The following is a 67,379-nucleotide window of genomic DNA, read 5'->3' on the forward strand; positions in this document are numbered from 1 at the left end:
ACATCCTTTAAATTGTGTGCTTATGGTTTTGATGGTCAGGTGTACACAAACCTTTGGCCATATAGTGTAGTTTTGGATAAAAGACTTATGCAAGATCAATAAATGTAAATAAAATCAAGTGTGTGGAGACTTCACCTTCACCTCTCTTCACTTCTACCTTTCTAATTTTTCTTCTTTGATACTGTAGTAAATAATGACGCTTAATAATGTGCTTGTTATTTTATAGCAAATGTTATGCTCCATTTGTAAGTTAATTAATGAGCAGTGTTTGCTTTTAAACAGGAAAGCAACAGTGCGATCAAATGGCGGCTAATATTCATGAAGAAAATGAACTAATAGAAATTATATGAGCTCTATTTTTCACTTCTCTCATATTGCATCACAAGAAGTAATTTTTGCAATTACCAGTTATAGTGCCAGATGAATAATAATTTGTGTCCTCTTAGACATTGTGTAATGAGAAGTATTTATTATAAAATAGGATTTTTTTTTCTACTTCTTTCATTACCATTCTTATTTTTGCTGTACTGGTAATAATGGAAGTTTAAACAGATACATCAGATATACGGTATTTTTTCACCATCTTTGCCACATAATAGATGATGAAAGATAATGATAAATAAGTGGACATGGCTGCTACAAACTGCTCTAGAATTATTGGCACCCTTTATAAATATAGGTTGAAGAAAACTGAAAAATGTGTCTGGTTAATTAGCTTAAACGCACATGGAAATATGAGAGTAATCTTGAACTCTAACTGAAGTAAATTTGAAGTAAATTTATTATAAGCACGTGTCACAATTATTGGCACCCTTAGAAATTCTTATGACCAAAATGTAACTGGGAACCTTTTTTAGGACACATGGATCATGGATGCCATTAAGTACCAGGAGATTTTTAATAAATAAAAAAAAAAAGTCTAACTGCCTCTAGCAAAAAGCTACAACTAGGTAATGGTTGGATCTTCAAGCAGGATAAGCTTTTGACATGGCCACCCCTGTTCCCTGACATAAACCCCATTGTAAACCTGTGTGGTGAGCTGAAGATGGACCTAGGATGGACTTAGGACCTAGGATCCTGGAGGATGTGGAGAAATTCTATATTGAGGAGTGTCTCAGATTCCTTGCTCTGTATTCTCACTAAGCATTATAGGAGAGGACTGTGCTGTTACATTAGTTTGGGTGGTTGCACAAAGTATTAAATGCAGGGGTGCCAATAATTGTGTCATATCTTCTTGATAAGGGTTTTCACAGAATAAATTCAGTTCAGTGGTTAGATTTATCTTAGAATTTCAGAGTGAGATTAAGATAATTAACCACATTAGTTAGCTAATTAACAAGACATTTTTTCATAACATTTTCCTTTTTTTATCCATCATTAGCCACGCTGTTAGTGATTCTGGAGCTGACTGTATGTCATAGGAACCTACCACTAAAAAGATCATGGTATAACAGTTGAGTATTCCTAAATAAAAATCAAGCACAAAGGTGTTTTGAAAACTGCTGCCTGATTCTGGCTGGGTTCATGGGCCTACATTTGGGAATAGACTCTTATTAATGTTGAATGATTCATCCCCAAGGCCTGTTGCTCTGGAAATGGCTCCCCGTGCTTCCCGAAAGGCTCTTTCCCTTCTGTTACTCTTTTAATTACATTTTTCCAACAGGCTCTCTCTGGGACAGCCTCATCCTCTGGGATTCAGTGTTCCACACAAGGCCTGTGCTCACGTGGCTTCATGCGCTGATTTCAGAGGGGCTGAAAAATGGTTCCTGTCTCTGTAAGGATGCTAGGGCACGAGGGTTGTTTTGCTAGACTGTATCATATTGGGCTATTTCCATAACGTCAGTGTGTGTGGCATGTAGAGGTTAGTGATATCATCAGTTTGATATCACAGGATTTTTCAGTAGATGGGTAAGCAAATAAAAATAGGACTACAATAACAGAGGTTCTATATATGGACCAAGACTTTACAACAACAATGACGCTACTGCAGGTGAATGCTGAATATTTACCAGTGCTTAAATGTACAGAAGGGGAAATCTGTTTCTCCTCATACCAAACTTCATGCTGTATTCCAAACTCGCACCTTATTAAGCTAGCTTTGCAAAAGTTTTTTTTGTCAGTCTCTCATTTTTTAAGCCTGTTTCAGATGTTTGTTTCAGAGGGATGCATTATACAGGCATATACTGTACAGTACATTCTGTGTGTGTGTGTGTGTGTGTGTAAGGAATAAAGCGATTTGGGACATCCTGTTAATGGTAAATAATCAATGATGAGGTGGTGTGATGTAGCCGTTATCACCCTGTAGCAGATTATTTTCCAATACCAGCATGTGCATGTGAATATTAATGCTCTTATACCACAGCAATTTTCCAGTGATTGCGATTTTTATTAATTAAGGAATAAAACGTCATGCCTGTTATTAGTTACATTTAATGTTTTACATGTAATGCCCGTGAGAAAAGTTAGTTCCTGTTATTGCTTAGTTACACTTAAAGCAGCTATTAATAGTTGTTCCCTCATCAATATCTATGCTTTTCTCTCTTTTTAAGTTAGTAAGAAAATAAATGCAGCTTGTGATGTTACCTAGAAAACACAAAGACTTTCCCCATGTCTGAAAACTAAATTACAGCTTTGCATCTGACTGTTACAAAGCACTGACACTGCAGACTCATTCCAAAAATACTAAAAAACGTGTCCTTAATGACGATTATGTAAGCATTCACTATACAAGTCTCTGTGCAAGTCGTTACTGTAGAAATGATGAGGTAATAAAACAAGAACATTATCATAAACCTTACAACAAGCTGTTCTAGAAATTTAATCAGCACCTTCTGACCAATCGATAATTCAACAGTGCTGCAGTATACATTTTTGTATTTAATAATAGCAATTAAAGATAGCATTTAAATGATCACATAGCTTTAACATTACTCAAATTCACCACATGGGCAAACCTCAGGGTGCACCATCAGTCTGTATGGCAGAGTTTAATGGAGTGACAGCTTCTGGAATAAAAGCTGTGCCTCGATTGACACTTTCCTGTGATCAATACTAAGCCGCTACAATTTCCTGCTCCCTAGTCTTAGGTGAAGTAAACATGAGCTTCCCCGCGTGGCACCATACTGAGAGTTTAGCAATGCATTATGTCTCTCCTGCTCTCTTTGCTACATACAGTACACCTTTTCAGCAGCACATTTACTTGTCACTCTTTTTTTTCTGTTTGTTCTTTAATAATCATCTCTGGGTAGCTGCTTTTATACACTTATATGGTTATGATTCTTTTGCATGAAGGACTAGAGAAGTACAAGAGGTGTCATGTGGAGTCAGATTTATCTAGCATATTTCAAAGTGCTGATCTAGGATCAGGTTATTGTCCCTTTCATACAGTATAACTGCCTTCATCGTGGTGCCAAAGAACAAAAACTGCTTTTTGAGGTCAGCACTCTTTTTCTGCATCACATACAGTATTTAAGATCCAGATTATGTAGCCGTCACAAAATTGCATTCCTTATTATCAATCATTGGTTTGATCATTTTATGCTCTATAATGTATGTTATGCCTTGAAACCTCACTTTTCAGGCATATAAAAAGGAGAAAACAGGTTACAGTATTGTTCCTTAGTCTCAGCTCTCTGTAACACAAATCTTACACTTACAGCTTCATTCCTCCAGTAGCTCCAGAAAAAAAAAAAAAAATCACTTCACAAATCTGATTATGTGAGTAATGAAGCTTAAAAATTTGCTGGGTCATTTCTTCAACATTGCTCCCTGCACTTTAAATGTGTCGTGGAGGCGCAGCTTGCTGTTTATTGTAAAATGGCTCCGAAGTCTCTTGACGCACATTGCATTATATCAACTGCACCTGGGTCCTATGCTCATATCATAAACTCAAGCATGCACATAAACACACCGAGCTCAGGCCTACTCCAGTGCTCGAGGGGATGTCTCAAGCTGTCGTTTGTGGTGTTAGTTGAGATCAGCAGGTGTGAGAACACAAGGTTGTGTGTATGCATGTATGTGTGTGTCTCTCTGTGATTGAGCCATCACCACTCGTCCCAGTCCTCTCTATGTCTCATTCGGATCAGTAATGGAGCTCTGGTGCCTCTCTAAACCCTAGCCATTATGTAACTCCATAAACCACATTCGTATTTCCCTTTCAGAAGATGCTTTTACTTTATGAGCTGTGGTTTATACAGTTGCTAATGCTTCTAACACTTATAGATGCAATTCTTCTCTGAACTCCATTTACAATACAGGCCTAGCTGAGACAATCGCAGATCATTAGGCTTGATGGGAGTGGAGGGGTAATGAGAGCGAAAGACGCTGTCAGACTGCATTTCTTCATTAGTGACGACAATGTCCTCTGGGACTTCTGTACATCCATCTGCCTTTTCTGTCGAAAATGAAGACATCAGGGCCAATACACTGGAAACAACCTGGGTTTAATCTCATTAAGAGGTTTGATCGCATTGTATCATTGTATTGTAACAGCAGTATCAGTCCTTCGCCATCGTTTTAATAGCTTAAAACACAACACATTCAAGCTAAAGAGATCAAGCCACAAGGAAATTAGACAATGGATTTGATACAGCTGATGCCCCTCAGTGCTTACCATTGATTTGCTCCTATGCTACCACTTAATCACTTTTTTCTTTGCTAAAAGGCAGGCTGAATCAAAGAAGCCTACTGGGACACCTTGTTTACAAGAACAGCTGTCAGTGTAGCTACTATATACAATGCAGGCTTGCATTAAGCAGTGTGTGTGTGTGTGTGTGTGTGTGTGTGTGTGTGTGTGTGTGTGTGTGTGAAATTGTGATTATTTTGATCACATCCTAGATGGCTAGAAATGACTCAGAAGATGAACGAGCTCTCAGTGTTGTCTCCTGATAGAGGCCCATAAACACTATGGTCCATTACCGCACTCTCTCTCTCTCTCTCTCTCTCTCTCTCTCACACACACACACACACACACACACACTAATGTACTGTATAAATCATATCTGTTTTGTGTTGATTAAACAATTATTGCACCTGTCATTATTTACAGAGAATGCTTTAAAACAAATATCCTGTATTTTTCTTGTTGAGTAGACCTGCATCCCTTTCATTTTATTGTGATTTAAGGGAAATCATTTAGGTTCAAAGTTTGTTACCTTAAGTGTAGGCGTCCAGAAACTGTGATTTTATAACATTGTAAGTTACATAACAGAAGTGTTTTTGCCTTTGCTTGTCTGCTTACTACCCTGCTTCCCTCCATCAAGTGTTTCAATAATCCAGAGCTTCTGATACGCTACTAGCATACTAAATAGTATATCAAAATCTATGGTAACTATAGTAACCTATGGTGGAGTACTATTCCGATGTACTATTTAATACGGTAGTATGAAGTTCAAGATGAAGTTAAACACTTTTGGTTACACATAACCCCAACTAGCGGACAAAATGTAAACACTTTAGCCAATATAATAAACTCTAGGTTAAATTCACAGCCAGTGGTTCTTCAGTTTTTTAAGTAGGTTCTATGAACCCTATAACAGAATGTTGTCCTAAATGAAGAGCTTCAAGTAGAACCTTTTTAAAACCCTTAACTATTCAAAGAACCCTGGACTGTAAGCATCAGAATAAGATCATTATTATGGACCATCAATAGCTAGTTGTTTTTACACAATATTTCTACAAAAATACAAGAAAAAATAGTCATTTTTACAAAATATTTCTACAAAAATATGGAAGCCATGCATGTTTTTATAAGGGCCTTTATTTGCCTTTGGGATGGTGTATATATATATATATGTGTGTGTCTAGTATACATGATTTTTGTAAAAAGTAGCCGAAAGTTTGATCAAGGCCTGAGCGTGTGCACTATATACATTTACCAAATAGCCTACATGTGACCTATGTACATTTATATATATGTATGTACCAAATACACAATACATTTACATTAATATTTGCACATACCTGAGCGGAACTCGACACAGGTTCCTCTGATTTAGGAATCCTGGTTAATTGGGAGGCTATATGGACACTGTTCCAGTGTAATGCAATGTAAAATATTTTCCTCTTACAATATTTTAATAGCTGGTCCAAAAAAAAGTATCAGTATTCTAAAGAAATGGGGATGCTGTTAATTATTTTCGTGCTGCAGTTCAAATAAATGCGTCTGGCAGGCTAAACCATTTGGAAACTATGCAAGCACAGAAAGGTGAGTTGGGAAGCTGGATGTTATGCCAATCAGTCTTGAATTTAGTGTCCATCAAACAGGTGCCATGTGCCCTAAAATGAAAGATTACACTTTGGACGGTTTATGTTACACGGAAAGGTTTTAAAAATATAACCAAGTCTTTGCTGTGTGTTAGCATAATCAAGTTGGCGTCCATGCACCAAGCGCAGAATACTTCCCATCTTTCCATGAATCCTTCAGCTGTCAGCTGCAGCCGCGCGCGCGCGCCGCTATGCACCAAACTGAGTTAGGCTACGTCCTAAACCGCACATTACCGCACTAAATAGTATGCTGAAACTGCACTGCTTTTTGCACACCACTTATACGGAAGCGTGCGGTTTGTAAGTGTAAGCTTTAACCAGTTTAGGTCATTCTTGCCCTCTGTTTTCCGGTTCATTGGGCTCGGTTCGAGAGCGCGCAGAATTCTCCGGTAGCGTCTCGCGCTTTTCGCGTTTTGCGTCACTTGGACTCGTACCGCTGCCCGAGTTTTGACCATATCCGTACAGTCCAAACGCGTTTGATTTCATCTGATCGCTGGCAGGCGTGTATGCAATGGCGGCTGAGTAGGAGCGCGCTGTTCCCGCAATCTCTGCGGCCGCGCTCTCGTTTCCGGCGCCGGTCGCATTAAAGCCCAGGTCTATTTGCGTACCATTTGCGCTCGTGCCGTTGTCCGCTTGCGTGAAATTGGCGCTCGTGCTGTTAACGCTGGTCGAGACGTTCATGAATGCGTTGTTGTTTCCCGTGGACCCGTCTAACATTCCGGATCCATGGCTTGTTGGTTTCCATATTAGGCTGTAATAAATGGCCAGGATGATCGCCGCCAGGGACACGGAGAGCACGTAGGCGAACACGGTGGCCAGCCGGACCCACTTTTTGTTAGTCTTCGCGGCCATCTTGGCTTTCTTGTCCCCCGTGTACGTGGCCGGCTTGCCCCGCTCCATGTTGGGCATGAAGTCCCTCTCCCGCATGTTGGCCCGGTTTTTGCCTCGGTGCTCCACCACTCCGTCCGTCTTGAAGGCTGTGTGGAGGGTCTGGGACGCGAAGAAAGAGGGGGACGTTTTAAATCCAAACGTAAGAAAGACGCACCGGAGAGGCGCACCGGACGCTTTGGGGCCTGCTCGATGCTTTGTAGCTTAGAGCAATTTATTTTCGTCCATGTCCGCTCCTCGAAGCCTTCTCAGAAATCCATGACAGCACACCTCATCTTCTCCTCACAGGCTCCAGCGGGTTTTGTTTTTTTTCCTGGAGCATCCAGCCGCCCGTTTCCCGCAGGCGCGAATATCCAGGGAGAGATCAAGCGCGCGAACGCATCATTGAACAGAAGTGCAGATTTAAGCGTAATCATGTATGGCACACGCACCACTGCTCGTCCTGTTCAGCATCTGTAGAGCATTGCTCAGCTAAAAATACAGCAGAGGGGGCGGGCGAGGGCTCTTAAAGAGACGGCTATGACACAGCCAATGGATATTAACTGAGGAGAGCATGGGGGCGATGATTCTCAGGTGCTGAAGAGCATGTGAGCTAGATCTTTAGATATGAGATTGGCCGCGAAGTGTAATTAGATTCCCACAGAACCAGAACGAGCATCAGATTTTAAAAAAAAGGAGAGTAAATGCAGACATTCATTGATCGGTGCATAATTTATCCAGCCTTCAGCTCGTGAATAATTTACTGTAAAGTAGGTGTAGAAACCGCAGTCCTGCATATGGCTGTAGTAAGTGATTTCCCTGCTCCAGGCCAACTGATTCAGCTTGTCAGTTAATTTCTCAAAGCTGTGCTGTAGCCTTCTCATGCCCCCCTGGAGCAGTCTGTTTACTGTAGATAAACAGTGGGTCTTATGTCCACAAGGTGTCAGAATATAGGCGAGGTGAGCCACTAGTGAGCAAGAGCTAAGAGGTGAAAGTGGGGGTGGGGATTGGGCTTGGTCACATTAGTTCAGCACCTTGGATAGCAATGTAAATCCGCAGCTATTTATGCAGTTATATGTTCTGAAGAATATTAGTCAGTAACTACAGTAAAACTAGTAGATAGGATAGATGTATACAGTGCCTTGTTTTTCCACATTGTCAAGACCTGGAAATGACCTGGTTTACCATTTTGCACAGTATGTCAAATGTTTGAAGGTGAAAAATATTTTTATTGTGATACAAATGTTAATTAAGTATTGTATAAGTATTATGAGTCAACATGTGGTAGAACCAGCTTTGGCTGCAATTTCAGCTGGGATGATATTTTTGCCCATTCTGAGTTGCTCAAGCTCTGTCAGATTGGATGGAGTCTGTGAACAGCTATTTTCAAGCTTGGGGTTTTAACTGTGCTATTCTAACACATTCAGGTTCTTGGTTTTAAACCACTCCAGTGTAGCCTTGACAGTATGCTTAGGGTCATTCTCCTGTTGGAAGGCAAACCTCTGCCCCAGTCACAAGTCTCTTGCAGACTGGAACAGGGTTTCTTCTAGAATTACCCTGTATGCTCCGTTCCTCAACTCTGACCAGTTTCCCTGTCCCTGTTGATGCATGATTAGATTGAGATCTGGGGAATGTGGAGGCCAAGTCAAAACCTTGAACTCTTTGTCATGTTCCTCAAACCATTCCTGAACAATTTTTGCAGTGTGGTAGGGCACATTATTTTGCTGAAATAGGCCACTGCTATTAGGTCGCCAAGAAGGGATGTTCTTGGTCTGCAACAATGTTTAGATAGGTGGTACATGTCAATGTATCATCCACATGAATGCCAAAACCCAAGGTTTCCCAGCAGAACATTACCCAGAGCATCACACTGCCTCTGCTGGCTTGCATCCTGGTGCCATCTCTTCCCCAGTTAAGCAACGCACATGCACCCGGCTGTCCACATGATGTAAAAGAAAACGTGACTCATCAGACCAGGCTTCCTTGTTCCATTGCTCCATGGTCCAGTTCTGATGCTCACATGCCCATTGTAGGCGCTTTCAGTGGTGGACAGGGGTCAGCATGGGCACTCTGACCGGTCTGCTGCTACGCAGCCCCATACGCAACAAGCTGCAATGCACAGTGTGTTCTGACGCCTTTCTATCATAGCCAGCATTAACTTATTCTGCAACCTGTGCTACAGTAGCTCTTCTGTGGGATCAGAAAAGGCAGGCTAGCCTTTGCTCTCCACTCCAGTGAGCCTTGGGCACCCATGACCATGTTGCCGGTTCACTGATTGTCCTTTCTTGCACCACTTTTGGTAGGTACTAACCACTGCATACCGGGAACACCCCACCAGACCTGTTGTTTTGGAGATGCTCTGACCCAGTCATCTAGCCAACACAATTTGGCCCTCGTCAAAGTCACCCATATCCTTATCCTTGCCCATTATTCCTGCTTCCAACACAACTTCGAGAACTGACAGTTCATTTGTTGCCTAAAATATCCAAAGAATGGCCCAAAGGTGAAAAAAAATAAATAATGTATTACCCTTAAGTATACAGTGAATATATCTGTTGTGGTCAGGGTCCCTGGAGGACTAGTGGTTAGGCCACGGCTTGGGTTCGATTTCCGGCCAGGGAACCAACCCCAGCCACTGGGGTTGCACCAGACAGTGCTGGCCCCAAGCCCGGATAAAATTGATGAGGGTTGTTTCAGGAAGGGCATCTGGCATAAAAATGGTGCCAAATCAAATATGCAGACCAATGATCCACTGTGGCGACCCCTCATGGGAGCAGCCGAAAGAAGAAGAACAACAACATATCTGTTGTAGTCAGCTATAACCATAATGGTATACTGTACATTCAACAAAATTTCCACGGTTAAACACAAGTAGCCCCAAGTGATCTCTTCCACTGTTCAGTTGAGTTCAGTTAGACTGGAATAAATGCTGTAGATGTTAGAGATTTTGCTGTGCATTTAATTTGTTTTTATGTATATAGAATAGGATACAAGCATTAATATTGTTGAAGTCCTGTGTTTCTCCAATAAAAATCCCTCAGCATTACTATGGAAATATATTTGAAATATTACTAACTATACTATCATACATTCAAAGACCTGGCCAGATGCAGATTAAACAATATGGCATTTAGCAAGGTCCAAATATTCTCCGGCACCTGTAAACAAAAGTGTAACAACAGTGTGAATTACTGTAGAGAATTAAGGAGGCCCTTCATTGTAAAGGTTCTTTACTGTACCTATTGTAATTATTTAAGTTTCCTTAAGTGTGTATTTTATGATATTACACCTTCTGGTGATACTGTTTTTACTCCCTTGTTTTTATCACAGTAGCATCTTTGAGCCAATTTTATTTCCCATTTTGGTTATTTTTGCCAATTCCCACCCACTAGCTAGCCCCTCTCAAACAACAGAACAGAACAGAACACAACAAAATGCTCTCTTGAACTCCCTGCCACGACTGGCTGTGACGTGTGTGGTTTGTCAGGAATCTTTTTTTTGGCCTTTGACCATTTCCTGTTTCTCTGAGATATAAATATGGGGAAAAAAATGCACACATGTAATGGATTTAAGCACACAAAAACAAGTTTCATTATTAGACATAATGGAATGCAATTCATTTTCTCTGTACAGGTACAATAAAATATTTAAATAAAATACTTTTGTGGCTTAGTCAGAAATGAACAAAATTAATCTTAACTAAGCTTAAACCACACTAATAATCCTAGAAGGCATTGACAACAGAATGCTTTAGCCCAAAACCTGGTTCTGTTTTGTGTGTACAGGACAACAACAACAACAACAACAAAAAAGTGATATATAGTGATACATGTGATAATGAAAAAAAAACTGATAGAGATTTTTCATGTGGGCAAACTCATATTTATCAAAAGAGTCTCTGGAGACTGAGAATAATGTCTAATCGATTGTTTACAAGAATTAAAATTTTTTAAGCGTGTTAAAATTTTTGAGAATATGTATTATTTAAAAAAAGTTTTGATGTCACAAGCAGCTTCGTACTCAGGACTCCATCAGTGGACAGTGGATAGATTTTAACCAGCCGGACTTCTTGCAAAAACTGTGATGAATTTATTGGTTGCACAATTGCACTATTTGTCCATATAGTACACAATAATAGAAGGGATTTATTTATAATCGCACTATCCGTTGCACCCGGATGAGGATGAGTTCCCTTTTGAGCCTGGTTCCTCTCAAGGTTTTTTCCTCATATCATCTCGGGGAGTTTTTCCTTGCCACTGTCGCCACTGGCTTGCTCATTAGGAATAAATTCACAGTGATAAATTCAAATATTTTCAATATATTTTTGTGAATCCATTTATTTCTGTAAAGCTGCTTTGTGACAATGGCCATTGTTAAAAGCGCTATACAAATAAAATAAAATTGAATTGAATTGAATGTGAATGTCAGAGGAAAGGTAAGTCCAGGTGCGTTTAGTTGGAGTGGAAAACTGTAATAATTCTGCATAACATTGCCTTTATGCCCATTCTCTGTATGGCGATAATTGTGAAGTTGACTATGCTAAGAATTCATGTAAGCTAAAGAAGTCTCTTTCTAGTGACCAACCTCCTTGTAAACACACATATTATATATGGCAAATAAACAAAAAGAAAAAGTGAACAAATGCATGTTTAATGTTCAGTACAGAGTTTGTAATATCAACCTTGCGCTTTCTAGAAGCATTTTATTCTTTTATAGTTAGATTTTTATAAGTAACTATGAAAAAGTATGAAATTAAGCAGCACTGAGCACTGTAAAGGCTTGAAAAGAATAATATACTTTTTAAATAGAAAATTTGCTAACTTTAAGCATTTAAACTAATAGTTCTGAGTTAGGAATGGCAGTAGCTTAGTGTGCCTGATGATGTTAGAGAGGTCGTCTCATGCTAACACCTGCCTCCATGATTTACATATGTTATTGTTGGGCTTTTGGACATTTGACTATTATCCAAACTACTCTGTAGAAAGACGATTTAGCCATTTTTTCCTCCCTTTTAGTTCTAATGTATCATTATTCAACTGCAATCTTACTTACTTATATTTTTATTTTACGCCTACAAAAGACTTGGATTTATTTGGCACTACAGAAGTCGGTTTTCAGGAAACAAAAAGCCTAGAAACATTATTAAGTCCTACAAGATTCTCCCAATGCCATGGAGAATCTCCACTACCAGTATTATGTAGACAGATTTTAAGGTTTTAATCTTTTAACTGCTTCCTTTAACATGTTTATAAAATAGGGCTGTGGGTTAAGTATGTGTTTTTAAAATCTCTACATTCAGAAGTGTGTTTAAGACTGAAATTAAACACAACTAGTAAAAAAGGTTCAGGTAAAAGATGGGAAATGCATGCTTTTAAACAACATCATCCATCACAATACAATACAATACATCCTATATACAGTGCATATTATTATGATATACTGTACGGGTCTGTATGTTATCCATATTAGACTCTAAAAGCCATTTTTTTCAACCATATTGAAGCTCACATGAATCATCTGGAATGTTTTGGTAGTTGCGTTCTCCACCCTCGAAATACTCATTTGCAAGTCATATTAAAGGAAAGGTGGTTTTAGGAGTGTTGGTTCAGAGTCTACAGCTGTCATTGTGCATGTCAGCCCCAATGCCCCATCACCAAAGAGCGAGCTGACTAGGACACCATGATCAGGAAGCGTTATATTCTCAAAGAGCCTGAGGTCAAAGACTATATGGTCAAAGGAGAGAGATTCACAAAATGGAAAGAAGTAAGTATTCAAACTATCTTTTTTTAAAAAAAAAACAACAAAAAAAAACATGCCATTTCAATACTTGGAAGATTAGTATACAGTTCACGCTTTTAGCAAATAATGCTGCAATTCTTCATGAGACACTGTTAGAAATGTATCTTTGAGTTTCTCAGGTCAGGTTTTAGCTTGGTGCCACTGGTTTTAAGATGCAGTATGTGAGACAGTGTCTGGTTTTGTCTTTGCAAATACAGGAAATACCAGATGTTCAAACCTAGGACTATTACAAGAGTAAAATAACCTGCAAGTGTTCTATTGTGCTTGTTTACTTACAGAAAACTATATCACTAACTTCAAAAATAAATAGATGAATAAATAAGTAATTCTCAGCTTTATTTTTTCTTAATTAATTAACTGACTGATCTGCTGATTGATCTATTTATTGATTAAGTGATTTTGGATAAGTGCACTTTGATCACTAAGCCCTTTTTTTGGTTGAATATTCGATCATTTCTTTGACGCAATAAATGTATTTTTGATGTCGGAAGGATTCTGATATGGAAATGTCAACTGCGCACTGATTTGTACAAAGCACATTAATGATGTCTACAGTATGGATTTATCATCAGTGTTTATATATAAGTCATGTATGACTATAAATCTACTTTGAAATCTCAGTTGTATTCTTCCTTAACTCTATGAAGTGCAGTATATTGTTTTGACACATTGGTTCCTAATTTCAGGACTCATCACGCACTGTACCCGTCACTATGAAGATGGATTCAAAAGGATTCTTCCTTTACTGGATAAACTCGAGCAAGGTAAGCTGTGAATCCATAACAAGCTCCAGTCCTGAAGGCCCTTTGGCCCGCAGAGCTGGTACATTTCTTTCCTTAAACATACACGATTCAACTCACCAGCTATTTACCATAGTGTGTTAGAGCAGGTAAATTACTATCTATAATGTTATGTTCTTTACACTCAGACAATGTTTAAACACTTGCAGTAGACATTTGCTCTTTTTCAGCTACTTGATTCTGTATTTAAATTCATGTTTTTGATATTTAGATTATAAAAAGTAAAATTTTATATTCATGCTACAGCCATTTTGACATGATTAAGAGGTGGATGCAACTACTGTCACAAACTCTTTCTTTCTTTCTTTCTTTCTTTCTGTGCTATTGATTTGAATGATGTTGGAAATCAGTCTGCAGTGCTGTGCTCAGTTTAGCTGCCTCTGCATTTTGTAAAAGTGCTGACTGTATCATTTCCATGAGTCACCATTACATTAAGATCTGTTTAGAACTGACGTGCATGTTATCTCGAATGTACCCAGAATACAGACGTTCAAATAAGTACTGTAGTCTGAGGTCAATGAATGGTGACAATACTGCGACACAGCAGAGGTGCTGTTTCTAATGTGCTGCATGTCATGTTTAACTAATTCAGACATGTCATTATATTACTACATCTATTACATTAATGCATAGTGAATGTTCATATTAGCATCTTTTCAAAACCACAGTCAGATGCATGGTAGCATGAATATTACTCGTGTTATGATCTTTAACATATCATGTGTTATATTCGTGTTATGTTCTTTGTTAAATTATTGTCTTTACCATTATTAACATTTTTATTTTTTAATTAAGACTTATCTATGCTCATAATGCTCCCTCTGTGTGGTTTCTTTTATTATAGGAAGTAGAAATTGTGGATGTGGCGACCATACGGGACACACGGACAGGGAAATATGCAAAACTCCCCAAAGTAAATGCCATTTTATTTCATTGCATAAAAATGTTCTTTCATATGCTTGCTGTGTTCTGTGATTACAAAACCCAAGAGCTTGTGATTGAACTATTTGTATAAATTTGCACAGGCGCACACAGAGGGAAAGACGAGAGGGATAGAGAGTGAGAGAGAGAGAGAGAGAGAGAAAGAGAGAGAGAGAGACTATTTGACTTTGACATTTCAATATTTTGACTACATTTTTGGCTGATTATCTGAGTCATGAGATTTGCTGTATGAAAGAAAGTGTTCATGTGAAGCAGAAAAGACAGAGATAGCACAGAGGATCTCCTATATTAAAGCAATTTATATTTTTTAAATCTGAATTGAATGGCCTTTACTGTGATATGATTTAGCGAAAATGATGTTAAAAGAGCTACATGTGTGTTGCATCAGAGTACACAGGTGCATTTTCTTGTATCCCTTTCTTATGCATCAGACACACACACACACACACACACAATCAGACTCATACGCAAACAGCTGGGGTTGTCGTGTTTAAGATTTGCATTAAGCCCGATTTGCTTGGCTCGGCTTGGCTTGTATTCACAAATGTCCTTTGCATGAAAAGCAGATGCAAGGGTGTTTAGAGTTTAAATGCTCTCAGCCATTGCACTAGTGATTTCAGGTCCTAGAGTGAAAGATAAACAGGAGTATTTGGTAGAGAATTACACGCATTCTGGTTATGTTGGTTAATCAGATAAGTATCCAGGTGAAAGCACACTCTGAAAACTTCTAATAATCAGTTGGCCAGCTCTGAAATAACTTAAAAAAAATTAAGATTAAGATTAAGCAAAAACATTAATCTCTTAACTTTAAAACCTTAATGCTTACAGTGTTTAAATTGAAGAAAAATAGCTCACCCCAAGCCTTGATCTGGACCATTTTAAGAATTATTCAAACACTGTGTAAATATGCAAATGAAGAAGGCTTTCATTTTAATGTTCTTACTTTATTTATGAAGCTTTGACATAACTTTCCTCTATCACCAGCATCAAAAAGTCCGAAATACATTCAACATGGACTTCCCTGACAGTAATTACTTAGCCAAGACCTTCACCGTTGTTACTGGACCTGACACGGTCAATCTCACCTACTACAACTTCTTTGCAGCCAAAGAGAAAATAGTGCAGGTAAGAATTTCCCTTATTACTGACTTTTACCACTAAACATCTAGGCCATCCTAATGTAAATTAGCTAAATACACAAATAAATCATTTCAAAACTGAAATAATACCATGTTCACTGTGAGTTTGTTCAGTCAATTTTTACACACTTGGACTTATAAATTAAAAATATCTAGTGTTTTCAAAACAATAATAATAAAATCCAGATAGTGTAGCTTGCATGGTTATTAAATAACTAAAATCAGCAATAATGATAATATAAATGATGAAAATATATATATATATATATATATATATATATATATATATATATATATATATATATATATATATATATATAGCCATATATAGAAACATATATATAGCCAATATATAGAAATCCTAATGAGACTGAATTGTAATAACTTTATTATTTTTCTCGTGCTAAACATTCTACTGTAGTATGCATCTTTTTCTGAAATATAAAATCTTACTCCAATATCACCATACTGTTGAAACAATTGCCATTTTATTAACATGAACCAGAGCTTTACTGACTTCCTAAATTCATATTCATCTCCACTTGACAGTCATAAGCTGTGCCTAAAGGCTGCCACAAATTTATGAGCTCTAATGCACTACACAAACCAGCTGTGGTTTCTGTGGCTAGGCAAATGCACTTTATGAGTTTATGACCCTAATATCCTGCTCATTGGTGCGGATCCAGTCAGTTCTGTCAATATGTGACCAAGTGTCTTTGAAGGTACAGTTCAGGCTAAGGTACTTAAATGGCCAACCCTGAATGAAAGCTGGCTGTGCAGGTTGGTGAGGGGATATTCTCCTGTTCCTCCTGTAAAGCCCAGGTAACTTGTGCCCTCTGCTGGAAGAGACACTGAATGGACAGAAAGGATAGTGCCATTAAAGAGCTAATGACCAGATCCACATTAAACAACGTATTTGTGTGGCGGCCTGGGAAAACCTTTTCACATGGTGACATCTGGACATTTTCTATTATACAAAGTAGAAAAATGTTGTTCCTCTTTTGATTTTTTTCTTTTAGAAAATATGTTTTTCTTGTGCACTTTTCATCACAAGCAGAAGTAAAGTATTTTAAAGTCTCGTTACCTCTAAAAGTGAAAAGAGAAATTCTTTTTGACTTCTACTACAAGAAACCAGCACAGTGATTGTCTAAAAGCAGCTGGCATAACTCTTTGTGTATGTTTCATTTGCACTCAATATAATATGCAATAAATATATAAAATAAATAAAATATATTTATAAATAAAATATAATAAATAAAAAAAAGAAATATGACCATGAAAAGAATGTCTGTCATTAGGCCCACCTTTAGTAATAGCTTCCACTAATAATAATAATAACAATATTATTATTATTATTAATAATAATAATAATAATAATAATAGTAATAATTTATTATTATTATTATTATTATTATTATTATTATTAATAAATAGAAATATTTCTACATTGTTTTGGGGACATGCTGATTATTTATTTTTTTCTTAAATCTGAGGCGTTATAGGTAAATATGTTACAGACAGAAAACCTTTTTCATGATCTTTGGCCAGAATTCAGCCACACTGACCTTTTTTTTCCAGAACACCACATGTTTTTTCCCCTCTCTTTTGAAAAACTACTCCTGGATGTCTGGGTCCTGATTTAAAAATTGAAAGTCAGCATTATAATTATTAATTTCTCTTATCAGATTCAGAGTGGCCTTGAAAAAGAAATGCAATTTATCTGTGGCCATACCATGAATATGTAAGAGTAACTGCTTTTTCCCCCCACCAGAACTGGGCCGATGACATCCTGGCCATTGCCTACAACCCCCAAAGGGCCAACATCTGCAGACAAATCTACCTGGATAAACTGTAAGAAACCAGAAGAAACATGTGATCAAGTCACATCAGCTCACATGTTATATTTTTTGCTGCTGCATTTTAAAATAAGTGATGTACAGGTTCCAGGTGTGCAGTTCCATGATCACTGGCTATAGTTTCAGCAGTTCATCCATGATAAACACAGATTTTTCAAATAAATATCTGGAGTTGTGGCATAGGCATTGTCTCATCTACACATATGAAATCAACAAAGAAGAATGATTTTGGAGTTCAGTGAAGGGGGGGGGCTTACTGTTAATGTTTCTCATTTCTTCTACATCTTTATTCTATTCTGTTATAGGTATGTTCGCCTCACACTGCAAACCAACAAGGATGGCAAGATTCCTGTTAAATAGTAAGCTTTTTTATGATAATGATTGGTTGTGTTATGACTATTATGTGTATCTAAACCTTACTATTTTGCCACAGTATCTATAAGATGTTTCCAGCTGACAAGAAAAGAGTTGAGAGTGCACTATCAGCTGCAAAGCTTCCTAAGGGAAAGGTGAGCGAGCTTATCAATTTAATCGTGTGCATGGTTGTTTTTTTTTTTCATTTCATAGACTAGGTTATGCCATTACATGTAATAAAGTCATTATCAGTTTTGTGACCTTTATTATGTCATGCACGGTTTAGAATTTGTACATAACTTTTTGTGGTCTAATGAGATTGTTGTTTAATATTTTATTTTGTGACTGACATTAGCTCATAAAAAAGGGATTTACGAATACAGTACATCTGCACTTATATAAGTAATCCATATCCATGACTGGGATTATTCGTGATTATCCCCGAAGTAGATTATTTTTCTATTACAGCAAGTGCTGAGCTATTTTATTCATCTTATACTACAGTGATTTGCCAACAACTGCAATTTTTAATTTATTAATGAACAACACCATCATTTTTGACAGTTAGTTAAAATATAGTTACATTAAATGTGAATTAGTTGTTACTATAGAAGTGAATATGTATCGAAATGAGTGCATCAGTGTAAACCTATCATCTGAATTAGACCCGGCACTACTGTCAGAGATGCTTTTATAGAAATTAATTTTAGGTCAGAATAAATATATATAACTCTCATGGTATTGTAATGTAATGTAATGTAGTCAACACCTTCAGATTCGAGAATTCAACAGCGCTATGGTGGAATATTTAATTTCACATGTATGTTTGTGTATTATAGAGCTCACACATATTTTTTTTGTGTTTTCTTAGTTTGACTCCATAAAGCCTGATGTGTTCACTGAAGCTGCATTCAAGACCTTCCTGATGAACCTTTGTCCTAGACCAGAGATCTATGAAATCTTCAGCACCTAGTAAGTCTCTTTCAAATGTAATTTACTTTACTACTCATTATGTTTTTCTTGTCTAAGAAAAAAACATCTCCAAAGCGTACCCTGTGAAATCCATAATAATGATATAGTGATAAATAGTAAATACAGTGAGTCCAGTTCAACTTTAAATTACCACAAATTCACACTATATACATGGGATACAAGTTTGTGATTCCTGGATGAAAATGAATTAATTCACTTTCACACAGTCCTTTAATAGACCATTAATCATTATCATTATGCTCAGTTCTAACAAGCCCTACATGACCAAGGAGGTCTTTAGCAAGTTCCTGTATGAGAAACAGCGAGACTCGAGGCTTAATGAAGAGCTTTACCCGCCACTGAGACCTGATCAGGTGAAAGCCCTCATCGACAAGTACGAGCCCTCCTCCACTAATTCAAACCGCGGTGAGTCAACTAACACAATCAGCATCCATAGTAAGACTGAATGAAGAGATTTGGAGCTTTTATATACACCATGTACTGTATTTGAATCTGTGTCAGATATGCCTGTTTATTTCTTCTAAAATGCTTAAAGAATGTTTTGATGCTGGCCTTTTTCAGGTCAGATAACCCCAGAGGGTCTACTCTTCTTCTTAATGGGGCCTGAGACAACACCTGTGATGTTAGACAAAATGGCCCAGTGCCATGACATGACCCAGCCCATCCCTCACTACTACATCAAATCCTCCCACAACACCTATCTTACTGGTAACACAACTCAAATGACTCATATAACCAATGACTCATATTCATCTAGCAGACTAAACCACATGAATTATCTTGGAATTGGAATGCATATATACATTATATATAATTATATATTAAATATTATATATTATATATATTATACATTATATATTAAAACCTAAATTAGATTAAGCTTCTGATGTGTTCAGCAGGGGTGACAAGAATCCTCTTATGTCTATAACGATTAATTGTAATATCTGTCATTAAATTGGTCCACACTAAAATCTATTTTGAAGAGTTGCATCTATCAAATAGACTGTATTCACCATTACACAACTATAGAAATTTGTGTTTTCGCTTGCTTATTTATTTATTTGTTTGTTTGTTTATTTATTATTTTTTTAAAGACATCCAATCAAATTGACAGTTAGCTTTAATAATCATGGTAAGCATGCCAGAGCTAGTTTTATTTTTTTTGCTAATGCCTTAACATTCATTTCATCAGGGTTCATCAGACATTAGTCTTGAATATAGTACTTGAATATGCTTAAGTTTACATACTTTTCTCACTTCCACTCAAGTAGATTTGGTTCTGTACTTCTACTTTTAATTGAGTAAGATTTTGACACAAAACCCATACTTTTATTTAAGGACCATTTCTCTGTACTTTTTCTCCACCCCTGGTTAGCATTCATTAAATTGGCCACGTTTATTATTTTCGACAGGTTTTATCCTTTCTCTTTGTAGGCTTCAGTACCACGTATTAAATGTTGAACTCCTGAAATTTGTAAACTGTGCAAATCTTTGTTTGGCTTTTGTGATATTCCGTTATATTATTGCATTTTATATTACAGTCTGTGTGTGTGTGTGTGTGTGTGTGTCCACAGCCGGTCAGTTCTCAGGCACCTCCTCTCCAGAGATGTACCGTCAGTGTCTGCTTGCTGGATGCCGTTGTTTGGAGCTGGACTGCTGGAAGGGCAAACCTCCAGATGAAGATCCAATCATTACTCACGGCTTCACCATGACAACTGAGATCCTTTTTAAGGTCAGGTTTCCTTCAATCAGAGCTGATGCAATCATCAACATATATAAATTATGAAATATTTCCATCTATATACTTAACTGATTAAGACAGTAGGTTTGTAAAAGTAAAGCAACAGAGAATAGCTATAGGTTTAACTCAGTTGCAAGCTTGGCCTAACAACTAAACATAGTTTTTAACATATGCTTTAATTTACACAACAAATAATCATTTAATCCTTTCTCTGTGGTAGGACGTGATCGAGGCTATTGCAGAGAGTGCATTCAAAACATCTAAATATCCAGTTATTCTCTCCTTTGAGAACCACGTGGATACGTAAGACTCTATTTCTACACTTAGGCTTCATACTCTAGATTTGATTTTCATTTTGGTAGTGCTGCTGCTGGAACATTTCTCTGAACTCAGATTTGTGTATTTAGAGTCAAACAGCAGGAGAAGATGGCTAACTACTGTAGGACCATATTTGGAGACGCTCTACTCACTGAACCCCTGGAGAAGTATCCGGTATGTAACTTCCACCATGTTTAGGTCAAAGTTTAAACCCAGTTATAAAACTATGTATTGTTTTATGCTGGCTTTATGATAGATAACATAAGCACTACTAGATACCACTATATATGCCATAGGTATGAGTTACAATCTATTTGGGAGCTTGTTACACACACTTGAGCAGATTCCCAAATGTCAGAGCTGGTGTAATGGTTTGTATTGGGTGTTGCTTACAGTTGAAGCCAGGCCACCAGATCCCCAGTCCTTCTGAGCTGATGGGAAAAATTCTGATCAAAAACAAGAAGGGCCCCACAGGCCCAGCCAAACCTCCACCAAAGAAAACACAAGAGGAGGGTCATGGGGAGAATGCAGGTGAGAATAATCACAGACTATTTCATATACGCGGTCATGGTGACTTAACCCTTGACCTTCACATGATACTGTGTTGTGTCTTCCAAAAGGAGAGCATCCTGAGAACCCTGAGAACCAGAACCATGAACATGAGGAGCACCATGATGATCACCACGATGACCACCATGATGACCACCATGACGATGAGGAACATGATGAGGAAAAGATGAAGAACTCAGATGAAGTAATGAAATCATATGATTATGATAACCACTTAGTTTCAGATTATAAGATTATGTTTGAATTTTAGTGTAAAAATAACCAATAATTTTAAAAGTTTCAGTAACACTTTATTTAAGGGTAACATTCATAATGCTACATGAGAATATCAGATGAAATTCTTTTTTCTTTTTTGACAATTTTGGTGTCAGGTTAACATAATACCTGAGTCAGTTAACAGACTTTTTTGACATAAGGTTGGTGTGACGACACTTTCCAGGGTAACCTTAAACATCATCACAGCACTTTGTAGCTTGGTGTACTTGGTGTACTTGGTGTACTGGTATGTCAGAGTCACATAATAGAGTATCAAAACCAAATTCAATCTAATTTTAGGTCAGAAAAATATACATAACTCTCAGGGTATTGTAATGTAATGAGCCGGACGCAAGCGCAGGCTTTTATTTTTTCTACAAAATGAAAAGAAACAAATCTAACCAAGTCAAAACAAGATTAAAAAACGAACCAAACAAGAAGACGACATGAAGCACACAACAGACAACAGAAGCTTGACAAAGAAACAAAGAAATCTCTGAACTTAAATAGGGACACTAATCAAGGAGAAACACAAACCAGGTGAGAATGAGGGCATGTGACAGGGTCATGTGATGTACTGTACTCTGTGAGGGCTGATGGGAGTCCAAGGCTGACGTGACAGTTATTGCCATAGGTGTTCATAAAAAATAGTATAAATATTAAAATCACACAAGGCCAGAGTGTACATAGTTTTTATTTCAATCTGAAAATAAAAATGTAGTTTACATAAGAGTCAGAGAAAGTATACATGACTCTGTCCCTATAATGTGATAACATTATCATAAGTACATGACAACCTACATTATATCATGTAAAAGCATAAACCCTTACTGAGATTGGTACTGCAATTTATTTGTAGCATTCTGCCTGTGTTCGGTTATTAATTAAAATGAAAGCGATTTGACTATGTTTACTGTTTGGATCCTTTTTGCATTCGTTAGGGTACAGCTGGGCAGGAAGTAACAGCTTTTGAGGCGATGTCTTCAATAGTCAACTACATTCAGCCAAACAAGTTCATCTCCTTTGAACATTCTAGGAGTGAGTCATGTCTAGCCTGTTTATTTTTTTGATATTCATATATATATATATATATATATATATATATATATATATATATATATATATATATATATATATATATATATATTTTACTGACTTGTTTAAATTATTTGGGCTTGTTCCATTTCTGTGTTTGGTTAAGTTTCCTTTCATAGTTGTATTGACAAATATCCAAACTTGTCATTTATGATGTATCATTTTCCAAGCGCAGAAAAGAACAGGAGCTATGCCATCTCTTCTTTTGTGGAAACCAAAGGAGAGCACCTGATATCCAAGAGTGCTGTGGAGTTTGTCGAGTATCCTTTACATTTCATTTACCAATACTTTAAGAATTTAATAGCAAGTATTAAAAAAACTGCACACATTTCATGATACCATACATTTCTTTTGGCAAGACAATTAGGGCATCTACTTGATCGATTGATCTAAAATGATCGATTAGAGACAGATTTATTTCAGCTTTAATTCACTACATCAGAATTCCAGTGGGTAAAAATTTGACTGTCTCTTTAAACAGACTGGAAGAGTCCATAAATTGATGTAATGACTTTTAGAAACTTCTGTTTCCTGTTTCCTGTTGCTCTAAAAGGGCCTATCTTTAGAGACAGTCCTTTTTGCCTTTGATGCCATGGGAAAATCCAAGCAACTCAGCCAAGATTTAAAAAAAAAAAATTGTGGACCTCCTCAAGTCCAGTTCCCCCTGAGGAACAATTTCTAAACAAGTGAAGGTACCACAAGTACAAACAATTGTATGCAAATATAAAAATCTTGAAACCACACAGACACCGCATCATTCAGAAAAGAGGCACAAATGAGCTCGAAGGGATGAATGAACTTTGGTCCAAAAGGTTCAACTGAACCCCAAGACAACAAAGGAACTTGTGACGGAGTTGGAGGCATCAGGGACCTAATATATACATTCACCAGAGTCCTACATCACCATGGGCTGAAAGACTGTTGTGCAAGGAAGAAGTTAGCATGTTAGACCATAGTTTTAGACTGTTAGACCATAATGATCAGCACGATATATAGAGGAAAATGGGTGAGGCTTTTAATCCAAAGAACACCATCCCAACTGTGAAGCATGGAGATGGCAGCATCATGTTGCAGGGTTTTGCTGGAAAAGGGACTGGTGCACTCTAAAAAGTAGACATTAGGCATCATAAGGAAGGAAGATTATCTTGATATGCTGAAAGAACTCCTGAAAACATCAGCCAGAAAGTTAAAGCTTGGCCTCAACTGTGACCTACAGCAGGACAATGATCCTCCAAAGCTGACATCAAAAAGAACATAAAGACATAAAAATGTAATTATTCTGTGGCCATCACAAAGTCCTGACCTGAATCTATTATATTTAAATTACCTCTAATGGAAATAAAGTAGATCCCCTCATTGATCTATCACACAAAATGTATGGTAACATGAAATGTATGAAGTTGTGAAAAATTCAGTTTGAATGTCTGTAGCATAGGTATATGTAACTTTCGGCCTCAACTGCACACAATAGAATCTGAATTGCTTTGACAACTGAAAAAATATGCTAGTCGATATATATATATATAAGCCTGAAAACAACCCTGTTGTTATAAGAGCACAATTGCATACTCCACAGTTATAACCCAGAAAATGTATGTGAATTTTCCATGTTCCTCACACAAACATGTGAGTGAATTCCTTTACTGCATTCTTCAGATATAACAAGAGACAGATGAGTCGAATCTACCCCAAAGGAACACGTATGGACTCGTCTAACTATAGCCCTCAGCCTTTCTGGAATGTAGGCTGTCAGATGGTGGCACTGAACTACCAGACCATGGGTAATAGCCTCTTGATTCAATCAATGTCCTGATAGTACATTAATGTAAAGCATATTCAGTAGGTCGTAATTCACAAGGACAGTTTACAATGAAACTGTGACTAGTCGAGATCTAAATGTGCATTCTGTACTTTCTGAAAGGAGACGTTTATTTAACATTTATGGAATGAGCCTTGGGTGGCAGCACTTTGTAACAGTTAGTAAGTTTTTGGTTACGAGAGTCTTCAAGACAGAGGAGTTTGTGGTTTCCAGTAACATAACAAGCATGAAGGAATTAGGGAGGATAATCAACAAGAACCTTCAAAGGTGGTTAGGAATCCCACTAAGTTTCTCATCAGTGAGACTCTACATAAGGTCGGCCAGCTACAGTTCCCACTTTTATCAGTGGGGGAAGAGGTCAGTGTGTCATAATGACACTGACAGAGACTTCATGGATGATCACATTAGAGAAGCAGGTATCACATGATCAGGACAGCGGCTGTATCAGTTGCCCAAGCTGAAAGCATACTGACAATCTGTGTCATCATCAGAAATTGGACCTACCCATTTCCAACAGTAGGGAAAAGTAGACTCAAAAGAGAGGGGAGTGCTCTGATGCAGTCTGAAGTTCGAAACGTGGAGATCAAGATCAAGAGAAACAGAGCTTCACATCACAAAGAGTCTAGACAAAATGGGATCTCCCAAAACAGAAAATCAAATGGGCAGAATTATGGAAGCTGGAACCATTACGTATTTCTGTTGTGTTCAGTTTATGACACACTTCTAACGCCAACAAATTTGTACAAGCATAGCACAAAAAAAGCCCAACTGAGTAAGCTTTGCAGGGAGATTGGCACCATGATGCACATCCTGGCAGGGAATAAAGTTGCATCACCCAAGGGAGATACTGATGTAGGCATGATAAAGTGTTCATGTCACTCACTAACACCTTGGAGCAGGAACGATACAAGAAACATCCATGTGAGACAAACGGCAACTGTCAAATTTGTGAGAGAGGGAGAAAAACCACCAACCACAAAGAGTGCAAAGAACAACCTACTGCAAATGGCTGAGTCATGGGGCATGACAGTGGACCTGGGAAAAAGGCTGTCCAAACAACTCTGAGGCCAGACATGATCATGTGTTCAAAAGAGGCTAAGAAAAATTTTCTCTTTAGACTGACAGTCCCATGGGAGGAGGGACATGAGCAAGTTTTTGAATGATAAAGCAACAAGTTCCTAGACCTTTTGCAAGAATGCAGGCTCAAAGGAAGGCAGTATGCGTGAGAAAGAATATCATTGTTTCGAACAACATGATACAAAATATTGGCAAATCGAATTTGTTGCTCATATCGTGAATCATGATATTTCCATTTAATATTCATTATGAGCTCTACCTCTACTTAGGCACCAGGCAGCAGCGCTAGAGGTAGTCGAATACAGAGCACAAAGTTTACCTCAAAGCAACAATTTCTCAGTATCCAGAATTCACATCCATACCGTAGCTATCCAAAGGTATTACCATAAAATGCCGTAAATACTGTACGTGCACTTGGGTTTCTATTACGGATGGCTTGAGTTTAAAATCAACTCACTTGATGTAAGCCACACTTATTTCTAAAAACTATTCAGAAGCATGTCGTGTGTTGTCCTGGCAGTGGCACAACCAGAAATTAATTTCAAAGAAATGAGGAAATATACTAAATAAAATCACAATTGTTTTTCCTCATCGGTATATTTAAATTGGTAAGTGTGATGCACTCGTGCAATTCAGGTGGTTGTCAGCCAGCAGGAGAACCAGTGATGACACTAAATTCTTATTTGGCCTTCACTAAAGGCACAATCTACCATCAAACAATCTTTCCATATTAATAATGTCGGCATGAAATACATTTATAACATTGAAAAAAAGATTAAAATAACATGTTAATAATAGGGGAAAATGACACCTTATAAATCCTATAAATCCTGATCTATGTTTCTTACAATACAATCTTGCAGTGGTCTAATTTGTTGTCATTACAAAATAAATGTATTAAAATTTACTATTTTATTTGTGTCAATATCGTCTCATGTCAATATCGTCTCATGAAGCCTATATCGGGATACTTTTCATATTGTGGTTTACTATATCGTCTCATGCCTAGATGGCAGGCATGGTTATTCCCAGTCAGGGTTGGCTGTAGAGAATTTCCTGCACAGTTGCTGTGGAGAATACTAACAGCCATTGGGATAACAACGAGGGAGAGGAAGGCAGTGGTTTTCAAGGATGAGCAGGCAGCAGAAAAAGCCTCTTGGAATAGGAATGGAATAGGAGGGAGGAGCTAATCTGGATGCCAGGAAGTGATGGGCAGTGACTTGGCCACCACTGCTGACCCACCAACATTGTTGGTTCATTGTTGAAACACCTGAGGAACATTAGATATCACCTGAAGACAACACATTCCAGCAAAGGCATCAGTCAGTGAAATATGTGACTGAAATAGAAGCATCCCCAGATGTACTTATTTATACAAGCTACGTTTTTTTTTTTTTTGTCTTATTAAAAAACGAGAGGCTGATGATGGTATAACTGATATAATGTAAGTCATAACAGGAATTAACTGCTTTTTATTTTATTAGAATAATAATTGGAGTAAATTAATAAAATATGTGGCAATCCACAGTTAGACTTGGGGAATATAAAGTATGGGTTGCTAAAATGGATAAATATTTGGATTTGTTATTCAGTTTTGTATGCTATAATGTCATACTGTCAGAAAATGTCCACAAGATGACAGTATCTTACAGTAACTACCACACATCAATTTATTCTCATAATGGACCTCATTTATGGACCTCAATCTTTATAAAGTGGTGTGTAAATGCCTTCATAGACCAAGCACATATAAAAATTACTGCCAGATGTGCAAAAGTTTCAGTAGCACTGAATTTCTTCATGCTCACGTTCGTATGCCAATCACCCTTAGTGCAATCATGTAAGAGCAAAGCACACAAAAGACAAAATGATGAATAAATGGTGGACCAGTGCCTCCTAAGCTCAGCGTATGCTAAATCTTCTAGTAACTTAGCTATTACAATGCCTCGATTATGACAGGCACAGCCTAATCCTTCCTCCTTTTATAGGGTGTCATTTCTTTCTTATTTTTTTGAAATCTAGTCTTTCTTAATTTATGAATTTATTTTGGATTGCTTTCTTTCACAATTATTTTTATATTAAATTCGTTTGTGCAGTTGAAATAAATACATTATTTAAATATCACAGTGTAATCTATATATAAAATTGTAGTAATTCACACTAATTATACAATTTGAAGCCTATCAGTGGAGGTTCACATTAGTGAGTCTCCTTACAGTCAAATTTACACAAAGTCAGGAGCTCTCATAGGATATGAACGTTTTTGCTTTCTGGATTATTAACTGTATTTTCATGGATAACACATGGAATTTTCTTGTGTAAATTCTCCTGCAAACAATAACCAGTTTGATAAATGAGGCCCATTGTCACAGTGAAATGGACTATCAGCTTAATCTGATGTGCTTTGACGTGTAGATTTTCCCATGCAACTGAACATGGCACTGTTCGAGTATAACGGGAGGACTGGGTACCTCTTAAAAAGTGATGTGATGCGGAGGAATGACAAGACGTTTGACCCCTTCACCGACAAGATTGACACCAATGTGCCCAGCACACTCTCTATCAAGGCAAGTCAGCTCAATTTAAAGGTTGGATCCTAAGCTTACAGCTGGCAGTGAGCATCTAGCCAAAAATGTACAGCGATGGTTCCTGGCTCTATGGCCTGATTTAAATGTCTAACTAAGTGTAATAAATTGAAGACACTAATGAACAGTGTTCATTAGTTAAGTGTGTGCTTGAGTGTTCTACACTGAATTGCTACATTACCGGGTAATATATAATCTATTTTCTGGTCTATTTATCCAAGTAAACTGGCAATTCAATGTATATAGAAGGTAGGTGCATGTCGTATACCTTTTTCTAATAAACATAGAAAAGGTCCTTGGTTTATCATTGGTTTATCATTAAATGCAGTGATAATTGATTATCCCTTATTACAGTGTCTTCAAATATAAAAATATTCAAATTCTGTAAGGCAGCTTGATGTATTTTTATGTTTTATGATTTTTTTATGATTGGTTTTTATAAAAACCTATATTATTATAATATATAATTTATTATAAAATATAAAAGCTCTTTCCCATTATCTATGTTCTTACAGATCTACTCAGGCCAGTTCCTATCTGATAAGAATGTGAAAACAGCAGTGGAGGTGGAGATCATTGGCTTGCCTGGAGACCCCAAACGCAAATACCGCACCAAATACACTGCCGTACCAAATGCCATCAACCCTGTGTGGAATGAGGAGCCCTTTGTGTTTGAGAAGGTGTGTAAACATATTTTAAATGATAGATATTATAGATATTATAGATATAATAAAACAAATCTAAAAAAAATGATAACTATGATTTTTTAAAACCTCTCTCTCTCTCTTTGTATATATATATATGTGTATATATATATATATATATATATATATATATATATATATATCTGTTTTATCTGTTTGTGTATATATATATATATATATATATATATATATATATATATATATATATATATATAATATATATATAATCTGTTTGTGAACAGATTCTGTTGACAGAATTGGCTTCACTTAGGATAGTGGCCTATGAGGAAGGCGGGAAATTCATTGGGCATAGAATTATTCCCATAGATGCCATCCAATCAGGTAAGTGAAAAGAGTTTACAGTCCCACATTCAACACCTGTGGATTTACAAATTACAAAACATAAACATAAAAAATGTCCCGCTCTGCATATGATACACTGCATGTGTGTGTGTGTGTGTCTCCAGGATTTCATCATCTTTGTCTGCGTAGTGAGAGTAACATGCCTCTGATGCTCCCTGCCCTGTTTGTCTACATTGAGGTGAAGGACTACATCCCTGCTGCTTTTGCTGGTATGCACAACCACAAAAACTAAACTAAGTTATCTGAAATATTTCTCTAAAAAAATTCCCTAAAATAACTAGGTTGAGTTTTGACAAGTTTTTATCAGTGTTGTAATTCTCTCTGCATGTTTGGGTTCTCAGATTTCACAGATGCTCTCTTCAATCCAGTAAAGTCTACAAAGCCTGCAAAACACGAGGCAAGTTTTAAACGCAGAACACAGTTCCGCACAAAATTGGCATTTAGCCAAATTTTTTTTACAAAATTTTTTTTTACTAATGCTATAATAATAATAATATCAATTAGGAAATGATTGATGCCTGTCAATAGCAGACTAAAGGTCCTCCATATATTGTGGTAAGAGTCATTAATCTAAATAGTCTTAATCTGCTTCCAGAGTGCTAACTTTGTAAGCAAATATGAGATGCCTGGTGCTGCAGCTGTTCCAGCCACAGGTAAGAAATATGCACAAATATGTTGTATTAATCAGAGATCAGCATTATATTAAATAGTAAAATTTGTAGACTATATATAAACTTCAGTGTCATAAAACATTTATAGTCTTCCACATTTTGCATTTATAGACTCTTTTCCTGTAACCATATATTTACAGTGCCTGAAGGTGATGAGGCCCCAGCAGAGGGCGACGCTAACTCTTCAGAAATACCTTCAGATGCGGAGCCTAAATCAGACGCCCCAGAGTCCACTGATGGAGAAAATCCCAAGTCAGATGACCAGCCAGCACTGGCTGATCAAGAGCCACAAGCTTCTGAAGCTGAGCCAAACCCTGAGGTGCCTGCAACCTCAGAAGATGCTCCTCCATCTGAAGCACCTCCACCCACCGAAGAGGCTCCTTCCACTGAAGCACCTGCACCTTCTGAAGAGGCTCCGCCCACTGAGGCACCTCCACCTTCTGAAGAGCCTCTGCCCACTGAGGCGCCTGCACCCACAGAAGAAGCTCCTCCCTCTGAGGCACCTCCACCTTCAGAAGAGGCTCCCCAAGAAACTCCTGCACCATCTGAAACCCCTGAGGCAGAGAATCCCGCTGATCCAAATGGTGAGCCTGCTGCAAAAGTGGAGCCAGAACCACAAGTTAATGCAGCTCCAGACTCTAATCCAGCTCCCAGTGTAGAGCAGGACGCTCCTGTAGTTGACTCTGCAGCACCTGCGCAGGTTGCTGCTACTGTTCCAAGTACAGAAACCTCCATGGCAGCGGATGCTGCTGGTGCAGCACCTGAGGGTACAGGGCTTTGTGGAGCTCTGGGTAGGCTGTGTAAGATGTGAACCAGAGCACAATGATTTATGTTCCAATGGTAATGGCTTAACATTGCACACACCAGTAGATGTCTAAAGCAAAACACCCTAAACATGTATATTTTCTGTCAAATATATGTATGAAAAATTATTTTAAAAAACTTGTACTTGCATGCTTGAACTTGTATTGCTTGAAATGACCTAAAAACAATTAAAAATCTCACTGTCTCACTCACCGTCTTTGTCTCTCTGCTGTCTCTCACACAAAAACATTCACACTCACAACCTCACTCACAAACATGCACACACACAGAGCTGGCCTCTGTGACCTGTGATGAACTGCAGCAGCACAAGAACTACCTGAAGGTCACCAAGAAGCAGGAGAAAGAGGTGAAAGAGCTGGAAAAGAGGTTCCAGAAGAAGGCCGAGGAGATAACTCAGAAATACAGTGACCTCTTCAAATCCCTCAAGAAGAAGACTTCCCCGAAGAAGAATGAGTAAACAGAGACCTATCACTGCTTTTATTTATTCAGTCCTGTTGAGAGTATCTATTTCTTTGAATTGGCAATCTTGAGGGCATAAATATTTTTCTGTGTCTTTGTGAATGTCATGCTGTTGTGTTGTGATGGGCTGTGCTGTGATTTTGGTTTCTCTGTGAAAATGTGTCTTAATCTGAATCCTTATTTAACCCCTTAAAGCCAATGATGACTTAGTTTCAATGTAGATAGTGAACAAGTCATAGTAGTCACTGAATAATATACTTTAAGGTGAATAAATAAGTAATATCTGTGGGTTTAAGGGGTTAAAACTGCAGCTGCATGACTAAAATTACTTGACAATCATGCCTAGAGTAAACCTAATATATATAATACATGTATATAATAGAATTTTAAAAATAACTGTCAAGTGTACAATCCAGGGATGAGCTACATTGAATACTGAGTAACTGACACTGTATTTAACTGATGACTCTGACTTATGTTTATAATCTATCATCCATAATGCAGGCCTCTACTACTAGGCATGGTTAAATCCATATTCAGTCACAATTTTTGAACCATTTACTATTATTTAAGCATTGGAGTTAATGCACTTCAATGTACCTGATCACTTGTTTGCCTGTAAGTCTGTTTTCTCCCATCATTATCTTTATTGAAATCCAAAGTGACTAGTTCTGGGGGAATTTGTAGTGATTGACTCATTTCTTTGCTGTTCAGGGCAGGGGCTGAGGGGCCAACAGCAGAGCAAATCAACGAGCTGAAAACGAAGCTGAAGACGGAGTTTCGCTCACTGTGGATTGAGAAATACGATCAGCTGAAGAAGAAGAAAGAGCAGCATGCCTCTGAGGTACCAATCAGCTCTTAATTCCACAAGACTAGATATTATAGGTGTCAGTGTTCTGATGCTTTTCCAGAAATTATTAACAAATACTTAATGTTAATATTGGTTAATAATAAAAGAAAGGTCAGGGGGGGTCTAGTTAGCATTATGCAAAGTGTATACTATTGGGTATGTTCTAGATAGTTCATTCTAGTTTGCCGCAGTATTAGCCTTTTGGCTTATTTGAAGTGCAAATGAGGTTCAAAGGATAAATATTCATAGAGCTGTTTAAAACACTTAACTACAGTTAAACATACTGCAAAACAGATGCCTAGTTCATCATCAGCTTATCAGCAAACACTTTTGTGAGTGCTCTGATCATAAGCATGAATGCACGCTTCAATAAGTACTTAATCCATCGAGGCCATTTGTGTCTGCAGCACACTGAACCAATCCTTACTATTTTCCCTACTTCAAGACACCTGATTCAGCTCGTGTACTTTGAATCACAAGTTTCAGAGCAGGAAGAATTTGAAGAATTCCTTTTTTTATTTTATTTTTTTTTTTTTTTAGTAATTTAGGTTTATATCTTTGGAGGACCTTTTAGTAAAACTAACCAGTGATATGCTTCTACCTTAATCAACCTACTGGCTACTTATCAAATCAGAATGTTAACTCAGGTGTGTTTGAGACAGGAAAACACTAAACTGTATAGTGTGCTGGAGATAGTATATAGTGTGTTGGAGATAAATTGGATAAATTATTACTAATAATTGAAATATTAGAAATTGTTATAATTTTTTAAAAATAATTGTATTAAACAGGGCTCCAGTCCATTGGACAAAAATAATCTGGTAAAAAATCAACAAGAAATAAAATAATAATACTATGTGCCTAATATGAAGGAAATTTGATTGTTTAAATTGAGTGAATCATTTGATAGTTTGCAATGTCAGCATAATCTGTGAATTCCCCTCAGTCAATTTACTAACCTCTTTAATGGAATTTATAATTATTCTTAAATAGAGATGTTTGTGGTAATGTTTTTAATACTGACTGTGTGTGATTATTTCTGTTTGTACATGCCCACACTATTTTCTAACATATTGCAGAATATATGAACATATTAGTAGCCTCATTTAAATCACACGTTACTAATGACCACCACTAATTCATGCTATTGAACGTGATCTTTACTTCATATCTGACAGCTCACTCGTGCCCACAGGAGAGTAAAACCTCCTTAAAACCTTTGTGTGACTTTTTTGTTTTTTATTGATTTGTTGATTTTTGTTGTCACAGGTGAACAAAACTGTGAAACTTTCTGGAAAGCTATCTACAAAATGTGCCTCCTATACATCTGTATTTTTAGGATCCATTTAGAATGCATTATCTGTTCATTCTGAATAATGCATCCATATTCGGTTACATCCCTAGTTTGTGGAACTCATTTGTAAAAAGAGAGAAATGTACATGACTAAAACACACACACACAGTGTAATAACAAGATGAACAGTAAGCATTGATATAATACAAAATATATACTCACTGTCCACTTTATTAGGAACGCCTGTAAACCTGCACATTCATGCAGTTATCTAATCAGCCAATCATGTGGCAGCAGCTCAATGTAAAAATCATGCAGATACAGGTCAAGAGCCTCAGTTAATGTTCACACAAACATCAGAATGAAGAAACGTGAAGTGTGATCCATCGTGGCACGAATGTTGGTACTAGAAGTGCTGGTTTGAGTATTTCAGAAACAGCTGATCTCCTGGGGTTTTCACACACAGCACAACTCTAGAGTTTACATAAAATGGTGAGAAAAACAAAAAAAATCATTGACTGAATGACAGTTCTGTGGGTGGAAATACCTTGTTAATAAGAGAGGTCAGAGGAAAATGGCCAGATTGGTTCGAGCTGCCAGGAACTCAAATAATCACGCTTTACAACTGTGGTGAGCAGATAAGCATCTCAACATGCACAAAACACTGAACCTTGAGATGGATGGTCTACAACAGCAGAAGACCACACTGGTTTCCACTCCTATCAGCCAAGAACAGGAATCTGAAACTACAGTGGGCACAGACTCACAAAAACTGGGCAGCACATTAAGCTTATGACCTGTATCTGCATGATTTTAGCATTATGCAGCTGCCACATGATTGGCTGATTATATAACTGCATGAATGTGCAGGTGTACAGGTGTTCCTAATAAAGTGGATGGTGAGTGTATATCGATGGGAAAAAAATACAAATGAAATGAACTTGATAGATGGAACAATTGGATAACTAGCAGAATATAGATGGATGGCAAACATACACTGAGAGTCTAGGCAATTATTAGAGTGTAGGGAAATATTTACCCTGAATACTGGGCTGTAGTTATTATGATGACTTTTAGAGAATTAAATGACTTTCTTGTTTTTTTTTCCACCATGCCTTGTGGTAGGCTCCTTCTAATCCTGTCTCTGCTTTTGTGATGTGCAAAGTTCCTATAAGTGATTGGACTGATATGGCTCTCCACTGCTGGTTTGACACTCATGACTATAGGTGTTTAATCACATAGTTCTCTAACACATCTAGATCACTGTCCTCCTGCCAATGCAGTTTGTGATGATGGTTTTCTCAGGTAGCAGGTAGCACATGGATCTATTAGTCTCCAGGTCAATACTGTCAGTATTTTAGATCACTAAGCTAAATCACACACTTGGTTTATTAATATTACAAATTTGACTATTTGAAATTAGTGTCATCTAGATAAATCTGATAAATGTGATATAACTGTACAGCAGGTCATATGCTGTATATGGCAATCAGGACAGAATCAGTCAGTAAATCTTTCTTTTGAATATTATATATATAGGTTCAGGAACTCAAGGTCCATTTCTGGCTAACTACGATTTTTGCCATTGGTCCATTCCTGTGTCCATATTCTCTGAGCTTACTCGTAATAAAAGTAATCAAAAATTCTTACATCCAAATCCTGCCCAGTGTGCTGGCATTTTTGCAGAAGTCTTGAATTCAATTCAACTCAATGGGGACAATCTGAGAAGTTGCCACCATGTGGAGGACGTTACTGGCTGCATCAATATTAGTCCGAAGTGGCATCTTAGTTTATTATATCTGTTCTCTCCTCTCAGTTCATTGGCAGTGCACCAGGATCTTGTGTCCTCATTAATCCCCCCTTAGTGGAGCTCTTTATGGAGATGCTCCCTCTAATCAGATGGTCTGCATGGATCAGGGAAGTCAGCAGTACTTCACTTCTAGTTGCACACCAGTACTGCTGCATAAGCACTCACGTAACCCCATATCAACCTGCCCACACTTCTGCATAGCAGAAAAACAGCTGCAGAACATTTCTCTGTGCTGTATTAACAGGTGGTGAATTTCAAAACTGTGTGATGCTCTCATAACATCAAGTAGACAATCTACAGTATGTGCACTAGTTGTCTCTAATTCGTGTTTATATTTGAGACAATGATAGATTATCAAGCAATTTTTATTACAATAACTTCGAGATGAACACAAGTGAGTACATATTTGAGAATGGTAGAAGCACACATTTAACATCAATGCTGTAAGGGCATAAAAGTCATAATTAATATATGGCAGATTGGTAGTGGCCAGACGGGACAGCTGGTGGGTGTCCTGTGGGTGTAAGTGCAACTTCCTGTGTTCTTTCTATGTGTACTTTCTATGTTCTGTGTTAAAGTGTTTGACCAAGCTGCTGGAGATGGCTACAGAGAGACACGCCAGTGAAATGAAGGCACTGAACAGGTTTGTATATGTGTGTATGTGTGTGTATGTGTGTGTGTCTGTGTGTGTGTGTGTATACACTTGACCTTTTACAATAGAGAAAAACACACAAATGAGTGATGAGTCACCCTGTGTTGCAAGCTATCTAGCTTTCTCATTCTACTAATGGATTGGAGTGCATTGTGTGTGTGTATGTGTGTGTGTGTGTTTATTACCTTTTTTGCTGTATGTGTTTTGATTATGAGGCTATTCTCTGTGATTTTATGTATCCATACAATCCATATTGTATCTTCAGTGCCTTTCAGAATTTTTATTGTAAGTTCTGTTGCGATCAAAAAGAGAATCGGAGAGTCTGGGTGTTGTAAAGTGAAATTTTTTTTTAGCTCCGTGGTTTTGTTCTGTGAGAATACATGTTTACAAATGCTGAATAGTGTTACCAGCCAAATCTATTTGTGTATGTGCCTTTGTGTACATGACAGAGACAGAGAAAGATAGAGAGAGAGAGTAAATTAGATTCCAGTGGACAGAGCTCTGTATCTGTATCATGCTGTTTTCCTCTTTTCAGTGAAAGTAAAGCGGGGAAGAAGAAAGAATCAAAAAGCTCAGGTTCCGAGAAGAGCAGGTGAGGTGACACCTTGTATCATACATACGCACACACATAAACACCACACTATTCTCATCTTGGTATCTAATAGCAACCTGCTTTTAAACTCCTTGGCAATATTTGCCAGGAGTAATATTCAGAATGTAACATCATAAATTTGTTTTGCCAAAGCAATATTTAAAACACTCAGTTTCCTTAATTATTTATTTCTCCAATGTCCTAATTATTATTGATTTACTTTGTATGCTTTTTCTATGTCTCACTTTTAATAGCTGTTAGTAAATTTCATTTTGAATTTGAATTTTAATATATAGATAATTAATCTAATGTATGCAAAATGCAGTTCAGCAGTTCTAAAGTAGCCCAGTTCCACAGGGTAACTGTGGACACACAACACTAATCACCATGAATGTGGCATATAGGCTAAGACTACACTATATGGCCAAATGTTTGTGGACACCTTACCATGACACCCATATAACCTATAACTAAGAGGTCTAGCTCAAATACGTTCCAACATGACAATGCCCCTGTGCAGAAAGTGAGCTCAATGAAGATATGGTTTGCCAAGGATGGAGTGAAAGAACTCGAGTGGCCTGTATGAAGCCCTGACCTCAACCCCAGAGATGAACTGGAATGCTGACTGCACCCCAGGCCTCCTCACCCTGCATCAATGCCTGATCTCACAAATGCCCTCTTGACTCCTTGTCAACAGTCACGTTCCCTGAGGTTATTATAACAGCAAAGGGGGACTAACCCTGGAATGAGATGTTCAGAAAAGCACATATGGGTGTGATGGTCTGGTGTCCATAAACTTTAGGCCATATGGTGTACCAGGCCAAAACTTTAACAGCCAGGATTTGAAATTCCAAAGGACCCGTTAGACAGTTATTATTTGTTTGTGTCATGAAGACACAATGCATGTGTTCTGGTTTTACCAAAACCAACACAGCAGACAAACAAAAGGTCTAGGTAATACTCAAACATAAGGCAGACAAATATCAGGTGATCAGCAAACAGGCATAACATCCAAACACTAAAAACAGGCAGATAACAAAGGCTTAGATTATCACAGATACAATGCTCTAGAGAGACTTCACGAACATTAAGTTTACTATTTAAAAGGAGTATTGTGATTGGATTAAAAAGCCTTAAAGCTTTGCATATAACTTTACATACATAATAAACACTAAGAAAATCATAGAATGGCTTATTTTCTCCTCCTGCTTCTTTTTTCTCCTGATATATTATCCACTAACCAAAACGTCATTCATCTTTCACATTTCAGGGCCAAATCTGGCTCTTGAAAAAAATCCAGTACAATGTATAGAAATTAGTCAGATGGCTTCACAAGCTGCAAAAAGATGAGACATGAGTTCAGATTCAAAGACCTTTGTTATCTCCTGCTCATATCAGTCACTTCAAACTGATTCTCAAATTGAGTCACTCAGTGTTTTTGTTTATATAGTTTGAATGTGCAGCATGTAACACATTGCTAATATATTACAGCTTGAAGAAGTGCAAGAGTAAGGAACAGCTTGACGATAATGACGATGCGCAGGTAATTAATATTGTCAGTGCAGTGTGAAAGATCGAGTGATTGATGGAGGACAAATGGGAAGAATGAGAGGTCATCTATTAAAGAAAAAGACAGGAGAGAGGAGAGAAAGCATTCAAGCAAACATGTCCAAACCCGTAACCATGGCTACTGTAGTGAGCTTGTAGACAAAAAGAGAGATTTGCTTTTAGACACACATGCGAGCACACACACACACACACACACACACACACACACACTGAAATCAGGGCACCCTGACTAAAGAGCAGTTTGCTGTGAGCATGTGGGATCTGACTAATTCTCTTTCACATACTTGCTCATCAAAATTCATTCAGTGGTTTTATAGCACCGAATCATTCTGGAAATCTGGAGTGTTACAGCAAAGTTTAAAGAACTTTATCCATTTATTAATCCACAGTTAGGTTCTGTGTTTAGTTTTGTGTCATTTCTGTAACAATGGCTACAGTGAGTTTATCTCATTTAATCTCTTTTCAATCTCTTTTCAAATTTAATTGATCAGAAATACTTGATTAATTTCATGTAACAACATGGCTTTGACAGTAGTGCTAGCTGTAATTCAAATCCCAGATTTATATTAATATGCTCATTCTAATATGCTACATAACAACTTACACAGACAACTTACACAAAAACATGTAATTGTTGATATGATTAATTTTTCCTGTGAAAACAATAAATATTACACATTTAATATTTCTGACGGAGTTTCCAGTATCAGTGTATTGTAACAGAAGGAGGTAAATCTGTAACTTTAAAGTTTTCCAACACAGAAGAGTCTTCAGGACAGAGGGCTTTGCAATTTGCAGTTTCTTGGTGACATGACAAGCTGTATTTTTATGCCTCTGCCACTTGGTGGAGGAGGCATTGTGTTTTTGGGTTTTCCATCTGTGCGTCCATCTGTGCGTCCGTTTGAGATTCTCGTTAGCTCGATGTCTCAAGAACGAGTGGTCGAATGTTTATAGGATTTATATGGAATTATCATTGTAACCGTCAGATGAACTGATTTGTTCTTTCCTTTTCATTGTTTCCGTTAAGAGTAATTGGGGCATACAAATTAGTAACAAGAAAGACTAGACTTCTTGGTGGCAGAGGCATCCCCCTGGCAGAAGAAAAGAGTCTTGTCAGGGAATGATTATTTATAGCTGTTATCATTTAAATGATAAAAGGAATTAACTTTCACAGATGTTCCACAACATTAAATGCTACTATAAACTGGTTAAAAAAAAAAAAAAAAAAAGCATGATATGCTGTTCATTATATTAAAAAAATCACTGTAGTATAAGAGGAATAAAACACTTCCAAGCATGCTGTTATTAGAAAATAATCAACTTTGGGCCACATCACTTCACATTGTTGCTTATTTTCCTATCATAGTATGCCCTGTTGTGTTTTATTCTTTAAATAATGTTGGGGCACTACTAAAATTTTCAATTAAATATACTCAGTAGATACAATGTATCTGTAGATACAAGCATGGACATTGACAGAATGTATTTGCATGCATTCAGTTACATAAATGTAAGTGTGAGAAATATGTGCACAGTGTGAATCTTGTAAATGTGACTGGCCCTTCTGCCTTCAGTCTGCATCTACCGATGGCATTTCATCACAGGAGCTGGAGCAGAAACTTAAGAAGAAACAGGCTGAAACTCTGGCTGACATCAGAAGCGTGAACAGTCAGGTAACCTACAACTCCATTTCTACCATCCTCCATTAACAGAAAGGTTTGACAACTGAGAGAGAGAGAGTAAATTATATGGTGGATAGGTGTAAGTGAATGCATTTAAAAGTTATTTACTGTTTTACAAAGCTCTTTTGCTGAAATTGAGTCTGTGGTGGAATGGGCATCCCGCATGGTCATGGGTTGGATGCTGTAAGGATAGTTAGAATAAGAGTTCAGTTGCTAAAATTTTGGATACACAAGATCATATTTTTCTTTGTCTTAAACACATTTTGTTAAAAAAAAGGCTTATGGTTGAAATAGTACAGCTAATGTCTATGTATACCTTTATTTAATTCTGTATTGAAATGTATATTTAATAAGTAGTTTTTACTTCAAACAATTAGATATCATTTAGAACATAAGAGATGCAGACGAGTACGTCCAGCAGACTCAACATCCAATGTCAAATGTCTTTACCCATTCATCAAGTTTATTAAGCTGGATGTCTGTCATCTGGCTTTGGTGACACATACACCTGTGTTTCATCAGCAAAACAGTGGAGGCTAATACAATGTTTAAGTAGCAGCGGATAAGTATATATAAGTAAAAGGTAGAATATATAAGTGAAAACCAATGGCCCTCGAACTGAGCCTAGGAAAGAACTGTTCCCTTAACCCCAACACGTCTACAAGAATATTGTGATCTATGCCTTCAAAAACTATACTGATAGCAAGTAGTACAAACAGAGACATAGCCCTATTCAAAGGCCAGTAGTAAGTCATTTACAACTTTACAACCAGTGCTGTCTTAGTTCTCTGATGTGGCCTACAACCTGACTGAAGTATTTCATGGTTCCTGTGGAGGTATGAGATCAGTTACTGAGCTACAACCATTTCTAGGACCTTGGAGATATAGGGATGGTTTAATTTTGGTGTAGCAAGTGCTCAGTGTATTTGGGAAATATAAGAAAAGCCTCCTCGGTGATGCTCTCTCATGAAGTTATCTGAGAAGATGCCAAGAATGTGCAAAGCTTCATCTGGAATACTATGAAAGTTAATTTTATAAAATAAAATAAATAAGATCTAAGCCAGGAATAGTTTTGATCTGTTTAACACTTTTCTTTACTGCACAATTATATAGATGCTATTTCATAGTGTTGATGTTTGCATTATTATTTTAGTAGAAAATGATAAAAATGGATATATTGTGCTGGAGTCCGCCTGGAGCATGCTTCCTTTGAATGACAAATCTGTATGATAAAACTCTGTCTGTGGATGGTTCTTAGACAGATTGATCAGACCTCTCTGGACATGTACAATATGACCAGCTATTAACAATGTAAAAATGACATCTTACCAAGTAAAAATATCAATTTTAAACATTTATAACTAGAAAGAGCAAAATTATCTGCAAACAGAAGATTGAACTGTGTAAAAGCATCTAAAAACAGGCTGAATATTCTTATATTTATATTTATAATAATCACAAAATAAGAAATAATAGGTCAATTTGCCCATATTCAACATATATTCACTTGCTAAGATATCATTTTTGCTGTGACGAAGGCTGTGACTCTGATGCAAGACCTGAATATACAGTTTGTATAAGTATGAAAGTGTAATAAAGCCAAACACCAATGAATAATCTTTAACCTCTTACCTTTTCAATTCTGCACACCTTCAGATGAACCAGCAGGCTGTATCAGAGCATGCTAAGAAGATGTGGTCTCTACCAGGTGATCTTAAGGAAGCAGTGAATGCCTGTGTGGGCGCTCACTTCCCGGAGCATGTAGATAAGACTGAAGGCACCAAGTCAGAGCAGGATGGCCAATATGGCCAAGTTTACCGGGGCTGATGTCCATTCAGCTTTCTCTCCTTAGCTCTCCTTATCACTTCTGCAGATGTAGTCGAAAGGTACACTTGAAATAGTTTGGAAAATCATTCTTCAGGAACTTAACAATGCTCATGTTTCAATCCACATGTTGATATAGTTTCTGAGTGAAATGGGTGCAATGTGCCAGAATTTCTCTCATGATATTTGTAGTAAAGCCACTGGCACCATGGTTTAAAGAGATGTAAAAGAGACAATCACCTGCAGAACTGTGCTGTTACAGAAATGTGTCAGTTGTGATTTTAGGATGTATTGAATAGTTATTACAAAGGACATTGCTCTATGATCTTTATTTAGCACTTCCAGTTATTTATGGGAGCATTTTGGTATGTGTACATTTGGAACACATACAGAGAAATGTCTATGGTCTTCATTTAGTACATATAGAATACAATCTAATGTTACTTATTAAGGAGATACAAGTGATGTCTCACTAATTACGAAAATAAACTTAATTAAAGAACGCTCAGGCTTAAATAATAGTGTATTCTCTTTATTTAATATTTCTCTATCTAAAATGTAATAAACATTTACAGCTAGGTAACTGTGTATGTCATTTATTTTCATATGATAATATGGCAGTAATGTGATGAAATATGAGATATCATTGTTAATATTAATGTTAATGATATTAAAGTTATGAGAGATTTTGAAAAAGATTAAAAGCAATCCAATGATGGAAAACATTTTCAAAAGCCACAGTTTATCGGGGTGAGCCTAAAACCTTCACACATTTCACTCAACAAATAGCACTAACAAATATGAATAATAGACAGTGAGGGAAAAGTCAATGTTTATGCATTACATTTACTGAGTGCAGTCACTGTGTTAGTTCATCACAGTTCAGTCTGAACATGCTTGTTGAAAACACTCCACACCTACACACACATCTTTCAGTCTCTGTCATTTAACCACACAATTATCGAGCCATTTTAATGAAACTGTCTCCTGCATAATATATACTTGGTTGAATAATATAAGCTATAAGGCTGATCAGATTTCCGTAAAAAAAAAGATTGCTGGTTAAGATGTTATTGAGATATCATTGTTAGACTAAATGCTTGGACATGCTGGTCTACTTTAGGTATTACAAAATGTACGGACTGAAAGAAATTAACATTAACAAACCATGAACTAAAGAATTAATAAACTAAATAACGTTTGTTTAAATTTTAACAAAATACACCTGTATTGATTAATGTTTATTTAATCCATGACTAAATGTAAGTCCACATAAATCACATAAATTAAAAATGTTAAACTAGAACATGAGTTCTAGTTTAGTTTAGCCTAGACACTAACCTGAGCTCAGGATTGAAGTCTGTTTGGAGTTTCACATGTTCTCCCCGTGTTCGTATAGGTTTCCTCTATGTTCCTGGTTTTTTCCCACTGTCCACTGTGCAGTTTGGTGGACTGGCTATGCTAAATTGCCCCTTGGTGTCAATGAGTTTATGATTGTGCATGCAAATTGCAATGGACTGGCATTCCATGGAGTGAATTCTCTTCCCTGTGAGATTGGCTCTGCCTTAACCAGAGTAAAGCAGTTACTGAAGATGAATGAATGAATGAAATAACAACATGTTCCTACATGCTTATAATTTACTGATGTCTGGTTTCCAGGTGTAAATATTTTTACATTGTATTCTAAAATTGTAGAATATTTACCAGTTAAGAGAAACATGTTAAGGTGTTCATGTTGGTCATTGTGGTCTTGACTTTACTCAGTGATGGTATGAACATTGCTAAATACAGGGGTTGATTATTTGGTTTATTATATAAATACACCAGTTAATAAAAATGTTAGTTACTTTGTTAATTTAACTTATGGTGTATTGAAAATGCTGAAGTACACGGTTTATTATTCATGTTAAGTAATAAATAATTTAAAAAATATTAAATAATATAAGGTAAGGGTACCTTAATATAAAGGATTAGAATATTGTATATAATATCAATTGTGCACATTTTGTAATATATGTAACATCATATCTTACCATAAATATAAATTTGAACATACATATTAGCTGACCTCTAATAATATGTAACCATCTATTTTATCTTCATGCTACTTTTAGAAACACAAAAAGCAATTAGCCTATGTCTAGACAGAAGCAGTTTCTATTAACTAGGCAGAAAAACAGCCTGGCTTTTGTTTTGAGGCTTCAGAAATATGTGGCATGTGGCTGGGCTGCTGGAATCTGTCACATGGCCTGTAACCGTGCAGTTCGAATGAATCTCCTCCTCCTGTTTTGAAAGGAAGAGTGGCAGAGAGCTGTATTCGCAGCCTTATTGAACACACAAACCCACTGTGGCACTGCTGTGTGAGTTGTAGTCAAATGATAGATTCAGCTCCAGTTTTCCTTAATTACACTGTTATGATTTCAAAAGATGGCTCACTCTCTTTAAATAGCCCAGGTGAGTGAAGAGCTTTGACATGTGTCTGGAGCATACACATAGTTTTGAATGTCTGAAGTTAATATCTGAAGTTCATCTATAACTAACAAATAAAAAAAAAACATTATCAGTATCAATCTTTACTCTTCTGGGAAGGATTTCCACAAAATTTTGGAGCATGTCTGTGGGGATTTGTGCTCATTCAGCCACAAGAGCACTGGTAAGGGTGGGCACTGACATCAGGGATGCAGGCCTTTGGCGCAGTTGGCATTACAATTCATCCCAAAGGTGTTCAGCGGGGTTGAGGTCAGAGCTCTAAGCAGGCCACTGAAGTTCTTCCACACTTGGCAAATCATGTCTTCATGGACCTCGTTTTTGCACAAGGACATTGTCATACTGGAACATACTTGGGCCCCTTTGTTCCAGTGAAGGGAAATTGTAAACCTACAGCATGCAAAGACATTCTATACAATTGTGTGCTTCCAAATTTGTGGCAATGGTTTGAGGAAGACCCACACATAGGTGTAATGATGAGGTGTCCACAAACATTTGGCCATATAGTGTATAAGGATGCATAATAAAACAAGTGTGGAGATATTCAGACAATGAAGACAAATGTTTTATTTTTATTTTCTTCTAAAATTTTGATTAAAGATTAAGGTGATTAAGTTCTATTTCAACATTGAGACCTTCAACTTTGCCTACTTGATGTAGTATTTGATATTTTAAAAAAGATACATAGATTGCTGTCATACATCCATTATTTCCCATTCACCTCGTACATGTCAAATCTCTTGTACACTTTGGAGCTATCTGTGTAACAGCTTTTGACTTCAGTCAGAGCTTTAGGTGACCTGTCCTCCAAAGCTGGAGACTGATCTCCTTCCATGTGTTCATAGCTACATTGAGTGTATTTTATACTTTTTGGAGCCATTTTGAGCTGAGTGTCTAACTTGAGTTGGCTTCCCTTATTAGCTTGCTACTCAGGATATCTGTCACTCATGCGCTGTCCGTGAGTTAGCTATGAACTGTTCTGTTGCTCGTTATGGCACTCACCTCACAGCCCCTTGCAGGGTACAATTTCCCTCAGTGTTTCCCTCAGAGTTTACCATGCCTCTCTTCCCATAGCTGCTCTCCACCATTGAGCTTGCAGAGTTAGGACTCCACTAACATGCATCCGACTTGCGAACCTTTGGCTAATCATGGCTAACACAGTCAAGTGGCTCTCCCTCAACATGCCACCCATTGTTGAGCTTGCTACACTGAGACTTGAGTGGGGTCTCCCTCCACATGCCCTCATTGCATACAGTTGATTGTACAGATGGTGGCAGTAACTTTGTAGCATGTTTGGTTTGTTTAGAAATTGTTCCTAAGGCAGAACGGGATTATAGAAGTCCACATTTTTTTTTCTGAGGTCTTGGCTGTGTTGCCTGGATATTCCCATGGTACAAGTTAACATCGGCACTCCTAATGGCGTCAGTGTGGTGGTCCTTTCCAAACAACTTTCCAGTTAGTCTTTATGTATGTAACTGTGGTTCTGTTCAGGAACTCAGTTAGAAAGAAAGTTCCAGGGAATGATGGCTATATGGCAATGGTATTTATATCAATGGTATTTATTTGACAATGTCATGCAGTCACTTTGTGACTTTGTTGAAGGCCCTGACATGCACGTGCCCCTGCACAAGAAGGTAGCCAGGTGACATTCACGGCCCTTGGCAGTTATCAGGCATTCACAGAAATACAGTTCTGAATGTAACTTGCGATATATGAAGTGAAAGAACACAGTATGCTTCAATATTTATGTGCATTTGTGGTTCATTCATTTGGAATAATATCACGTTCATTGTTCATTCCCCTCCCTTTTGGTGAGTATTACTATTGAGACAAATTAAAGTAAGCAGTATAGTTCAGCAACAGTGAAGACATCACCATATTACTGCATTCTTTTTTTGCCAAGACTGAGCCATTTTGTGTTAACTGGTTGTGTTATAGGGTTTCTGGTTTCATTTTCAGCAAGAGAGATACATGTATGCTTGATTGGATATTGTGCTAAAATGCTGATTGTTTATTCATAAAGCACTACTCCAAAATACCTAAAAAACTCATATGTATTTTCTCAATTATAATCAAAGCTTCTCTGCTTTTGCACTGCACTGAATCTGACACTAAGTGCCTACCTAAATGGGTGTTATTGGGAAGCTCTTTCAGTCCACCATACTTTTCTTACCTTCCCCTTTAGTCCTTGGTGACCATTTTCCTCAGGCTGGCCAATGTGTGATTGCTATGTCCTTACACACCATGATGAGTGCTATGAGGGCATGAGTCAGTCACTGTGAGTCATTTTCAGTCTTACAGAATTATCTTCCAGAAACCCATGGACATCTCACCATCTCACCAAACTGGTGGCAAAGGAGTCTCCTTGTCCTGTCCTACCTCTCAAAGTCATTATGTTAAATAACTTGCTAATGACGAATGTTCTTTTCTGGGTGTGTGAGTGTGATGAAGTGAAAGTAGTAAGGGAGAAACGGTTAATCAGCATATTTGTACACCTTCTGGTGTTTTATATTATGCACACTGATGTTTTGTGTGCTAAAGAGTTATTATATTCCTAAAAAGGTTCTTCTTGACCCCCTTCTGTTAGGGTAGGGTTCTACATAGAAACTTTTAAGCGTTGTCCTTGAGGACCAACCAAAGAAGAGTTCTAGATGTAACCTTTTTTCTAATTTTCAAGAATGCTTTAAAATATTAATTAAAATAAATTTAAAAACTATTTTAAAAATAAATATAAAACAACACAACATTTTTTATTTTCCTAAAGATGGTCTACTTTAAATCCTCCCAACAACAACAACAACAACAACAACAACAACAATAATAATAATAATAATAATAATAATAAAAGCATTTGAAAAAGCATTTTCGGGGGCCAAGCACCCAAACTCGCTGAGCCGCACATTAACAGACACGCTACAATTGTTGCCTAAACAAGAGTGATTTGTAGTTTCATTCATGATATGTATGTGGAATACAGACAGTGGTGGAATTCTCTGACTGTAGGAGGAACAAATGGGCAGCAGAGTGGCATTGCTGCTGCAGCTGCCACTACTGCTGTGACCTGTGGAGTTGTCTGTTGCTATTTTGACCTTTGTCGTGATTGCTACAGCTCTGACCTATTTTTTTCCTCTTACAGTTAAAAAACATCTAAGGTATTTATGTTTTTTGTCATCAGTCTGGGCCTTCCCCCCCACTTCGTGCAAGTTTAGACAGGTCTTAAAATGATGTGAGGCAAATTTGGTGAAGATTGAAGAAAATTTGAGGATGAGTAGCAAAAATGGCTAATTAGATGGAAGCATTTTCTGCATGTTATTGTAACTTTGGACCAATAACTGGTGCTGTCACAAAATTTGTTGCATAGACTCAGGGCATAGTCCTAAAGATGCCTACCAAGATTTGTGTCAGTGTGCAAGGTCATTGCTGAGATACAGCCTCACTTCCTGTTTGGCGGCTTCGCTGTTAGATTTGTTGGCACATTACAGGCAAACCATTTGGAATATCAACATTCTTTTGATAATTTTTGTCCAGGTTGTTCTCAGTATGATGTATGCCAAATTAGTTGTTGATTGGACATAATTTATAGGAGAAGTAGTGAAAAAAACATTTTTGACAAAATTCAAGATAGTCAACAGGAAGTACACTTGAATTTCAGATCTTGGTTTACATTCACTTCAGTTTACCGCAGGGAAATACAGGGAAAAAGAACTGAATTTAGCACAAACTCTTCAAATGATATAAGGAAAAAAAGTTGTTACAGTTCTGGACCACAAGGCAGCGCAGTCACAAAATGTCTTGATTACATTCGGGGCATGGTCCTGAAGATACGTATCAAGTTTCATGATGACACATAGATGCATTGCTGAGATACACCCTCACATCCCCTTTTTCGCATTTGCCAGCGCATTACAGGAGAACGGTAAATCTTTGTGAGGCTTACTCTGAAGATGACATTGGCCAAATTTGGTGATGATTGGACAAAATTTGGCAGAGGAGTAGCGAAAATTTAATTAGGCAGAAATTGACGTCATAGGGTGCATCGAACTTGGCTCAACCCAGAAAATCCAGGGATGCCTGGCTTTTAAATTTTGGACACACAGTTCAAAAGTTACGACTATAAACATACTTCCAAATTAGGCCAAAAATTGACCCGATGGTGGTGCTTACACCCTCCCCAATCAGTGTGCCAAATTTCACAACTTTTTACCAGACAGTTCTATGGGCAGCCATAGACAACCTAGCCAGAAGAAGAAGAAGAAGAAGAAGAAGAAGAAGAAGAAGAAGATGAAGAAAAGGTAGAATAACAATAGGGTGCCTACGCACCTTCGGTGCTTGGCCCCTTAATAATAATAATTAGTAGTAGTAGTAGTAGTATAGTAATAACTTTTTCAAAACATAACACTTACTAAAAAATAATAACAAACTAGTGTATAAACATCTATGATTAAAACATTTGTAACCACCTGATATTAGTGTTCTTTAGCTACCTTTAATTACCAATGATGAGTGGAAACAAGTATCTTATACTAGATGGCAGAATGTACAAAACTAAGCAACACGGTCAGTTGTATAAATAGGCATGTCATAAAGACAGTTTGTGACACACAGAAGACACTTTAGTGGATTTTAATAGAATACTATAACACAAAACAAGACTGATAACTAGAAAGAATGTGAGCATGTATGTGAACTACTAGGAACCATTCACATTAAACCAGAAAGTGACAGTATAAGGACCACACAGAGTACTGACAATGAATTAAATTTAGGAAGACACCATACAGATTACATTTATCTTAGGAAGAGAATACAAACACACAGACCATAAATAATTCAGATTATGATAATAGAAATGTGACACAGGGAAGTGGCAGAGCAACAGCACATTATACTTGTAAGACTGAAAGGTTGTGAGTGCTTATAAATAGTCCTTGATTGTGCTGGGAAATGGACTGTAGCTGTTAGTAATCAGATAAAATGGAGAGCCGAATGCATGCTTCTAAGGGCAGGGTGGTTGTAGAGGCATATAAACGTGCAAAGGTTGAGGCTGCAACATGTAAATTTTAGGTTATAATCTGTTTCATTTGTAAGCATCTCATCAGTAAGAACATAAGTACAATCCAGAAGATGATATTGTGTACATGATATTGCGAAGATATATTTAGTTAAGTTCAGTTCATTTTATCAGCTCAGGATGCTCTCAATGGTAGAATGTAGAATGTACATAATGTATTTATGTACATAAATATGTTACTGCTACACTAATCAGAATTAGGAACTGAACATAATAAGGTATAACAGCTACACACTTTATTTCTGGCCTCTGCATTTATGTAGCAGTTGTTAAATCCAATTCAATTCTATTTTATTTATAAAATGCATTAAACTTTGATTTATATGTTACATGTCAGGCTTTGTACCAGCTTCTTTGTCAGATTAGCAAAACAAGCTAATTGAACTTGATATGTACACTACGTACAGTGGATATAAAAAAGTCTACACACCCCTGTTAAAATGTTCAGCAGAGTCAAGAATAGAGAAAGCATAAATAGAGGAAGAGAAAGATATTGGGTCAACCCCTTTCAGATTACGATAAGATATTAGCATTTTTGTCTTGATTTTTGTAGGTGAATGGTGAAATTGTCAATAAGCTTATTGTCAGAGATGCCAGTAATTAAAACATTGTTTAGCCCAGATGAACAGATCAGATCAAGTGTGTGACCACAAGAAAGCGTGGGAAAGTTCACATGTTTAAGGTTAAAGCATTCCAGTTTTGACATAGGTTCATTGTTTTTAGCAGAATCAATGTCCACATGGATGTTGAAGTCACCAAGTAGTATTACAGGTGAAGATGTTGTGCAAGCAAGAGTAAGTAGTTCACTAAGTTCTGAGGAAAAGTCTAGATTCCATTTTGGAGGTCAGTAGATTAGTATTAGCACTGTTGGACCACCCACCTTAAATGCCAAATACTCAAATGATGTTATATCATGGTAATCAGCACTAACTATTTTGATTTTGTTGCAGTAAACAACAGCAAGCCCACCACCCATACCTTGAGAGAAAAGCCATAGATGAGCTCACACAGACAGTTCTCAGGTCCCAGTCAGGTGCTGGTCATTCAAAAGCTAAATGCAGAAAATATGATGAGGCATATCTTGCTGGCACCAGATTTTTTTTATAGGTTTAAAGGGGGGCGTGACCAAAAAAGTTTGAGAAGCACTGCTGTAACCACATGGAGTAACCAAATTGAGGTGTAAATCATCATTGGGCATTTGCCAATATATGGCCGCAAAGAGCTTACAAAGTAGATAAGGGATCTTATTGTTGAAAAATATCAATCTGGAGAGGGATACAAAAAATTTCCAAGGCATGGAACACTGTAAAGACAATAATCAACAAGTAAGAAAATATGGCACAACAGTGACATTACTAAGAACAGGACGTCCCTCTGAAATTAACTGGCAGCTGGGACTGGGACTTTAGTCAAGTCAAGTCAAGTGGCTTTATTGTCATTTCAACCCTATATAGCTGGTTACTCAGTGAAACGAAACAATGTCAAACAACACAGACCTACAAGACACTACACATTTCTACCTAAAGTGCACATGCAAACATGTGCAAACAGCACAAGCCAGTACAAAAACTACTAAAACGGTTCAATAAGTAAGACAAAACAACAACTATTGAAAAATGGAACAATAGGCACAGTGAGAGACAGTGCAGCGCCAACCAGTACACAGTTCTAGTATGAAAGTGTCAGATATAACAGTAATGCAAAAGAATAACAATGTAATAAATTGCTGTGAATGTAAACATAACATACTATGACAGTATTACAGATAAGCTTATACTATATATGGACATATCAGTTATTTGGGTAGCAGCCAGGTATTGAGTATAATAAAGACAAGAACTTATATACAACATTTTATAAATACAATAGCAGCAAAAGGTTGCAAGGTAGGTAGCAACTATGGAAATGTGCAAAAATTGCAAAGGGAGTGGGATGGTGTTCAGTTGAGTGTGTGTGTGTGTGCTGTCAGTTCAGTCTCTGAGTGTTTGGGAGTCTGATGGCTTGGGGGAAAAAACTATTACACAGTCTGGCCATGAGAGCCTTAATGCTTTGGTACCATTTGCCAGACGGCAGGAGGGTGAAGAGTTTATGTAAGGGGTGCATGGGATCATCCACAATGCTGGTGGCTAGTGTAAACGTCTATGATGGAGGGAAGAAAGACCCCAATGATATTCTCAGCTGTCCTCACTATCTGCGGAAGGGTCTTGAAATCCGAGATGGTGCAATTTCCAAACCAGGCAGTGATGCAGCTGCTCAGGATGCTCTCGATAGTCCCTCTGTAGAACATGGTGAGGATGGGGGGTGGGTTTCCTCAGCCTTCACAGAAAGTAGAGATGCTGCTGGGTTGAGGGACCAGGTTTAGGTCTCTGCCAGGGGAACACCAAAGAATAAAAGTGCTCAGTGCTCAGTGTCATGATGTTGGAGATGCTGTTCCCGATCTGGACTGACCGAGGTCTCCCAGTCAGGAAATCCAGGATCCAGTTGCAGAGGGAGGTATTCAGGCCCAGCAGGTTCAGCTGTCCAATCAGGTGCTGAGGAATGATTGTGGTGAATGCTGAACTGAAGTCTATGAACAGCATTCGAACATACGTGTCCTTTTTGTCCAGGGGGGTGAGGGCCAGATGGAGGGTGGTGGTGATGGCCTCATCTGTTGAGAGGTTGGGACAATATGCGAACTGCAGGGGGTCCAGTGAGGGGGGCATCAGGGTCTTGATGTGCCTCATGACAAGCCTCTTGCAGCACTTCATGATGATGGGTGTGAGTGCAACTGGGTGGTAGTCATTGAGGAAGGACGCTGAAGACTTCTTTGGCATGGGGACAATGGTGGTGGCCTTGAAGCACGTTGGAACAACAGCGCTGCTCAGGGAGGTGTTTAAAATGTCAGTGAAAACATCAGTCACTTGGTCTGCACATTCTCTGAGCACTCTGCCAGGAATGGTCCAGCAGCCTTCCGTGGGTTAACTCTGTGTAGAGTTTTCCTCACATCAGCCATGGTTAGACACAGCAACTGGTCATTGGGAGGAGAGGTGGTTTTCCTCACTGTCACTGCGCCTCAAACCGAGCATAGAAGATGTTCAGTGCGTCTGGAAGGAAGGCATCACTGTCACAGGAAGAGCAGAGATGGCTCCTGCTGGCCAGGTTTTCACCTGCTTCAGAACCAGTTTGGTGCATCTGACAAGCGGTCTGTATGCTGGGATTAGCATAACAGAGATGTGGTCTGAGTAGTCAAGGTGGGGTTGGTGCTCTGCCTGGTACAGGCCAGGGATGTTAATTAATCAGGGTGGAGGAAATAATGAATAGCTCCAAATACCAGTCAATTTTGGCACAAAACCTTAACACTTCTGCTAAAACACTTAAGATGAAGAGGAATTTAAACTTTCAGCATGACAACAACCAGAAGCACACCCCCAAATCAACAAAAGAATGGCTTACAGCTAACTACCCAGCGTGAAGTCAGGGACTGCTGTGTTTTCATTTTTAGCCATAGTCTTGCCATTCAGCTAGCTGGACTAACTGCACATCATGCCGAAAGGATAGCAGCACTGTCTGGGTAAGACTCACAGTGGTGGTCTGTGTGTTTACGTAAACAACGATTGGTGCAGGAATGTGGTTGTGGTCTCAAGCTACTGTTCGTCGCTGGTGGAGTTTATGACTATGAAATGCCGGCCATACTACCTTCCCAGAGAGTTTACCACCATGCTCACTGTTATTCAATTCAATTCAATTCATTTTTATTTGTATAGCGCTTTTTACAAAGGTCATTGTCTCAAAGCAGCTTTACACAAACAAAAGTAAAGTGAAGTGTGTGTGTGTGCCGTCTCTGATGAGCAAGCAGGGCGACGGTGGCAAGGAAAAACTCCCTGAGATGGTGATAGGAAGAAACCTTGAGAGGAACCAGGCTCAACAGAGAACCCATCCTCATATGGGTTTACACTGTAGTGTGCATGTGTGTGTGTACAATGTGTGTTGGTGTAGTCCATGGAAAACAGCTGAAGCGTTTTCGTGGCAGTATGAAGCATTGCCGGTGGACAGGTCCAGAGTGAAGGGGGGGGGAGGTCTGGATCACCGGCAGCTCAGGAGTGATGCTCATCTGGTCCAGAGCGTAGGGGGGTCTGTATCACCGGTAGCTCAGGAGTGTAGCTCGGCAGAAGGAGAAGGAAAGTGGTTAGGTACACTCACAGTCACCGTGTGGAGATAAAACTCAACATCCACGAGTCCCCCAGATCTACTCCTTTGATAAAAACACTAGTCGCTAAATGCTAGGTTAAATAAATATGTCTTCAACCTCGACTTAAACACTGAGACCGTGTCTGCTTCACGTACATTAACTGGGAGACTATTCCATAATTTTGGGGCTTGGTAAGAGAAAGCTCTGCCCCCTGCCGTGGTTTTGGCAATGCGTGGTACTGATAGACAGCCTGCATCCTTAGAGCGAAGTAGGCGCGGCGGAACGTAAGGTACTAACATATCGCTTAAATACTGCGGAGCGAGACCGTTTAATGCTTTATAGGTTAGGAGTAATATTTTAAAATCGATGCGGAATCTTACTGGGAGCCAGTGTAATGTAGATAAGACTGGCGTGATATGCTCATACTTCCTAGTCCTAGTAAGGACCCTCGCTGCTGCGTTCTGAACTATCTGAAACTTATTTATGCATCTAGAACAACTGTTATGTTGTTCATTCCACAGGGTACTACCGCAAGGGAAACACTAAGTGAACTCTACGGGTCTATCAGTAACTAACAGACAGCTCACCCCAACGGATTTTTCATTGTTGCTTTAATGACGAGGATCTGAAATCAGTGCTGCCAAAATTCCACCAGCACATTGATTTTGCAACCCATGGTACAAACACTTTAGACCTTGTTTACACCAACATTCACAGTGCTTACAAGGCTGCACCCCACCCCCACCTCGGCTGCTCGTACCACATCTCTGTTATGCTAATCCCAGCATGCAGACCACTCCTGAAACGTGCCAAACTGGGTCTGACTACCTCCCTCTGCAACTGAATCCTGGACTTTCTGACCCCAGTCCATCGGGATCGGCAACTCCACCTCCAGCACCACCACACTGAACACCGGCACTCCCCAGGGCTGTGTGCCCAGTCCACTGCTATTCACACTGCTGACTCATGACTGTGCTGCAAAGTTCAGTTCTAGTCACATCATCAAGTTTGCTGATGACACTACAGTTGTGGGCCTCATCAGCAACAATGATAAGTCAGCATACAGAAAAGAGGTGAACTAGCTCACAGAATGGTGTAGAGACAACAATCTATCTCTTAATGTTGATAAGACTAAAGAGATGATTGCCGACTTCAGGAGGACCCAAGTGGACCAGTCACCACTGCACATCAATGGAACAACTGTGGAGAGAGTCAAAAGCTCCAGGTTTCTTGGTGTGCACATGACAGAGGACCTCTCCTGGACTCTCAACACCACCTGCCTAGCCAAGAAGGCCCAGCAGTGCCTCCAGTTCCTGCAGAGGAGAGAGCCAAAGTCATATAGAGACCGTCCTGACCAGCTGTCTCACTGTATGGTACAGGAACTGCACAGTTTCTGACCCTATTGTGAGATTGTGAGAACAGCTGAAAAGATCATCAGAGTTTCTTTACTCACCATCGACACCTCATTCAACAACCACTGCATCCGCAAAGCCACCAGTATTGCGGAGGACCCCTCTCATCCCTCTCATGGACTCTTCACCCTCCTGCCATCGGGCAGAAGGTACAGGAGCATCCGTACCACCATCAGCAGACTCCGCAACAGTTTCTTCCTTGAGGCAGTCAAATTATTCAACACCCTGCTGCCACCCAATGCTTACCTGTGCTAGTCAAACACCTAACTCAGTATGACTCAGTACCATCGCACATGGCACTTTACAAAACTGCATCAGACACTTTTATATTATGGAACTTGTTTTTGCTGCTACACTTGTGCTGCTACATCACACAACAGTTTACAGCCCATGTTCTGTGTATTTATTGTTATGTGTATTTATTGTCTGACACTGTTGTGTATTTGCACTTTATGTAGTCTTACGTACTGTTCTGTGTTGCACCATGGTCTTGAAGAAATGACATTTCGTTCCAATGGATACAAGCTATATAGAGGAATGACAATAGAAACTCACTTGACTTGACTTGACTTAACCAAAACAACAACAAACAGGGTTGTGCACAGGAGATGCCCAGCCAATTTGACAGAGTTAGAATGCTTTTCCAAGGAAGAATGGCAAAATATTGCTAAGTCAAGATGTGGCAAAGTGATTTACTCTTACTCAAAAAGATTGAATGCCGTGGTAAAATCTATGGTGCAATTAAGTATTAGTTTAGGGGTGTGCACACTTGTGTAACCGAGTTTTTTTTGTACATTTTTTTTATTATTTTAATTTTTTTCCCTAAAATGATTCTTATTATTCTTCACTTTAATTTGTAGGTTTCAATTTCACAATAGGTAGAAAAGGTTCTGGTATGATTTATCTTGGTTTCATTGTTTTACATCACAAAAAAATGCCATTTTATCAGGGATGTGTAGACTTTTTGAATCCACTGTATGTACAATCTCTGCTCATTCTATCCACTTCATAATGTCTTCATAATGTCTCTATACACATTTAATGATATGTTGTATATGACAGGATAAGAAGAAACCACAGTCTTTTTTGTTCCATTTTTGGAAATCAATCAGAAAATGGGAACTAATTACGGGTTGCAGCTAAAGTTTGTGAGTGGGGAAGTGAAAAAGCGTTGGACCACACACACACATACACACACCATATGATTGTTCCAAGGAGTCATTTGAGTCAATCTTTTGGATTTATTGCTCCTCTGCCTCATACCTAATTTCCAAAAAATTGAGTTTAAATGTTGCTTGTCATGCTACCGCTTTGTCGCTGGCTGCTGTCACTTAAATTGTGGCTCTATGTCATGCATATACAAAGAAAATGAATGGTCTGTTAATTTGACACTTGCTACTGTGAACGTAGGGTAAATGGTACATCATAATTTTTCTGGACAGGTAGCAGCATTCCTCAGAGTAGGTATAATCTGGGGAAGACTGGCCAGTAATCTTTAGATTGGAATAATTCTGCCTGAATATTGATCATTGATTGTTTACAAATGTACCCACATGCCCACAGTAAGTAGAAAAACAGGCTTTACCCAGGTTGGAGCTGATTAGAATGCTATGTTCACTGCTGTTCTTTGTATAATGCCTTCTATTTTGGTCAGCGAAGCAAGATACTGACTCAACAGTCCCCCAAGTTTCTCTGGTAAACATGTGCAATCTGGTGCTCCTGATGGTACAAGAGCTTTCCAGGCTTGGTTCTATGTTATATCTCCAACTCCCACAGTCTTCCTCCCTTCCATCCTCCACCTCCACCTCAGAATTCCCCGCTTTTCTCCCTGCTGTGTGGGGTGTTGAATCGCATGCTATTTGCCAGGCTGAGCAGTCATCATAGCGTAGGCTGTCAGGACTGCCCAGTCCATTAGAGCTACCCTCTCACACCGCCCCTGGGCCATCTGGATAACGGGTTGCATAGTGATGACCAGAATAACAATAAGAATCAGAATCAGTCATGGCATGGCAGGAGGATGATGTTACTCTTATTGAAGTTGGACTTAAATGTTTCTGCAGGACATTATTCACCTTCACGTACCTGAAACTTAGATATGTTATTGTCACCTTATTCTGTCACTAATTTAATACTTTAGTGAACCAATTAGTTAAAGTCTTGCGGGATTTTATAAACCTTCCAAGATGTCAAGTAACCATATCAGAAGAAGCAATGTAGGTATTCACAGGAGACATGACACATCTTTTAGTGAGTTCTCTGTGGAAATACAATTTGCACTGCATGTATCTTGGATAGTCAAGTGGGTGTTATATGTTTATATTAAGTTTAAGAAACCCTTATTCATTCTGGTCAAACTTTTTTGTCCCACCAGTTAATATATATAGCCACAGTGTGTTTTAAAAATGGCTTGAAATGATAATAATGAGTAATAATGGCCACTGTGTAATCTAGATTGCAAATGTAATGTACACAGTAAGCTGTACTATAATATGCTCCACTTTAATGTTCTGTACTATATTATTCTATAAACATTTAAATCCACCTGATGATCGTTCTCTTGCTTGTTCCCTAAGTGCTACTTTCCAGTTACATCACCCCCTGCATTTTCCTTAAAAACAACCTAGTGTTCCCATGGGTAATAAGAACAAAACAAGCAGAGAGGCACAACAACACTTGGATAGCTTAATGTGTAACGATATCCCACACCTGCACCTATAAGTGGCACATTCACAAGTTCCACAACAGTTGGAGCCATGTGCGAAAATGTGAGGAGTGCTGGGGAAACTTTGGGGAGATGTTATTCAAGAAAATGTCATGTTAGTCTTTTCAATGCTTCAAGGCTGACTTCTGATGTTTTTAATTCTTGCTCTTCAGCTTCAGGACTAAACAGAGAACCTTGGAGGTTCAAGATAGGCACAGAAAGGAAAGCTAGCAAGTTTTAAAGCCAAAAAAAAGTCCTTTAGTGTCCATGGAATGTGAGGCTTTATAACCATGAATGCTGAATTCAAGTTGTACACAGGCTTCTCAGCGTCTTCAAAACTCCCTTATGGATTATAGTCCTCATGTCTATTGCTCTATTCTATATAAACTTATCCAACCAAAGTCTGTTGAAATTATTTATTCTTAATGTAAGATTACTAACAGGAGAATCCTCTACCCGTGTCTGTGCCATCTTATGTATAATCAGTAAGCATATGGCCATTTGCAGAACTGCTCTGAAAAAAGTAAGCAGGCCTCAGTCCAAAGAAGGCATGCTAGAAATGCATCTGTTATGTGTTTGTCCAATTTATTGAGCCGTCAGTTGGCTGAATTGTGTGCACAGGCAGAGAATTTCAATCAGGTTGTCTACCTGGTACAATGGCTCACTGACATGGCCCCAGATGGCCATGTTCACAATCACATTCATCCAATTTCACATATTCTAGAGGTTCGCTTCTTTTTTGGCCAGTGACCCCATTTTAAGGGCCGAAAAATACTCACAGCCACACACATGCCTTATTTTTCTAATAGGCCTAAAATTACAGGTCTACTATTGTTAAACATCCATGGTGAATAACTGTAAAAAGTTAAGTAACCTTTTTGAAATTAAAATTCATCTTAACAATTCACATTCCTTGGTATTATATAATCGTACTCACTGTCCACTTTATTAGGAAGCACACTGAGTGTGTACAAAAAACCAATGAGTGAGCAAGATTTCTGTGAGTGTAAATACCTTTTTTAAAAGAGAGGTCAGAGGGAAATGGGCAGAATGGTTTGAGCTGTGAGGAAGGATATAGTAACTCATATAATCACTCTTTACAACCATGGTGGGCAGAAAGGCATCTCAGCATGCACAAAACATCAAACCTTGAGGTGGATGGGCTACATCAGCAGACCACATCAGGTTCCCTGTCAGCAAAAAATGAGAATCTGAATCTATCATGGGCACAAACTGGACAGATGAAGATTAGAAAAAAAAATCACCTATCTTTTTAGTCTTGTACCTGTGCTCATGGTAGCCTCAGATTTCTCTTCTTGGCTTACAGAAGTGGAACTTGATGTGGTCTTCTGCTGTTGTAGCCCATCCAGCTCAAGGTTTGATGTTTTGTGCATTCTGAGATGCTTTTATGAGTTTTTTCTTTTTCCTATTTTTGAGTTACTATAGGATTCCCGTCAGCTCAAACCAGTCTGGTCATTCTCCTCTGTTCTCTCTCTCATCAACAAGACGTTTCAGCCTACAGAGCCTCTGCACACAGTCTGATTTTTGTTTTTCACACCGTTCTGTGTAAACTCTAGAGACTGTTGTGTGTGAAAATCCCAGGAGATCAGCAGTTTCTGAAATACTCAAACCAGCCCATCTGGTACCAACAACCATGCCATGGTTAAAGTCACTGAGATCACACTTCCCCATTCTGATGTTTGATGTGAACATTAACTGGAGCTCTTGACCTGTATCTGCATGATTTTATGCATTGTGTTGCTGCCAAATGATTGGCTGATTAGATAACTGAATAAATGAGCAGGTATATATTTATTCCTGTTAAAGTGATCGGTTAGTGTACATTTGCAAGAAACTCAACACTACTCACCATCATTAGAACACCACCCCCACAGTGAAGCATGATGGTGGTTGTATAATGTTGTGGGGAAGTTTTTCATTAGCATGGACTGGGAGCCAAATACAGGACACTTCTAAAAGAAAACCTGTTCCACTTTGCAAGAGACTTTTGACTGGGCTACCATCAAACAGAACAATGACCCTTATCCTACTGTCACAGCATTACATGAGAGTGGTTCATGCAAGACTGCACATGCATTCTTGTTCTACACATTTTAATGATGCTTTAGGAATTTGTCTGTGCAAGGGCATCCAACTGCAGGCACTCTACACTCATTGCATCTAATGACAGGGCCGGGTTTGTGCAACCCACTGCAGCTTATCAAAGTCATATGATGTAGTAGAAAGTGAGCATTTTACCATATATATGATGGCATTTAGAATGTTCTAAAAATTTGGATTTTAACCAATACAGTACTACACACTGACCCAGCTATAGCCTGAAATATAACTGGGTAAAATATTTGAATACTCTGCAAAATATAGCATGAATGTGTTTCTTGCTTGAAACCACAGAAATAGAACTCAAAATAATTAACACTTTGTATCCTTTGTAACTATGAATAACATCCCCAAGTAATAATTATTTTGCTGTTTGACCATATGAGCCCTATAGACTGAGGCAAATCATTTTCAGTGATGTATGCAAAAGATATTTGATTACCCTTAGCTAGTAGGCCTGCAGCTGTATCTTTACCAGGTATTCAAACTGAGAGGAAAAGCAGCACAAGGGTTGAGGAGTGAAGAACCGTGAAAGGAGGACTGTCTTGTTTTGCTGTTTAATCAGGGGAAACATCTTTGTACCTGTTTTTTGCATGGTTATACCTCTAATTGGATCTAGGTATTAGGCAAAAACTTCTTTGTTACCAAGTCATGCAAACAGCTTTTACAAGAATATTACCTTATTTGTAATAATAGAAATGTTTCAGGCTGTTGTTTGCATGTAAATATTCACTAAAGATGTGGTTTGTTTCCTGGATGATTGTTTCAGTAACCAAAAAAGAAACTTTTTTAGTTTTTAGTTTTCTTTAAAAAAAGCAGTTTTCCTCATTGAACCAAATGTCCCCACAAGGCCAGAACTGTCAGTTATTCCTACCAATAATTGGTCCCCAATAAGATATAACAACATGCCCACATTACACATGCACACACTTTTGCTTGCTTGCTAATAATCCATCGTGTCTGCCTGCTACAGACAGTGCACACAAAAGCATGATGTGCTGTGACAGGTGTAGTCATGGCTTTAAGTCTTCTCTGTTTCATAACCAGGTTCGTTTTTTTTTTTCTCAGACAGCAGCACCCCTTCATGGTATAATCTGCACTATTTGATTCAATCAGAGGCTGTGGCTTTCAGTGTGCCGGGGTCTAGTCCACACTCCTTCAGGTAGCTCTTCAGTTGATCATTAAACCATTCTTTGTGTGCCCACAGAGCATCACCCCAGTCTCAGCTGGCCATAGAGGTTTCTCCTCTGGCATTCAGGTGGTGTGCCCGAGCCATCTGAGCTGGTGCTGGGTGATGGTAGCTTTGGTGCTTCTGTTGGTCCACTTTAAGATTTCTTGGTATGGGACACAATCCTGCCAGCTCACTTTCAGGATGTAAAGTGTACATACACACACACCAGTTTAATCATGCATGTTTTGTTTTGTTCTCAACCTAATTAATAAAAGCAGAATCCAATGAGTAAAACAGTGGTCACTGTCTTGTGCTTATTTTGCAGGCTATTTAAAATAAATAAATACATAAATAAATAAAAAACACAAGTAAAAAATCAAAATGTTGACTATACCATTCCAGTGAACCAGTGGCAAGTGCAGACAAAACTCTCTGTAACCTGTTGGGAAAGTTGTCTTTTGGCCAAACCAACAATTGCTTTCCCAACTCATTACAGTCATGTGAGCACAACACCTTTACCACAGGACAATGTGAGCACAGGTCAGTACAAGTGGAAGCAGCTGATTTACATAACGAATCAGCATTTTCCTTCCTCAGGTTCAAAACAGCAACAGATTACAGAATACTGATTTCAAAGTTGTTTGTAAGTATTTAAATGCAAAATGTTTCTCACTTCACTGACCATGCTATATATTATCTACAACTAATTTTCCAAGGAAAATTCTGTGCTTTAATGTTTCACTTGGATCTCAGGAGATTTAATAGTGATTCTCATATGTTTTATTTAAGCATCAACTTTGACACAAACATCTCTCCACAAAGAAGTAGAATGAGAAAAAAAACACAGTGATAGAGATTCAAAGAATGAGATTAAAGGAGTCAATTTATTTTTCAAATATTGGCCAAAGAGCTGCTGTAAAATCAAGTAAACTATCTAGCTACCTATTAGGGATGTAACCGAAAACATGAATACATTATTCAGATAGAACAAATAATGTGTCCTAAAAGAATACAAATACAGGTGTGAACAAATGCGAACATGAACACGCTATAAGAAATGGCAACCCCAATACCCCACAGCTCTACATTGCAGAGAGGCTGACCATGGCAGTTGCAAGACGTTAAAAATATCCAGTATAGACCATATAGCAAACTCAATAAAAGGTGGAGACAGATTAATACAAAGAGAATTTTTTGGATCTATACATTGAAAGCAATGCAATACCCTGGTTTAATTGGGGAAACTGGACTTCTCCCCTTTTGTCTCAGATCTTTTCTTTATATGTATTGACAACTAAAATATTGAGCTGTTTTTTATATATTCCTTTGGTTGTTATTTAATTATTGTTTTACCCTGATTGTACGTGTCTATTCTAATATGTGGGTTCTTCTACCTAATATGGTTTGAAAACATGGCTTGTCATGTGACTTAACCTGTCCACATTAATCATGTGATTATTCACCTGTCCATACTGATCATGTAATTACTTGTGAGCATCTAGAAGAAACAACCCAAAAGCACCTATTTTGTCTTGCCCTAATGAAGGCCTTAATGGCTGAAACATGTAGACATGTTTTTAACTGTAACTATGACTGAATAGACATGAGATATTAAAGGCTTTTTAAGGTTATTACCCTCCTAAGTGCTGCAGATTTCTTCAAAAATATACAGGTATGAACAATAGAAAAAGAAGAACGTTTGACAATAAGCTTCAGATTAGGTGCGTGACTAGGTGGGACTGGGATCCTGCAAGAGGTTTTTACTTTAATGTAAATATTTAAAGAATAGCTTGTGGAAGCTTGCTGGAGAGTTGCCAGGTTTCAGCAAATACTTCTCAAAAACTACACAAAAAGTCTTGAAACTAGCCAAAAATGTTCAGGCACAGGAAAACCTAGAGGTATTTTCTTTCTTTTTCTCATTCATTTTGTGGGAAACAAGTTAACATGGAACCTGGTACCTACTTACTATTTAACACTGATGTATTTTATATAAAGCCTAATGTTTATCTTTGTAAGCTTTTAGCCAACATCCTGTCACAGTTTCAGTGGATGCTGACTGACATTATAGTCTCTACTCTCACTTTTCAGAGCAAGCAGCACAGCCAAGGCTACACTGGATTAGAGCAGTAGCGGTCTCCACCAGGCCCTAGCTCCCTGCTCTTGGTATATTCAGAGATGTGATGGCACAGTTGAATAATGAATAATGAACTTGGAAAACTACTGATGATCAAAATAATGTTTGGGGAACTTTTAAATGCAGGTCCAAACATTTTTGGCAGAAGTGATAAAAAGATTTTAGTTGAAAGTCATTTAATTGGAATCGTATAACTTAAACTAATCACAGTAATCACACACATATATGTGAAATTTTTTATTTGTTATTATAATTGTCTGTGTGCTAAACTCGCAGAACCTTTGAGCTTAGTGTGAGGACACACTGACTGGCACTGCAGCGATGTCCTGCTGACACTTCCTGATTTAAATGACACAGTGCAAACCTTCTGCTGAACCCCTGCTGGCAACTGTCCTCATCTCAAATCAGAGGGCATGAATGCATGTGGAGAGAGAGAGAGAGAGAGCGAGAGAGAGAATTTTATTTTATTTTATCATCTGTGTGCAGACAGTTTAAAAAACGCTTTAGGGGCTACACCATAATAGCAGAGAGTATACAGATGAGAATCCATTATAATGACAAACAGTCTGAATTTAGCATTACTATTCAATTCGCTGACAAGAAAAAAGTTTAAAAGTTTATTGCAGCTAATAAAATTCACATTATCCATACCATGTTCTCTTTCAGGCTTACCTGCTTCATGTGTAAACATGTGCTTAATTAAAACTCACAAGACTTGAATTAATTATTCAGATCTCCTCTAGGGGTTTTCCCCATATTATTTTGTTCCAGGAAGAGTGTCGAGGGAATCACATAGACAAGTATAGCATGAAGCCTGAGAACAGTTTTTCTTTTCCACTTCACTAACTAACAAAAAGGCAAGTGAAGTTGACCTTGTTTCAATCATATTTAATCTGAGTTTATGTGTGTGTGTGTGTGTGTGTGTGTTGCATCTCTTCACTGATTAACTGTGTGACATTAGCATGGAACTCATGAGTGCAGATTTATAAAATCTCAGGCAATCCAAAATATAGGAAAAGTTATGGTAGAATCTAGGGATGTATATATTGTATATGGAGTGTGTGTATATATATATATATATATATATATATATATATATATATATATATATATATATATATATATATATATATATATATATATATATATATATATATATATATATATATATTGAAGTTGGCATGGTTTGTGTGGTGTTCCAAAATTTTGTGGGGTGTGTGGTGGTGACACCTCACAGCTCCAGGGTCCTAGGTTCGATACTGAGCTCAAGTGACTGTCTGTGTGTAGTTCCTGTGCATGTTCTCCTCATGTCTGGTTTCCTCCGACCTCCCACTAACATGCCAGTAGATAGATTAGCTAAGATTAATTGCCCCTAAGTGTGAATGTGTGTGTGCATGGTGCCCTGCAATGGATTGAAGTCCCATTTAGGATGTATTTCCCACCTCACGCCACACACAGTGTTCCTGAGATAGGCTCTGGCTCAAGACCATCAAGATGAACCGGTTACTGAAAATGAGTGAGTGAGATCATTTGTGTCTTTGGACTCACATTAAACATGAAACATATTAAATCTGCTATATTAAGTATGGCTGTGTTAAAGAAGAAATAAGCACCCAGACAAGCTGTACAGATTAAGTCCTTTGACCAGATTAGTCTAGTAAAGTGTCCATGCAGAATTCTGTTTATTCTGGTGACTTTTAGTGTATGTATGTGTAATGTTTTAGTCTAACCTAGAGTCTTGCTAATACCTCAATTTGTCTGTTACTGTATACACAAATATTTTATGGCACCAAAGCTATTATCATTTTATAGCTTTCTAGAGGGCTTTTTAAAATTCATTTTCCAACATCCTCAGAGACACAGACATCCAAATTGGTAAGCAGAATATCCCCCGTGACTAACATACACACACACACACACACACACACATTAGGAGGATGACACATTAGTTTGAAATGAGCTTTAATTTCTAATTAGCTATTCTACAAGTCTGGCTTTAGATGCAGGATGACGGGCAAATGGGAGATTCAGTATTTATGGTGACATCTCTCATTTCGACATACGTCTGCCCAATTTCCCCATCCCTGATTTCCCCTTTGGCCGTTCATGCAGTGAGTTTGCATAATGTGGACGATATTTTTAAAACCTGATTATCACACTCCCCCTTCAACATGAATTGCAGAAATGTGATAAATTAGAGGCATGTCAGCATCATGTACTAAATCAGGCCTTACTTTGTATCCTGTCCTGTATGGATGGCAGGTGAATATTAATGACTCAGTTATATGTTTCAGTATAATCTGTGCTGATCATATTATTGCTTCTAGGAAAGAGCTATGTACATTTCTGTTAGGCTCCTGTGCCCCAAAATAGAAGCAGACTCATCCTGAAAGCATTATTCTCACTGAAAGCAATTGACCCAGCACAATAACTCATTGCAAGCTCAAAGGCTCACTGCAATGATTCAGGAATCTAATATCTTCCAAGCACTAACACACAAGAAAAAATTCAAAAATAGAATCTTACATCTATTATGTCTAATATATCTTACATTTAAACTGCATAGTGCACAGTGAGCTCATTTAATGTTATAAAAAGTGGTAACTCATCCATAGGAGCAGTCCTAATTCACAACCCCGTACATTTTACATTACTCTGAAATACTAATGACCTCTTTTGAGTGATATTACTGGCTAAATAAAAACAACACACCAACCCTGTGCGCCTCTGAGGAGACCTAAATAACTAATATAAATATTTCCATTTTTGATACTGAGGTATTGGAATATATTAGGGAGTAGATCTCCAGGAGGAAGGTATGGCTTTGCTATTGGGAATTTATGTCGATATGATCAGTAATTAATCAGTAGTTATTATAAAAGAGCCACAGTTAGCTAGTAGTTCTGCAGGAGAAATGTAAGACTCAGTAATTACTACTAAAGATTCAGATAATTACCGCAAAGTTAATAGTGAACTCCTACTAACATACTTACTATTTAATTTTCTTTACAAATGATGCAAATTAAACAGTGAGGTGGTAGTGTTATGTCAGGGATGTTGTTAGGCTGCTTGTCTGAGCTGGGGATGCTGGCTTTTAGAATAGACTACATTGTTCTGTTTTCTTTTTGAACATTGGTGTCCGTAGTTAGTTTGTTCAAGATCATTCAAGTATTGTTGACTCTCAACCTCCTATTACAGGGTTACTCTAAAAATTCACCAGATAGTAGCCCATAGCATAATTCATAAACATAAGAGTTAAAGCCTCTCAACTTAATTTTGTTTGAGGCTATGTCATGACTAATGTCATCCTGCTCCACCAAAATCTAGGGTCACCAGCAGCTCCTGGTCATAAAATGGAATTTACGACATCTTATGACAATATAAAAGCTGAGTGAACCTGAGCAGTACAATCTAAAAAAGAACGGCTAGAATTGGGGGAGTTGGGAAAAGCAATTGACTTTGCAAATGCAATAATATCTCTTGATCCAGCCTATGCTCCAAATTAGTAGAATAGAATCAGACAAATACATGGGAAATCCATTTCAGAGCAGGATATTGGAGCAGTATGCATCTCAATTCGTAGGGCAAAAGATTAATTAACAGACTTCAGAAGATCCCCCATGAGGCAGATACAACTCTTAACACAATGGCAATTATTCTGATGAAATGAAAGCTCAGGGAACTATGAGAAACTAAACGGAGTTGAGTCGTTCAGGACTGATTGACATTATTTCATTTCCTAGTCTTAACACAGTCTATATGGAACAGTAAAGTTGTACTGAACAATATGTTTAGCCAGACCTATAAATTGTGTGTGTGCATGTGTGTGTGTGTATATTTATACATATATATATATATATAACCCACAGAAGAAATTACTAGCACAAATTACTGAAATATTTAATGCTTGCTATGATACAAAGGTGCATTGTATGGGGCTGCATAGCCACAGACCAGTCAGAGTGCCCACACTGACCCCTGTCCACCACCGAAAGTGCCTACAACAATGGGCACGTGAGCATCAGAACTGGATAGTGGAGCAATGGAAGTAGGTGGCCTGGTCTAATGAATCATGTTTTCTTTTACATCACGTGGATAGTCAGGTGAGTGTGCATCATTACCTGAGGAAGAGTTGGCACCAGGATGCACTATGGGAAGAAGGCAAGCCGGCGGAGACAGTGAGATGCCCTGGGCAATGTTCTACTGGGAAACCTTGGGTCCTGAGGGTCCTGAAATGCCAGGGGGCCATGGACATGTACGGCATATACAGTATATATATATATATATATATATATATATATATATATATATATATATATATATATATATAGCATATGCCGTACAT

At 38.0% G+C, this 67,379-nt stretch overlaps 2 protein-coding genes across 2 annotated transcripts; one reads left to right on the plus strand and one right to left on the minus strand.

Moving 5' to 3' along the window:
- Positions 1 to 2,142: 2,142 nt before the first annotated feature.
- LOC113538599 (putative transmembrane protein INAFM2) lies at positions 2,143 to 7,610 on the minus strand. Its single transcript, XM_053237413.1, has one exon. The coding sequence runs from the start codon at positions 7,189 to 7,191 to the stop codon at positions 6,592 to 6,594; it is 600 nt and encodes a 199-aa protein (XP_053093388.1). The 5' UTR covers positions 7,192 to 7,610; the 3' UTR covers positions 2,143 to 6,591.
- Positions 7,611 to 8,011: 401 nt separating this feature from the next.
- On the plus strand, positions 8,012 to 42,308 carry plcb2 (phospholipase C, beta 2). Its single transcript, XM_026933767.3, has 32 exons — positions 8,012 to 12,894; positions 13,617 to 13,694; positions 14,575 to 14,643; positions 15,657 to 15,797; positions 17,583 to 17,662; positions 17,973 to 18,026; positions 18,101 to 18,176; positions 18,893 to 18,993; positions 19,259 to 19,419; positions 19,576 to 19,722; positions 20,589 to 20,746; positions 20,976 to 21,058; positions 21,163 to 21,247; positions 21,469 to 21,604; positions 21,694 to 21,827; positions 22,840 to 22,936; positions 23,169 to 23,253; positions 24,650 to 24,774; positions 28,305 to 28,456; positions 28,990 to 29,154; positions 29,421 to 29,520; positions 29,646 to 29,750; positions 29,883 to 29,938; positions 30,137 to 30,194; positions 30,353 to 30,796; positions 31,307 to 31,490; positions 32,211 to 32,340; positions 36,029 to 36,093; positions 36,638 to 36,694; positions 38,186 to 38,237; positions 39,838 to 39,936; positions 41,602 to 42,308. The coding sequence occupies exons 1-32, from the start codon at positions 12,811 to 12,813 to the stop codon at positions 41,770 to 41,772; spliced, it is 3,732 nt and encodes a 1,243-aa protein (XP_026789568.3). The 5' UTR covers positions 8,012 to 12,810; the 3' UTR covers positions 41,773 to 42,308.
- Positions 42,309 to 67,379: the final 25,071 nt, after the last annotated feature.

This window comes from Pangasianodon hypophthalmus, chromosome 10 (genome assembly GCF_027358585.1).
Source record: "Pangasianodon hypophthalmus isolate fPanHyp1 chromosome 10, fPanHyp1.pri, whole genome shotgun sequence".
Lineage (NCBI taxonomy): Eukaryota > Metazoa > Chordata > Actinopteri > Siluriformes > Pangasiidae > Pangasianodon > Pangasianodon hypophthalmus.

What these genes read in the sequence shown, in the direction of transcription:
- plcb2 (XM_026933767.3), top strand. Translation starts at nt 12,811, where the DNA reads ATGATCAGGAAGCGTTATATTCTCAAAGAGCCTGAGGTCAAAGACTAT. An exon ending in CTCCTTTGAACATTCTAGGA is followed by an intron (nt 22,937 to 23,168) that starts GTGAGTCATGTC and finishes TTCCAAGCGCAG; the next exon opens with AAAAGAACAGGAGCTATGCC. An exon ending in ACTGAACTACCAGACCATGG is followed by an intron (nt 24,775 to 28,304) that starts GTAATAGCCTCT and finishes TTTGACGTGTAG; the next exon opens with ATTTTCCCATGCAACTGAAC.
- LOC113538599 (XM_053237413.1), bottom strand. Translation starts at nt 7,191, where the DNA reads ATGCGGGAGAGGGACTTCATGCCCAACATGGAGCGGGGCAAGCCGGCC.